This window comes from Cibotium barometz, chromosome 58 (genome assembly GCF_041138505.1).
Source record: "Cibotium barometz isolate CiBa-2024 chromosome 58, ASM4113850v1, whole genome shotgun sequence".
In the NCBI taxonomy this organism is placed as follows: domain Eukaryota; kingdom Viridiplantae; phylum Streptophyta; class Polypodiopsida; order Cyatheales; family Cibotiaceae; genus Cibotium; species Cibotium barometz.
This window is the reverse complement of record NC_141103.1, coordinates 12,232,761-12,304,849: the sequence shown is the minus strand read 5'-3', so window position 1 is coordinate 12,304,849 and position 72,089 is coordinate 12,232,761. Positions and strand designations below refer to the sequence as shown.

At 41.8% G+C, this 72,089-nt stretch overlaps 1 protein-coding gene across 3 annotated transcripts; it reads left to right on the top strand.

The window, feature by feature from the left end:
* Window positions 1–21,892: 21,892 nt before the first annotated feature.
* Window positions 21,893–58,858, top strand: LOC147605906 (beta-1,3-galactosyltransferase GALT1-like). 3 transcript variants are annotated; one of them, XM_086792312.1, is made up of 8 exons: window positions 21,893–22,226; window positions 22,837–23,970; window positions 24,056–24,288; window positions 24,403–24,681; window positions 56,899–57,027; window positions 57,120–57,299; window positions 58,075–58,182; window positions 58,299–58,858. In XM_086792312.1, exons 2-8 carry the CDS (start codon window positions 23,199–23,201, stop codon window positions 58,503–58,505), a joined length of 1,908 nt encoding a protein of 635 aa, XP_086648438.1. In that variant the 5' UTR covers window positions 21,893–22,226; window positions 22,837–23,198; the 3' UTR covers window positions 58,506–58,858. The 3 variants fall into 3 exon arrangements, with proteins under 3 accessions (XP_086648438.1, XP_086648437.1, XP_086648439.1); XM_086792311.1 differs by having other exon boundaries at window positions 21,923–22,226; window positions 22,355–23,970; XM_086792313.1 differs by lacking the exon at window positions 21,893–22,226 and having other exon boundaries at window positions 23,315–23,453; window positions 23,527–23,970.
* Window positions 58,859–72,089: the final 13,231 nt, after the last annotated feature.

Below are 72,089 nucleotides of genomic sequence, written 5' to 3'. Positions count from 1 at the left end.
TTCATCCTCATCTTCATCAACCTCTTGATCTTCTATAAGCTCTTTTCCCTTTTCTTTAAGATGTGATTGGTCACGTAGAATTCAAGTCTTTGCAATATAAAATCACAAATAAATAGGATATATTATTGGATATTTATAAAAAAATCTAATTGCTAGCATGAGTAAATATATAGTACATACCATCTTGGATTACTTTAATTTACAAACCTAAGTATACATCTCCGTCTCGCTCTTAGGAAAATGTTCCACTTGGAAAGTCAAGAAATAGTGGATGTCTCTTATACACCCTTGCATCTCAAAGTTCTCAAACTTGTTACTGTGTATACATTGTGTTCTCATGTCATGGATCCCACCATTCATTTACGATGGCTGACCTAGCTGCAATATATTTCTTGGCATGGCACTTATGAATCCATCTACATATAATTTTTTTCATTCAAGTTAAGAATAAAAGAATATAAAAAAGTAGTGAGTGGTGTTTCTAGATTGTTACGCACTTGAATATAACATGCTTAGTAGCTTTGATGACAATAGGGTTTGAAGCTACTACGCCTTTTTTTTAAAAGTAACCCCACCATTTTCTCAAACAGCTTCCCAAAATACAATCTCTTGAGAACAAAGAGGTCTTCCTTAAAGTATTTGGAAATTGTATCTAATACTTATCTGTAATTTCAGTAAGGACTGCCACACCTTGTTCTCCAATTTCATGCCATGTCACTTCTCGTCTTATCTAATCTTTTAATAAACTTGCAATTTCTACGTTTCCATTGAAAGTGTTATTAATGATATATGATGCAGGGCTTTGTATATATGAAGAAAATAGGTAAAATAATAATTACTTACTCTTTGGGATTTGCAAGTCCTTAAGCCTCTGAGAATCTCCATCAATCAAGATATCAAAAATCATAGCTTTTTGGTCATTTGACATTGTGCTAGATACCAAGCTATATAACCTATCCTTTGTCAAACAATTTGGTATGTCATCCCAATTTACTTGTACTAGTCATCAACTGCACCACACAACATCAAAATCAAACCACAACATTAAAACCAATTGATGGCATTGCCTATCAAAATGACCAAGAGGGAAGGACATAGGTTTTCTTACTCAGAAACCATCTCCTTGGGAAGGGTTTGCAATCACGGCTAATCGTCTAGTAGAATGCCTCTAATTTTGCTCATCTTTATAAAGCAGATCTCCATTTGTCTTCAAACTCCTTTTTAGGCAAGGTATCTACGAGGAGGTCAATATTTCTAGTGGGGCAGAGCAAGATACTCATCCTATATTTCATAGGTTACTTCATTATAGTATAAGAACACATGGATGCTAATCTTATATTACAAGTGTTAGAATTATTTATTCCTCTACTAAGATATATAAAGAATGTACATGGAATACTATTTGGGATAGCTTTGAAAGTTTACAATTGTACCAAGATGGGCGATCCTTCTTTTTTTTTTTTGCATCGCAGCATGCTTCTTCATCCATGCCTTGTTCATCGCTCTTGTATGCTTCATAATTGTTTCTTTGTTTGCTAATCTGAGCAGAGCACTCTAATAAGGAACACTTTGTCTCCCACAAGAGACGGTGAAACATAGCCCATTTTATTCATCCTAAGATAAAAAGATTATCAGTTATGGTAAATGAAAAAAAAGATCCCACTTGGACCATTCTAAGTCAAAGATATCTAAAACAAATGTTCTTGTAATGTATATGTTGACTTACTTATTTAAACATGTTATGATGTTGAGGACTTCTCCCTCGCTATCCTCATTAAATTCAATTAGGATAGTGTCAACACATGGATGTCTTGATACAAAATTCTTGAATGCTACATTCATTATGAACCAAATTAGCCCATTGCTATTTTAAAAAACTTAGCACCACATTCAAAGAGTTAGTATGTTAAGATGACTCACATTTTCTTATCTCCATCCATGCCACAATGCAATGATTTCCATCCCACACATAAAACATCTTCTCATAGGACATCTCCATTGATGAGGAACATGAGGCCTTTGCCTTTTTCCAAAGCCAACTAGACGGCCTCGACGAATTTACACTCTCTAGTTTTTCATACACTTTATAGGTTAGTGATCTATAAGAAGAGCCATAATAACAGTTACATTGGGAATTGACAATACCTACAAGCAGTTGGGATATTTGCATTGTATGCTAGAGATTAGTTATTTGTAGGCTAAAATGGTAGGCAATGATGGAAAAGTTATAAGCATTTTACTGCAAGACTATAAAACTGCCAAAATTTTATAAAAACAGAGATAGACAGAGAATTGCAGTTTTAAATCCATATAGGCTGTGCAAAAAAAGGACTACATAGGTGCGTAGAGCTTGAAGAGAGCTTCGCGCCCATATAAAAACTTTCAAAAACGGACAACCGAGCGAAAAGTTATGAGCATTTTACTACAAGACTATAAAACTGCCAAAATTCGCCTAAAAGTTAGCAACTTTGGGAGAATTGTAACCTTTTGCATGGAAGTAGAAGCTTCCCCAAGCGTTCCCCTTTTCGAGGTGTTGTTGACCTTGGGTATCTTTTAGGGATCCAAATTCGATGGGGTGGTGATGATGTTAAAGGTTCATCTAAAATTTTCTAAACCTTTTCTGAGCTTATGACCACTAAGGAGACTTGGGAGTTGGCTAGGGGTACTTGTTTTTGCTTAGGCTTAGCAATGAGGCTAGGGTTACTTGAACACAATTATCCTTATAGTAGCCTTAAGCTTTAAGTGATCATGTAGGTATCCATTTTGGGGTTACTCAAAATGTGGACCTTCTACAGAGTTTCTCTTCGAGATTTTCTTTGTCGGGCTGGTTAAGGTGGCATGGATAGTGGAATTTTAGGATCCCATTTGAACGTGGATTGGGGTTGCCGATTTTAGACCATTGAGATGGTTTGGATTTTTTAATAAGGAGGGTTTGACAACGTGGACAGAAAAGGACTAGGAGTTAGTTGATCAATGGGACGATGAGGTGGAAGAGGTTTCTTTAGGTTCAAATGATGGCGAGGTTTCCTTCTTATGATTCTTGATGAGAATAAGAGGCAGTAGTGAGTTGTGTGTAAAGGATGAGTGGTAGGGGTTGGAATAAGAGACACGCTTTGTTGACTAGTCAATTGTGCACTTTGCATCTTTCATCCACTTGTGATGGTTCCTTTAGTATTCTTGCAAGCATATCCAAGAAGTATCCCACGAGGTGCTTGTTATCACAATATATGATGTTAGTTTGTAGTATTTCAAGTACCTTGTATTCTACCATTGTGATACCTTTCCCTTTCAAAGAGGTATCTACTACGAATTGAGACTTCCCCAAGTGCTTCCATGCATTGAAAGAGAGTAAATTGGTACAAGCTCCAATATCAAGCAATACATTATAGAACACTTTACCATAAGGGCTAGTCAACTCAATGGGTGTTTGAAGAGGTGCTATTTGATCATCTGTCCCCCTTTAACCTCTCCAACAAAGGCTTGTGTAGGTCCGAGGCTAAGTTCTCATCGTTTTTACTGTCAAATTTATCGTTCTTTTTCTTCTTATCAAACATGGATCTTTTTTAAATAAACTTTTTCCTTGGCTGCTTTCTTATCATGTGCAACTTGCAACAAGTGCATCTCATAAGGCTTCTTCAGTGAGAGGGCCATAGTACTTTTTGAATTTACTCCCATTAAGGAAACCTACCATTTTAACTCTATCTAGAGTTTCAACACGCATGTTACCTTGGGGTGTTATTTCACAAACTCTAAATGATCCTTTCCATGTATATTTGAGTTTATTTTTCTCGTTGGGCAAACCCCACACATAAGTATAAGATCTCCAATTTTAATTTCTTTATCTTTGAGATTATCATCGAGCCATGTTTTTCGATGATCCTTTTCAATTAACATATTTTGCATAACAATCTTTCATTCTTTCTCAAGTTATTCGAGAATGAAGAATCAGTCTACTAGCATATTACCTTCAAGTCTCTCGGCTATTTCTACCCTTAAGCTAGGTATCATGAATTCCCAAGGCATTACTACCTCAACCCCATATACCATCTTTAAAGGTTTGCAACCAATTACAACTTTGTGAGAGGTTAGATAAGCCATAAATCTATGGTGAGCTTAAATTTCCAATCATTGCATTGAGTCTCCAACAGTTTTAATTAGTATAGAAATAAGGACTTTGTTGGTGCTCTTAGTTTGACCATTTTCTTATGGGTAGTATGGTGTGGATTTGTGATGTGCAATCATGAACGTTGTGCTAAGATGTTTAATTACATCATTTAGAAAGTGCTTTCCTTGGTACCTTACTATTTCAAAAGGATAGCTAAAATGGATAATAATGTTCTCGTAAAGAGACTTAGTTGTGGCCATAGCATTTGCCATCCTCAAAGCTCTCACTTCGATCCATTTTGTGACATAATCTGGGCTATTAAAATGTATATTGCTTGGGTGCTACGTGTGGCCAAACTAATGGGTCTCATAAAATCAATGCCCCATTTCATAAAGAGTTATAAAACTTTGACAAGGTGCAAAGACATCATGTCTCCTTTTTGTGTTTTGGCACATTGTTTGCACTCATCACATCCTATGCCAAATACTACTCCACTCTGGTATAGCTTCACCCTTGAATAGTGTAGCAACACGTAGATCATCATCTACTCCAACTCATGCTTCACCATTAGGTATGTGAGATAGATGATTAACCATGACATGCTTTTGGACAGGTCTTGCAATAAAATCAAATTCAAGAAGGATCAACAACCACATGGTGATTCTCCCAGTGGAATAATGCCAAATTTTCTTTATACACCATAGCCCCTTCATATTTCATGGTGGTATAGTTTATCTCAGCCTCACACAATTGTTGGCTAGAAAAACGTATAGGGTGTTCTAGTTTGTGTTCACCTAGAAGCTGAGCTAGGAAGCATCCAATAGCAAAGTTAGAAGCATCTATTTGCACATGGAATATAATATCCTAGTTTGGCACTTATAAGATTGGACAGCTAGCCACAACTTGTTTTAACATACCATAGGCATGTTGGCACTCTTTCTTCCACTCAAATACAATGAGAAGCTTGTACAATGGATGAGCAATCTCAGCATGCCCCATAAACCTTTGGACTCATTTGTAGTTTTTAGGAGATGGGGGTAATTCTAAAATAATTTTTATCTTGCTCTCATCTGTGGAGATCCCATTTTTGGACACTATATACCCTAAGATGACTCCATATTTTACCCAAAGTTGGCACTTGAAAGGATTTAAAGATATGTGACAAGGTCTACACATCATTCAAATACCTTACATAAATAAGATAAATGCTCGTTCCATGACAAATAAATGTATGAATCATCTAAGAAAGCTTCAAGAAACTTCCTTAGAAAATCCTTAAAAGCAGTATTCATAAGTCGTTGCAATGTGGCTAGTGCATTTTTGAGACCAAATGGCATAACTCTATGAACAAATGCACCATGTTCTGTGTAATAAAAGCAGTCTTAGCTTAATCCTCAGGAGCAATGGAATTTTGATTATATCTCAAGTATACATCTAAGAAGATACATTCTTCCTTGCTACTAGCTACATGTTCGAGAACGTATTTTTAATATGGCAAGGGGTAATGATGTCTTCTTGTTAATAGCATTTACCTTCTTGAGATCGACACATACTCTCAATTTTTAATATGGCAAGGGGTAATGATGTCTTCTTGTTAATAGCATTTACCTTCTTGAGATCGACACATACTCTCAATTTTTCATTCTTTTTGGGTACAGTCATGATAAAACCCAGTTCAAGTATTCAATCTCATAGATGAATCCACATCCAATAAGCTTGTTAATCTGTTCCTTAACAATTTTAGTGAACTTGGGATTTATATTATGCCGTTGCTAGACACATCTGGCATTTGGTACCATGGGGATTGTGTGTTGCATAACCTCAACGGTAATCCCTTCATGTCATGTCCATGAATTTGGTACCATGGGGATTGTGTGTTGCACAACCTCAGTGGTACTCCCTTCATGTCATGTCCATGCATTTGGTACTATGGGGATTGTGTGTTGCATAACCTTAGTGGTACTCCCTTCATGTCATGTTATGTCCATGCAAACCAATCCTTATATTCCTTGAGGACAGGAATGAGTTCTGCTTCCTGACTTTGGGCGAGATGTTTTGTTATAAAGACTGGTTTAGGGTCTTTCCCAGGTTTAGCCAAGTCTACTTTATTTACTTCAGTCGATGGGCCATTGTAGACTCCTCCCCTGACACAAACAAGACTTTTAATAAGAGAGTGATTGTCCCACCATTTCCAGCTTATTACACAACCTTACCAACAATTTTCACTTCATATAGGGAGTTGTTTGCACATGTGATTGTACCTCCTTGAGGAGCAGACTCAAAGGAGGAAAATAAATCATGCTAATTAGTAATGTGCTTATTAGCACCACTATCAATGGAGGAAAATAAATCATGCTAATTAGTAATGTGCTTATTAGCACCACTATCAATGGAGGAAAATAAATCATGTTGACAAATAATGTGCTTGCTAGCATAACTATTTGTCCTTCTTTTTAGCACTTGGTACTCATGTAGTCACAACCATGCGTGACTCTTTCTTCTTCTCCTTCTTGAGTCTTTTTATGCATTGATTGGCTTGGCTTTGCAGTTACATTTCTTCTTAGTCTTATAACCCCTTTCTCGACACCCTTTCTAGAAGACTAGGTTGATTCTGCCTTGGGCCTATAGCCACCCTGAGAAAAGACTTTGCTTTATTTTTTATTGGCAATAAATGCCTAATCTCCCACATGCATACTAGTTCGGTTTTATCAAGATTGCTCTTCTTGCAAGAACATTGTAGTCAACTCATCAAAACTAAGGGCATTGTGTTAAAACCCTAAGATCTCTCTAGATAATTGTTATGCATAAACATGCATAAATCAGGCATAAACTCAACCACCCAACCACCCCCGAGCCCAAGGGATGCACACATGAATAATAAATGAAATACATCATACCTCTACCTTGATGTCCCATACCATCAAGAGGCATAACTCCAATCCAATAGCATGTAGCTATAGTGTGAAATGGTAGATGAGTAGATATGAACCTCTACACAAGAGAGCATAACATAGCCTTGGCCTCATAAGCCTAAGCCTCCAAGCCCCCTTGAGTGTGCCCCATGCCCCTATTATATAGGAGGGCCCTCAAGTGACTCTTGACTTTCCATTTCTCATGTGTGACCCTTGGATGCCTGACCCTAACCTTAAACCTTAAGGTTAGTCCTAACCCATGCTCCACTAGAGCTTGTTCCCATGCTCCCATGCTCACAAGCCTAATGTGGGTTAGCCTCCTAGTATATGCACACATAATGTGTATATAACATAGCACACATAATGTACATATAACATACTTCCCCTCTCTCAAAACATTGCACTCTTGCAATGAAAAGAAGGAGAACTGCACTGAACAATCTCAACCAACTCCCAAGTCGAATTCTCAATTTTCCTATATTTCCATCTTATTTTAACCTCAGGGATTAGTCAACTACAAAGTTTCCTTTCCCTGAATTCAAGTACCTTATCAGGTTCATGTGGAACATAAGATAATTCATCGACTTCAACGAGTTCTTGAGGAGTAACTATGTCATCCTCACCTCCCAGTTTCCCTTTCAATCTATCGATATGAAAGACTGGATGAACTCTAACAATTGGAGGTAGTTTTAGGTCATACGCAACCGTGCCAATCCGATATATAACTCGAAATGGACCACAATATCTAGGAGATAAATTCGAGCATTTTTCCATTGACAAAGTCTGAAAATCTTTAGGAACATTAAAATAAACCAACGCTCCTGGTTCAAAAGACCGAGATGAGCGTCCCCTATCAGCATAAAACCGTGCCCTATCATGAGCACTCCTGATAGAATCCCGAGCTTCGGTCAGAATTTCCTGCATATCTCGCAAGAAATCCCTCGATGCATCAAGCTCGATGTCCTTAAGACTGACATCAATAGGTGCTCTGGGTTGATACCCATACATAAGTATGCACGGACTAAAAACCAATAGCCGTATATTTAAAACTGTTATAGGAAAATTCCATCATTGGAAGATATTTCCCAATACGATGATTTTCTAGAGACATATGCACAAAGCATATACACTATAATCTGATTCACACACTCTGTTTGCCCATCAGACTATTGCGGATGATCAGAACAATTCACATTCAAAGTAACTTCCTCGTTGTAAACCATTCGGAATAAAGTAGGAAAACATGGCATTATAACAACAGAAACCAGGGATTCATCGGCGCCCCGACATACCCACATCTGCATATGGAATAATCGACGTCTCGAGTTACCCATATCAACATAGAGAGTCATCAACGTCTCGATGAGACACATATGTCCATCCGTAAACCTATCAGGTTGATTGTGTAAATCACCTAAAGTACGGAACCAAAGAAAAAAAATGCCAACAAAGGAAGAATCCAAATTTCTTTATCCGAACACAACAAGATAAACTTGTTTGAATTCTAAAGAAAGAGATTTCAACAAGTGAAAATGCCGATGAGATTGCCATCATCATAACATGTAGGCTATAGATAAAAGAAGTTTATCTAGAGAATGCCCACACTATAACTTCTAGTGAATTTAGAAAATAAGATTGTCTATGAATGTTGAGGTCAACATGCTAAGTGATGTAAGCAAAGCAACAATCTTGAGTCCAAATTATCCCATAAGATAATATATGTGAGGGATCCTTAGCGTCCCATTCCACCATGATACCACCCATACATACCTTAACAATTTGAAACTCCCTAGTATGCCGTCTAGGAAAATATGAATAAAATCCTGTATAAAAGGAATAAGATGGCCTTATCCAGACTTTCACATACTAAACCTGACTCTATATACTTGAGACTACATCAAGGAATAAATCCTTCTGAGTACATCATTAGAAAAGAAATTGAATTATTGGCGCCTTTCTAATGATAACTACCCAAAACATAATAAAGTTAGGGTAGAAAAATAACTCACCTAGATATATAAGCAACTAGGTATCCGAGTTGGAAAATCTACAAGAGTACAAGAAATATACTCCAAAATTACGTGCAAAAAACGAAGGCAAATGCTACCTTCAAAGCACATGTAATTATTCAAAAGATCAAAAGATCCTTTTAACATCATGGATAAAAGCATAGAAGCTCCTTAAATCCATAAAAACCATAGTTGATCATAAAAATCAATGCATACCATCTAATGGACATAAATCATGCCAAAAGAAGCATTTAAATTGGTGGTCAACTCATCAATCTGGAGCATATGAACATTGTGTTGTTCAAATAAAACTCCAAAGTAAGAAAGTGAAACACATGTGTGTAGCACTTAATAAAAAACCCCTAGATACAAGTGATCTAGGCAGAACCTGATGAGTCCATAAAACTTGGAAAACATCCAATAAAAATCCACCAAAATAAATCGATCAACTCACCCATGATAGAGGCTTAAGAAATTAAGCACAAACCACACTTTAATAAGTGCAAAATAAATTATCATGGAAAAGTGTCAAAGGTGAAACACACTTTGAACGTAAATTATAGCCATCAAAAGAAATTAAGGAACATGTCCAAAAAGAATGGCTAAACAATGGTAAAAAATCATGAATACATCGTTTAGAATTAATCCAAACATAAATATCCATTAATACGAGATATAATTGTATTAATAATATGCGAATAATCCGCATCTATCTAATGTCAGCACGAGAAAACGTACTTCAACATTAAATAACCCTCGAAAATATTAAATTCTCGAGAAAAAGAATTTATCATGATTTTTTTCTAATTTTCCCTAATTTATAGGGCCTCAAAATATAATAATTTTGAATTCCACCAAACCTATCTCATGGCATTCCAAACCTATATTTTTTCAGAAAATTTTTAGCAATTTAATTTGCCAAAATACCATTGATATTTTAAAATATCAATTTTTAGGATTTCTAAATATAATATCTAGAATATTCCTAATTTTCCCTGAGAATCCCATCGTTCACGAAATTTCCAATTCCGCCCGACAATTCTCAAATCCAATGAAAATTTTCAATTTTAATGGATTTTTCTAATTTTTTGGGTCAAAAAATATATTTTTAAAGGAATTTGAATGGTCATGGGCGCCCGAATGGACACACCACATGCCAAACACTAACCCCACATTTTTTCGAAATTTAAAATAACCTTTGTCTAATTTTCCACTAATTTTCAGGAATTTTTTGAAATTTTTAATCAACCCCGAACGCATTTAGAATACGAACGGTCAAAAAATTTCGGAATTCCAACGGTTTTCCCGGAATACGGAAAGCCAAAATTTTTGGGAAAATGAAAAGACAAAAAAAAATTCGAAATGTGAAAGGTCAAAGGTTTCCGGAATACGGAAGGTCAAAAGTTTTTCCGGAATTCGGAAAGCCAAAAGGTTTCGGGAAAACGGAAAGCCAAAGGTTTTCCGGAAGATGAAAAGCCAAAATTTGTGAATAAGAAAATTTCAGGAATTTTTCAGAGATTTTTTTATCTCAAATTCCAATTTTTCTGAAATTTTCAGGCTTTTTCTAAGCTTTTTTTCTGAAATATTATCAAAAGCTTTTTTAAAATAAAAAACTCATTTTTTTTAAAAAAATAAAAAAAATAAGCTTTAGTAAGCTTATAACCATTTTGATTTTTTTAGGGGGGGGGCGTTTTTTCGCCGGCGGCTGCTGCGCAGCCCCCCCTCCCGTCGCCTGCGCGTGGATAGCTTGAGAGAAATGAGATCTCTCTTCTCCCCTCTCTCCTCCCTTTCCTCTCCATTTCCATCTCTCCTCAATCTCTTCTCTCTCTCTCTATTGATCAGAGAGAGATTAGCTTAATCTTTGATTAAGATTTTGAATTAAACTTATAATCATAATTAGACATTAATTATGATTAATGTTTAATTTAAAAAATTCCTTTTTTAGAGATATTTCACAAAAAAATGAAGGAAATATCAGATTTGAGAGGCGGAGAGGACCCCACGCACACGGGAGAGCAATTTATGCATCAACACACTATCCCCTACTGAATTTCAGTAGAAATTGACAAAATTTGATCGCATTCCCGCGGAAAAAACCCGCAAAAAATGTATAAAAATATATTTTAATCATAAAAATGCTCAAAAAATTCCTAAAAAATTAGAAAAAAAATTCTAAAAATTCTAGAAATTCAGGGAATCCATTCTAAAAAAATATCCACCATAAAATCTATGGTATTTTTGTAAAAAATTCCATTAATGCTCGATTTTAACCATAAAAATAGAGAAAAATAGCATTAACTCACGGAATTTCCCCGCAACGTCGATTCGTCCATTGAATTGTAGTTACACACGTTCCAATCACCATATCGATGATCCACGTGCAATTCATCAGCACAAATCAACAAAAGATAACATTTTATTAATAAATATTAAAATTTACTAAAAAAAATCAACAATTAAATAGAGATTGCTCTGATACCACTGTTAAAACCCTAAGATCTCTCTAGATAATTGTTATGCATAAACATGCATAAATCAGGCATAAACTCAACCACCCAACCACCCCCGAGCCCAAGGGATGCACACATGAATAATAAATGAAATACATCATACCTCTACCTTGATGTCCCATACCATCAAGAGGCATAACTCCAATCCAATAGCATGTAGCTATAGTGTGAAATGGTAGATGAGTAGATATGAACCTCTACACAAGAGAGCATAACATAGCCTTGGCCTCATAAGCCTAAGCCTCCAAGCCCCCTTGAGTGTGCCCCATGCCCCTATTATATAGGAGGGCCCTCAAGTGACTCTTGACTTTCCATTTCTCATGTATGACCCTTGGATGCCTGACCCTAACCTTAAACCTTAAGGTTAGTCCTAACCCATGCTCCACTAGAGCTTGTTCCCATGCTCCCATGCTCACAAGCCTAATGTGGGTTAGCCTCCTAGTATATGCACACATAATGTGTATATAACATAGCACACATAATGTACATATAACACATTGTGTTACCCTTCATCATGAGGTGAAGTGTAGATGCAAAATCCTGGTATGAATCTAATAAAGCTGTGAGAATAGTAGACACCAAAAGAACTATCTAGATAGGCCTCATCGATACATGCAATCTATTTCTTGAGATCTTTAATCCTTGTGATTGAGGAACTCATCCATTAAATCTCCCTCATTCGTATGTTTGGACTGCTTATGCAAGTAAGCGAGTCATGCCTCATTACGCACCTAGTAAAGCACAACCAAGTGCATCCCAAGTATTCTTTACAATTTTACATGACGTTGCCCGTTTTTTGAAAGTTTTTATATAGACGCGAAGCTCTCTTCAAGCTCTACGCATCTATATAATCCTCTCTTACACAGCCTATATGCATTTAAAACTACAATTCTCTGTGTATCTCTGTTTTTATAGCTTTTTGGCCATTCTTTCTTCTTAATCATGATTTATTCCTCCTAATCTCTTATCAAAAGGTGAACCCTATGTGTCTTATCCTCTTGTAAGTGATTGCTATATTTATTTTCTTTAATATATTCCGTCCAAATCGCCCAATTCGAACGGATGAACCTTACCAATATTCCTCGTATATTTCCGTTCACATAATCCTGAGTCGGAAGATTTTCTTCCAACAAAGAATCGCCCTCTTGTTTGGAGCTGCAAGACTGGCAGAAATTCTTACTTCTCCGGAGCCTTTTATCTTTCCTTCCATGAATTATGATCTCACCTTTGATGTGTATATCTTTATCTTAACCTAGGGAGAGAAAGGGAGGTGAGGAGGCTGTGAGGTTTCATTCAAATGTGTGTTTTGATTCTAAGAAGTGACCGAAGTCCAAACCCCAACTTTGTGTCACATCTTTTGGTGGAGACGGCGGGCAAGTTTCACTTAGAACTATTCTATTTCAACCTTAAGGTCCCGCATGATTAAAGGAAAGTTATTTTGAAACAAGTAAATTTTCCTTGTTGCTACTCATCTTTTGGTGCAAGATGTTCAACATTCCGGTGTTCCAAGGATTGAAAGGAGAAGACCCGGGGAGTTATCTCCGAGAGTTTAACCGAGCATGCCGCTTGACGGGTTGGTCTATGAAGGAGAGGGCAGAAATACTCCCAGATTTCTTGGAGGATGTGGCCTTAACTTGGCATGAGGCTTTGCCAGAGGAGTCCAAGAATGATTGGGAAAGGTTGACCAAAGCAATGAAGGAGAGATTTGGGACAGTGGAGTCGCCAAATGCTTTACTATTGCAATTGGATCAAATTTTCCAAAAGGATGGAGAGTCAGTTTCTGCCTTTTCAGTGAGGTATGAAGCCTTATTCATCAAATATCAACAAGCTGCTTTACATGTTGTTGCTTCTTCTTCTTCACCTTCTATGGAAGATTCAAAGAGTTCTTTAGTAATGGAGCACCTTAAGATGAGCAAGTTTATCAGGGCTTTGGATCCCCGCTTGCATGGAAAAGTTCTTAGCAAAGATCCCACTAGTTTTAAAGAGGCTCTTCGTATTGCTTTGAAGAAGGAGGCCACTCTTCATATTGAGTCCACATTCCAATCTTCTCCAAGTGTGCCAACCCCACCACGAGTAGAGATAGCCTCAACATCTCAGGTACAAGCTCCATCCTTGGATCATAACATTGCACAACTTATGGCAGAATTTGCTGATTTGAAGTTACACTTAGTCAATGCAAGGCCACCTAGGGTTCCACGAGCTGAGGATAAACCTAGGGATAGAAGTAGTGTCACATGCTATGAATGTCAGGAGAAGGGGCACTATCGCACTGAGTGTCCAAAGTTGAGGAAAAGTGAGGATAAAAGTTTAGCACTTTTAGAGGAAACATGCTCAGAAGAAGAAGAGGAAACATTGATGCCATTAATGGCAAAAAGGGGTCGTAAAACTAGGAGTCAGGAAGAAGAACAAGAAGATAAATCTGAAGAAGAGGAGAAAAATAAGAAGAAGAAGAAGTCATCTAGGAGAAAAATTGGACAATCTGACTTTCCTCTTGGACAAGGATCTCTTCGTTATGACCTCTTAACAGATCTTAGGGAGAAAATAGCACAAATCACATTTGGGCAGCTTTTGGCACTCTCTCCCAAGCTCAAAAAGGAATGGGGTAAGCTGGCTAGCACAAGGGAATCTAAGAAAAAGAAGAAGAGGGATAATGGGACTGGTGGATATTGATGTAGGAGATGACGTGCCTATGATTGATGTCATCATTGAGGGGCAAACAATTTCTAATGCATACATTGATGGAGGTGCGTCAATCAATGTCATGAGTGAAAAAACAATGAAAGATGCTGATTTAAAGTTGTCTTCTACTAACTCTCCCTATCGCATCAAACTTGCTGATAATACTAGGGTGAAAACCTTAGGAATTGTTAGGAATTTGGGAGTGGATGTATGTGGTATTTCTGTGCCTACAACTTTTCAGGTCATTCCTACAAAGCCTGATGCTAGGGCTTACCCATTGATATTGGGTAGGCCATGGCTTCGCCAAGTGAAGGCAATTCAAAAGTGGGAGACAGGTGATCTTATTCTACAAGGTGAGAATAAGAAGGTCCACTACAACATCAAGAGTTGTCGCAAGAAATTTCTCTTTTTTTAATTTGTGTTTTTGTTTATTTATTTGTTGGATCCATTCTTTCAAACCTAAATTTGTTTTCCATTTTTTAGTGTGCACTTCTAGGTCATATGTCCTTATAGACATAGATCTCCTTACACACATATTTCCTTTTCCTCTTTTTTTGATTTTTGTTTTTGTTTAGTAGGTCGTATAGTACCTTAAAAATACATATCTTCTTCTCCTCTTTTTTTTTTGTGTTTTTGTTTATTGAGATGGAGAACACAACATTTCACATTTTTGGGGTTTTAGAATGTGATCCTATTGTTAAGACTGTGCAAGGGCATTTTTATATTTCTAAACCTGATGATTATGTTGAAATTTTATCTACTCAATTTGGTTTAAAGGTATTTTCCAATCAAATTGAAGGAGAATGGTGTAGATCATTTTATACCAATGCAATGAGCGAGACATAGTAGAGAAGAACCATATTATATCTTTGATAAAGATATAACAATAGAATTCCTTGTGGTTCCATTGGTAGAGAATTTAAGCAATAATACAATGTGCATGCCATGGCAACCGATTATTGATCTCATAATAGAAGAATATCCTTCATTCTCTAAAGCATATATAGACACACTAATGGCAATGTGGCTTTTGAGTTACCTAAGGTACTTGAAAATTTATCCTCACCAATGCAAGGAATGGAGCAAGCACACTATGGACATTGTTGGGTTAAACCTATAGGGAGTCATGTGAAGTTTCCTGGAATAGTCCGCAGACTTTATTGGAGGTTTTTTTTAGTGCACTTATACCTTGTGTGGAAATAGGACTATGAACAACACACCCAATTGAACATCATGGATTGGTAAGTTTATAACTTAATTCAATTTCAATAAACATTAATTGATAAGAGTATTTATTGAAACTTTATTTTTTTTAAATAATAAGAAAGCTCACACAAAATCTTCCCTTGCTTGGCAAGCGCTTGGCTTAACATTGGATGGATATGTGCCTCTTCTATAAGACTAGACATGTATGGAGAAGCATGTGTGATGCTACAGTGTACTATTGTATGCCCGATGACCTACACATAAGTAGACTAATGATATATCAAGGGAAACATTACATGAGGTGCAAAGACATCAAGGCAAGCATTGCAAAAGATAAGGATACTTGTGCAAGAGATAGTGTCAGAGGTCAGAGGTTGCCACAAGTGGTCCAAGGAAGATTCAAATAGATATCACAAAATAACTAGTATTGGTGGATGCAGTTGTTAGAAAACATATAAGGGATGGATCAAATATTAGCAACATGAAGTTGTCACAATTATTGGAACACGTGTATCTCCTAGTTCAATGTCAAAGGTAATTTTAACTCCAATTATATTTTAATTGCATGATTGTGATTCTTAACACAATTTTAAATAAATTGTTAAGTTATCCATTTCTCTTGTTGATTGAGAAGAATGGTACGTACTTCTAGAAACAATGATACAGTGTAAGGTGCAGAGTCTAGTATTTTAAATTTGAAGAGAAAGTGCTTTTGAGTTCTTCCATGGTAGTCGTTTTCTAGGCCAAGCTTTGGATGAGTTGGAGAGGTGCTACATATTTAAAATGTCAACCTCCCACATCAAGTTTAGACTTAGTGAACCATATATGTCAAATAGGAGACAATGATTTAAAAAGGCTTGGGTTTGCTTCGATCACGTCAAGCATGTGCAAGGATAAACAACAATGGCTACGCATGTGTATGATCCAAGGTACACTATAGTCTTGTAGAACTCCTAAAATTTGTTAACTTCTTTACAACTTTTATATGATGGCATGCAGCTTGTAAAAGCTTTTGACAATTGCTTCTTGCGAAATAAAAGAAGAAGACACAGATGTACAAGTTTATTATGGGAGATGATCAATGACGTTGTGTTACACAAAGGCTTTCCAAAACCAAATTTATGGTGGCCGATGAAGCAGAAGCTAATTGGAGGGCAGTAAGGACAGTTTACAATGGACCAAAAAATAAATTGAAAGGTCATGAGTGGTCATGTCTTTTTCATTGGTGGGAACAAAGCTTAAATATCCATATAGTAAAATATGTAGTCAAGAATTTTCAAGATGAGCACAAGCAACTTTGTCATTTTTAGTGGCATTGTGCATTGAGTGAAGAAGAGGCACTTTTGAAGTACAGGTACATTAGATCATGGTGGATAAGCAGGAAAGTTGTTGATGAAAACTTGTTGAGATATCGAGCTTATCTAGTGAGGCGGTGGACACTGATGACCCGCCTGGGGGATAGGCCCCACTCTTATACCACTGGCATGGTTGGTGAGATCTTGGGTGATATGCGGCCAGTGGGATGACAGGCTGTGTGACAGCCATTCTAGAGACTGGCATAATTATAGCGTCAGCTCATTTAGTCGGGTTCACACTATAGAGAACCCGTGTATGTATTGGTTGAGTACCTTTCATATTATGTGTACTCTTATTCTTGTATATGGGTGTTGAGTGTTGATTGAATGAAGATGAAGAAGATTTCAGCCTCTCACCTTGTGTGTTCTCTATTAGGGTTTTGTAAGTGTGTGTGTGTGCTTGCAAGAGCTCAAGCTCTCTTCCCCCCTGCATCTTTTCATGGTATCAGAGCCTGGTTCGTGCTAAGGGCTGAGCTGCAAGCAAGAGAACCACAGGAAATGGTACGAGGGTAAGAGCTTCAACTACTCTTCCCTATTGTGTTGGTGACTACACCCTTGTCGGGAGCTCTACGGGAGGAACCGGTAAACGGTCTCTGATTGAGGAGCTTTCTTCGTGGGAGTAAAGCTATAGGGCAACTATACAGTCCTATCGGACTAAAATTTTCGGGCCGAAAACGCGTTTCGGGCGCGTCTGGACCTCCGTTTTTCAGAAAGCAGGCGATTTCGAGCACTGCGGGTAAGTCATCGATTCTCTGCAGAACTCTGTTTTAAGAACTACATGAAGACAGATTGACTGTGCAGACACTGTGAGTGCTGCAAAGAGGTCTACAGTTGCCATTGGGTGTATGTATGCACATTGAAGTCACTGGTTGTGACATTTGGAGAGTACTACAGTACCGTTGCAGAAAATACAACATTTGTGCAGGAAAAACCAGAGTGCACTTTCTGGTAAAATTATGTGTTTGGCAAGATGTCTAATGATGGCATAACACAGATTGTGGCTGAGAAGTTGGATAAGAATAACTTCCATGCTTGGAGGTTCAGGTTGACGAATTTCCTGATGGGAAAAGGCTATTGGGACTACATAGAAGGTGAGCATGAAGAGGCACCGGAGATACCGGATATAAATCCGACTGCTGCAGATGTGAAAGAGTTTAAAGACTGGAACCAAGGAGCCAGGAAGGTTATGTACTGGCTCTCCATTAGTATATAGGACACCATGATTGGGCACATTCAGGATGCCAAGTCCCCCAAGGAGGCGTGGGACACCTTGGTAAAGCTTTATGAAACAAATACCAAGGCACGTAAGATACAGTTGAAGAATGAACTTCATACTGTGGAGAAAAAGAGCATGTCTGTGAATGACTATGCGCTGAAGATAAAGGGTATTGTGGAATCCCTTACATCTATTGGTGTGTCAGTAGATGATGATAACAAGGTGGAAGTCTGTCTACGTGGTCTCGGGCCACAATACAAGGCGTTCAAGACGTCCATTCAGACTCGGGAAAACATTCCCAACTTTACAAATTTGGTGTCTATGCTGATTATCGAAGAGAAGAGCTTGGGTGAAGACCAACAGTCTTCACAAAGCAAAAATAGTTCAGAGCAACAGGCCTTTTACACGAGTTCAGGAAGAGGACGAGGTAGAGGAGGCCGTGGACGCGGTCAAGGAGGTGGTCGAACAGGTAATCAGAATTATGGTCAGCACAGCAGCAACAACAACAACAGTCCCAGAATCAACAACAACAACAACAACACGCAGGTGGAAGAGGCAAATTCAGAGGCAGGGGGAGTCAAAGAGGCCGTGGAAATTGGCAAAGGCAATATAATGATGCACGTGAATGCTATTATTGTGGTAAGCTTGGACATGTGCAGGCATAATGTTATAAGAAGCAGGCTGACATGCAAAATGAAAAAGTGCAGCAAAACAACTATGCATCCTCAAGTAGAAATAATGAGGATAATGAAAGGTTGTTTGTTATGCAGCATGTCGTGAACGCCATGTCTAAAAATGTTGATGCAGCACAAAAAGATAATGTATGGTATGTGGATTCAGGCGCTTCGAACCACATGACGAGTCATGGGGAGTGGTTCAAGGAGATGAAAAACTCGGAAAGACCAGGTTTTGTGGAAACAGGGGATGACACTGCTCATCCAATTGTCCATGTTGGAGATGTGCCATTGTCTATGCAGGATGGCAAAGTGAAGTACCTTGCAGATGTACTTCACGTTCCGAACATAACAAAGAATCTGGTTTCAGTTGGCCAGATGATTGAGTAGGGTTTGCAGGTTCGGTTTAACCCTGATGGGTGTTATGTTGAAGATTTCAAAGACAAGTGCAGGTTGGTTGCAAAAGGCAACAGAGTGGACAGAATGTTTACGTTGAATGTAGACATGCCTAAAATGAGTGCTGCGATGTTTGCAAATGGTTCAGGAATTGTTGCAGACACAGACATTTGGCATAAAAGGATTGGACATGTAAATGTGCAGAGATTGAAGTCTATGCAGACAAAAAGGAATTGTGACAGGGCTGCCAAAATTTAAAGTGGAAGGTATGCAGAAAATATGTGAAGCATACCAATTTGGGAAGCAAACAAAGCATGTGTTTCCACGTAACAGATATGTGAGCAGAAATGCACTAGATGTTGTGCATTCGGATGTATGGGGTCCTACGAAGACCATATCTATGGGAGGCTGCAGGTATTATGTGACTTTCATTGATGACCACACAAGAAAAGTGTGGGTATATTTCATGAAGGAGAAGAGTGAGGTGTTCACTCACTTTCAGAATTTCAGAGTTTTGGTTGAAAAGCAAGCAGGGAAATATGTAAAGTGCCTAAGGTCAGATGGAGGGGGAGAGTACTTCTCCAATGAGTTCTCTGAATTTTTGAAGAAGAATGGTATTCGGAGACAGTTTACATGCAGATACACTCCGCAGCAAAATGGAGTTGCTGAACGGAAAAACAGGCACATTGCTGAGATTGTGTGAGCATTGATGGAAGAGAAGAATATGCTGCATTGCTATTGGGCTGAGGCTGTTTCTACAGCAGTATACATCATGAGCAGGACTCCAACTGCAGCCATACATGATGTAACTCCAGAGGAGAGGTTTACTGGCAAAAAACCAGATTTGTCTCATCTGAAAGTCTTTGGATGCATTGCATATGTGCATGTGCCAGATGAGATGAGAACTAAGCTGGATCCGAAAGCTAAAAAATGTGTGTTTATTGGATATTCCCTTGAGCAAAAGGGATACAGGTGTTATAACCCTGCTACACGTGAGCTGAGGGTAAGCAGGGATGTTGTGTTTGATGAGATGAGCAGCTGGTATGTTGTTGAAAAAGAAGCTGTTGGGGCTGATGTGAGTGGAAGTGTGGTTGCACAGAATGCAGGTCAGCAATCACAGTCTTTGAGTGGACCAGGAGAGTCCTCATCTAGTGGGTCTATTGATAGACCATGGAGTGGCAGGCTGCATCATAATACCAGTCCTGCAAATGTGATTAGTACATCACGTAAAGGAAAAGAGAAAGTGGTTGAGCCCCTTGGTATGCCTGACATTTCTGCAGATTCTCATGTTGATGGAGAGTCTAGTGGCTCAGATATGAGCCTTGATGAGGAGCTTGGGATCCCAGCTATGAGAACATCTGGTGTAAAGAAGGCTATGGAAGCCATGAATGAAAAGCTGCGAAGATCTGGGAGAGTGAAAAATCCTGTGTAGAGATCTACCTATGATGGTTATGTGGCACATCACTATGCATATATGGCAAAGGTTGTGCAGGTTGTTGAGTCCACATGCATTGATGAGGCTGTTGGAAATGTGTGTTGGGAGAAAGCTATGGATGAGGAGATGGATGCACTATATGGAAATGAGACTTGGGATTTAGTGCAATTGCCTGAAGGCAAGAAAGCCATTGGATGCAAGTGGGTGTACAAAGTTAAACATAACAGTGATGGAAGCATAAATAGGTACAAGGCTAGATTGGTAGCCAAAGGATATGCGCAGACATATGGGATTGATTATGAGGAAACTTTCAGCCCAGTTGCCAAGATGGCAACGGTAAGATGCGTTCCAATTATGTTGGAGGCGGTATCAAATCTTGAGTTCCAGTTATGCGTTCCAATTATGCTATACGTATTTTAGCACATTGTTTGCATGTGGTAGTCTACATTGGATGAAAAATGTAGTTGTAGATATTGGGTAGCCAATTGGTTTGCCTTAATTGGTTTGCCTTAATGGCATTTCACTAGGTGTCGATGCATATGAAGCTACCCTTAGTTCTCAGCCGAAAAATAGCTTAGTATCCAAACTCCATTGTTATAATTAATTCTTGCGTAATAAGACCAGTTGCCTTTGAAAAAACAAAAATGCATCAATTAGTTTGTGTATAAGGTTTTCATGACATAAAAATACAAATAAATTAAACGTTGTAGTTACAAATGCCGTCAATTTTTTTTTTTTGGTGTGTGTGTGTGTGTCATATGTTGCATCTCTCTCTCTCTCTCTCTCTCTCTCTCTCTCTCCTCCCCCCCCTCTGAAAAGGAGTATGTAATAGCCATGGGGGGGGGTATGAATAATGGTGATTGGGAGCCATTTACCAATCGACAGACATTGTAGAACATCATGGACGGAAGTGATGTCAGTTTATGGAAAACTTGTTTTTTCGGCATGCAAGCTAGTTGGAAGAGGTTGATGGTGGTGGGAGACACTCATCTGACTAGTTCAACCGAGCATCAATGATGTCCCAATGCCCATGATAGATTGAATGAGTCACATTTCTATTAACAAGAAGAAGAAAAGGGACATGTAAACAAGGTAACTCTCCCACTACATAACCCTATATATATATATATATAAGAAAAGGGACATGTAAACAAGGTAACTCTCCCACTACATAACCCTATATATATAAGGCTACATTTCTTCATTCAAAGGAGAAATTCGGAGGATATGAATTTTCAAAGATATAGAGCCATTAGGACTAAATTAAATCAAAGATGTAGAGCCATGAGGAGTAAATTAAATCAAAGATGTAGAGCCATGAGGAGTAAATTAATTAAAGATGTAGAGCCACCAAGGAGTAAATTAAATCAGTCAAAAGGAGTGGAAAGTGAGGAAACGAAAAAGCACACGCACCACCACTGGCGATGAAATGGACCTCATCACGAATGCTGTTGCGCAACGTGGCGCAGCAGCTGATGTGGAGTTCTTAAGACGCGATTAGGCGTTAGTTTAATAGGTTAAGCTGGTGGTTTAGCTTCTAAGCTGGAAGCTCAGTCGTTGTCTTCTCTTTGTAGTTGCTTTTCTGAGAAAAGTCTTGATATGGAGTGCCCACCTTTCCCCACTCTGTTGGGTTTTTTCCTCCCCGTCCCCTTCAATTCTTCGTCTTTTCTCCATAGCTCGCTGTGGATCGGAAGCTTCTTCGCGGGCACCTGAAGCTTTCCATCATGTGGTAGGTAGAAATGTCCCTTTTTTTTTCCGGTTGGAATCTTTCGTGGATACTTTTCGAATATTTCCGATAAACATGTTTAATCCGGCTACAATTCTTATTCTAATTGGTAAAATATATTGTAATCACAGATTATAGTAACATTTTTTCCAGCTTATTGAATTCATTTGTGCTTAGTGGGTGAATTAATGCAAAGATGCTCAAGTAAACTCTATCAGCTCAATTTGACCTTTATCTGCAACCAGTATATACATTAAATCATATGCCTAACCAGGTTACAGGTATTGTACGGCATGCCTAGAAATATGGTATGGCATGTCTCCGGCCTTGTAGCTCAGTTGGTAAGGGGTTTAAATCTCTAAGTGGGTGCCTGAATTCAAATCCAGCGGCCTGCAGTTGCTGGTGGACTCAATGTTACTTAGCACTAAATAATTACATTACACCCTCAAAAAAGAAGAAGGAATCATTGTATGGCATGCAGAGAAATATTGTACAGCATGCCGTATGGGCTTAGCATGTAAAATGAAGAAGTGGGCTCCTCTGTGGAGTCGTGCACACTGCAAAAAAGCACAGTTGGCCTTATGAATCAAATACCCTTTACATCGTTGTGCAGGTTGCAAGGCATCTGGGATTTCTTCATGTTGTGGAGAGTCTGAATGGGAACCTTTTTGGTTGAAGATGAATTTAGTTCACGGGCTTATGGAAATATTTTGGGCAGCGTTGTCACCTTCCAAGGATTTCATTATGCCCTATCTAGTTTATTGGAAACATATTTTCTGAGTGTAGAGTAGTTCATGAAAGTTAGCTAGTATCTATGGGGATTATGCCAGTGTATAGACAAGTAGGGCAAAAATGGGACGGCAGTTTCTTACCTTTTACATCACCAAGTTTTTCTTATTTGTGGTGGACACTGGAATCTGTTTTTCACCTTTGGAAGTTCCAGTGAAGCAAAGCCTGTGGTGAGACCATTACACAATGGGATGGATGGACTACAGTGGCATGGAGCTAAAGAAACCTGCAAAGCGATGCACGTGCTTCAGCTTGTCAGAATTGAGGATGTGGCTGGGAGGGATTGTGGTTTTGTTTGTGTTTATGATTCTGTTGCTGAGATTTAAGCTGTTAGATGGAATGCTGGGAAATCGATCATATTTAATGAGTTATCCTCACGAGCCACCCAAGAATGTCAAGAAGATCAGAGAGCCATCATTTATCAGTTCAGCGCTTTTACTGGTAAATTCATCTACTGCAGAATCATCAATACTGTCTCTCTGGAAGCATTTAATGCCGGCATTTTCTCGTTCAGATTGCTTTCCTGAAGCAAAGCAAGCGTTGCAAGAAGCCGAAAACTCTTGGCAGGAGTTAATGCAACAACGTGGATTGGAAATGGGAAATCATTCCATGAATAGGACAATGGAAAAAAAATGCCCATACTCTGTTGGTTCTGTCAATCAATCACAGTTTGAAAGAAACTCCGAGATTGTGCTTGAAGTTCCATGTGGGTTTATTGTTGATTCCTCAATCACTATTATTGGCATGCCACGGGGTGCTGAAGGGAACTTTGCTGTTGAAATTCTTGGTCCCAAGCTGCGTGGAGATCCAGAACCTCCAATTGTTCTACATTTTAATGTTAGACTTCAAGGTGACAAGATCACAGATAATGCTGTTGTAGTTCAGAATACATGGACTAGGGATCATGATTGGGGAGACGAGGAGCGATGTCCAACCTCTTCTTTGACTGTTAAGAAAGGTAGTTTGATAGTAAAGTAGGTGTTTAGGGCGAAATGTAGCCTTATTGGAATTGTTAGCTTATCTGAAATTGTTGCCATTTGCAGTGGATGGGTTCGATACCTGCAGTGAGCAAGTTGGAAAAGCTGCTACTAGGATGTTCCCTGAGGTGAAGGATCCCATGATTGTAAAGTGGCCGCCTTCACTTGCAAGCAGTGACAAGAAGCCATGGTTTCCTTTTATGAATGGTATACCTTTTGCAGCCACAGTTTGGGTGGGATGGGAGGGCTTCCACGTGACAGTGAATGGAAAGCATGTTACATCTTTTGAGTATCGGCAGGTGATGCTTTAGCAAGATTCTTAAATGAAGCAAAGATTATCTTCTTTGTAAGCTCTACTGTGTTAATCTTGATAGGCCTTAACCAAAGAGATGCTGGCCTTCTGTTTTGTGTAGAACTTAAAACCATCCCTGGCCAATGCCGTAAGATTAAAAGGCAGTGTCAAACCGATTTCAATAATAGCAACTGGACTGCCGACTACAGAAGACGCTACACAGGTCGATGTGGAGTTTCTCAAAGCACCTCCCATGGCTCCTAAGCAGAGATGCGAGCTCTTCATTGGTGTATTTTCTACTGCAAACAATTTTGATCGTCGTATGGCAGTTCGGCGATCGTGGATGCAATATGAAGCTGTTCGGTCAGTGCTGGTTATTGTGCGATTTTTTGTTGGGCAGGTACGTATTTTCCTTTTTTTTGGGTGAGCCAAGGGAGCACTTTCTTACTGGATTCGCAAATGTGGCATCATCGACTATCTTGATAATTTGCATCACATCTACAAGCATTGCTTCATCTTTTAAGTTCTGAGGTTTTCCCCGCATGCTTGTTATGATTTTAGCTTATGCCTGTACATTGCAGCCTGTACTGCAGTTTCATTTCTCCAAAACAAAATTCGTATAACAGAACATTGAAGGGTCAGCAGTCTATCAAAGAATAAAGGATCACTAGTCTGGTGTGAGATGATGATATATTTTTTTTTTGGGATCAATAAGTGAGATGATGAATTCTATCATCCATAAGAGTTTGATAGAGGGGGGTGTGTGTGTGTGAGAGAGAGAGAGAGAGAGAGAGAGAGAGAGAGAGAGAGAGAGGGGGGGGGGGGGGGGGGGCAGGTATAATGCCTTCAAAAGACCCAATGGGTCTATGAGACCAAAAGTAGTAAAATGAATCCATGAGAGGACTGAGTCATGTAAAAAAAAACTGAAAAGGAAAAGACTAGCTATCTCTGGTAATTGTGTGCGTACAAAATTAAACTCATGAAGTACAAGATAGCCTTAGAACAATGAGAGATAGGGTGGAGACATCCTCATCAATAATCCAAATTATCCATAATAGGTGAATCTTTGACCTCAAAGAGGTTTTCCATATGCCAACGGGCGAGTAGCCTAGCAGTGTGGGTAGGGGAGGTTCTGCGTTCAAACCCTGCTGCTCTGCATCGGGGCTGCTTTGCAGCCACAATTGACCTCCTTCAGATGAGTGTAGCATGCAACTGACTATACACAGGAGGTAGAGCTGAGAAGAGAGAGAGAGAGAGAGAGAGAGAGAGAGAGAGAGCAGATATGACATCAGATTGGGTCCCAATATACCCACTGAAGGCCCCCCTCCCCCAAGCAGGAGTATTTACTTGGGAGAACTGTTACAATGCAGAGAACTTACTGAGAATTGACTGACAGAGACTACCAAATGCAAGGACGTTGTAGATTGGACGTCTGCTGAACCATCAAGCAGTTTTAAGCCAACTTTGAAGCCACTTCAGATAGCCTTATGCACAACCAGATCTGCTGAGGGAGATGCACTACTGAAGGCTGACTGCTGAAGCAATCTTTGGGGCTACTACCTATGGACTGAAGCCCTAGGTGCTTGGCTGAGATTTATGCATGTAAAAGACCAAGGTCTTTAGGCATACATATCTGCACTGTTTTCTATGACCAAGGAATAATTTATGAGATGGATTATGCAATGGATGTGGGGCTGCTTTTACAGTGTCTACAGGCTGCTGGTTGGTGACTGCAATTGCTGTTGGCCAGTATTAAATGGGACTGACCCTGACATCTCAAAGGTTGGTGATGATTGACGTAATTAGCTCGTGACAGACATGTCCTGGACTGGGGCTCACAATGGGGTCATGGACCGTGGTGCATGACAAATATTCCTAAACAGGTACTACATTTTTGTATAAGTATAGCACTGTCGATGAGCCAATGTGTCACATTGCACCTCAATGCATGGTGCATGTGACATTCCCTCCTTAGCTTGGCGGTAGTTGCATGGCCTCCAAGTAGTCCGCCAATAATTGGGGGTACTTTTGGAAGAAATCCTCGTCGAGCCAAATAGCTCGTGAGTGCCTCAGTCTAGGAACTTTGTATATAAAGTTGTGTGATTCTTCAACCGGAACCATGGTTCCACCTATGGAGGAGAATATGCTCGGGCTCAATGACTTTTGATTCGTTGACCACTTTAGGCTGCTGCTCATTCGGAATCTCTTGTAAGAATGGTCCAACATACGGCTTTAGCCATGAGACGTGGAAGACATCATGCATAGTCCAATTGTCTAGCAATTACAGGTAAAGTGTTGAGGGCTTCATGATCCTTCTAGAATCTTTCCAAAACATAAATACAGAGATCACGAGGATAGCCGGGAAATCATATCATGTCAGGCTCCATGAGCCATACATGTACACCATGTTAGGCTCCACAAGCCATACATGTACTATCGTGTCAGGCTCCATGAGCCATACATGTACTGTCATGTTAGTGGCTCCACAAGCCATACGTGTATGTCATGTGAGGCTCCATATGCCACACATGAACAATAGAAAACGGAAGCAATGAGTAATTTTGTAACATTCCCCCCGGCTTCTAAGTAGTTGATCGCAACTGAAAAGCTTCCAGATAGGCCTTCAGAAGCTCTGGATAATCCTTAAAATAATCCTCGTCCATCTATTTTGCATCGATAGTCGAATAGTTTTTAAATTTCACAAGATACCTGCGTACTAGCTTGCTACCTGCATGCTTACGCTCCTTATGAAAAATTATTTGCTTAGGTTGCAATACCTCCTCAAGCTCATCCACCTCTAGGGGATCTTCCAAAACTCGTTCCATAGGAGGTGGTCCCACATAAGGCCTCAATAAGATGATATGATATGCACTATATATTTTCCAGCGATCGGGCAATACCAATCTATAAGCCTCTTCATTTATCTTCTGCAAAATCTGGAATGGCCCATAATACTTGTTCGAAAGCTTAGGATATCGGCCTCCTTTACTTGGTTGCTTCCGAAGACGTGCTTTCTCGAACTTAGGTAAGATCCAATCACCTTCCTTGAAAATAACCTCTCGCCTGTGCTTGTCAGCTGCCTTTTTATGCTTCGCTTTAGATCTTTCTATGGCTGTCCAAACCTGTGCAAATGCAATATCCAAATCTTGGAAATACTCATCTGCTGCTGCAAAGATTTCATCTTTTGTTTGTAAGATAGGTGGTAGCACCACCTTGCCATAGATTATCTCAAACGGAGGCTTGTTAATTGAAGAATGCACCGTATTATTGTATGCAAACTCAACCAAGAGCAAATACTTTTCCCAATCTGTCTTCTGCTCCGATACATAACACTAGAGCAAATCAAGCATGGCTGAATTTGCAATCTCACTCTGACCATCCATTTGAGGACGATAAGTTTATGAAAAATTCAGCTTTGTGCCCATATTATCAAACAATTTCCGCCAAAAAAACTAGTGGTCCAAGGATCTCTATCCCCCACAATAGATTTGGGCATGCCATGATGTTTGAAAATCTGAGCCAAGAACAAATTTGCCATGTGCTCTGGCTTGATTGTTTTCCTCACAGGAATGAAATGTGCCTGTTTGCTAAAGCGATCAATGATAGTCCATATAGCATCATTACCATGTACCGATCTCGGCAAATCCATAATGAAATCCATGGCAATGCTTTTCCATGGTTCTTGTGGAACGAGTGATGGCTGAAGTAAACCAGGAGTCTTGTGCCTGTCAAATTTGACTTTCTGACACACTAGGCACTCATGAACATAAGTTTCAATATCCCTGCGTAAAGTTGGCCAAAAGAAATATCTTTCCAAAGCCTGTGTAGTAGCCAAAATGCCACGATGACCTGCGTATGGGGGAGCATGACACTCTTCCATAACCTTTTGGTGCAATTCTTGGACCACACAAATGTGGTTTTGCATCATCAGAAAACCATCTCGTATTGAATAAGATGGGACAGCAGTACCACCATTCAAATCAGCCCAAATAAGTTGAAAATTTGTGTCCAAAGAATACATACCCCGCATCCTTGACAAGTCCTGATGATAGGCGGTAGTCACGTATGCACTTGAGGCTTGCGTGACACAGCATCCGCTACCAAATTCTTCTTGCCCAGAGTATGCAAAATCTGAAAATGAAACATGGACAAGAAATTTGCCTACCTTAGATGCTTTTCTGAGAGTTTAGGCTGTGTGAGAATGTGCCGTAAACTAAGATGATTTGTTTTAACCATAAATTCAGCCTCCAAAAGATAATGTTTCCATGTTTGTAGGACATGAATAACGACCAGTAACTCTCTCTCATAAACCTGTAAATACAATTCTACATGTTGCAGGCGGCGGCTTTCAAAAGCCACAGCATTTCCCTCTTGATTCAAAACAGTCCCCAAACAATCTCCACATGCATCACACGCGACCACAAAAGGTCTATGCAAGTCTGGAATAATAAGAATAGGCCCTGAGATGATGGCGTCCTTCAACTTTTAGAAAGGTGTTCTTTCTGAATCGGACCAATGGAATGCAACTTTCTTCTTCGTTAAATCATTCAAGGGAGAAGCCAAGAAAGCAAAATGTCGAATAAATCAATGATAGTAAGAACATAAACCAATGAAGCTCTTGACTTGATAAAGATTTTGAAGCTTTGGCTAGTCCTTAATAGCTTGAATCTTTGCAGATCCATGCATACATCATCTTTTGAAACAATAGGCCCCAAATAATGGATCTCTAACAAAAAGAATTCACTCTTCTTTTCGTTGATGAAAAGCTTATTTTTCCTAAGCTCTTTAAAAACAATGGCGAGGTGTTTCTTAAGCTCGGTCTCACTCTTTAAAAAGATAATAATATCATCAAAGAAAGTTCCTGTGAACTTGCGGTGAGGTGTGAAGATTTTAAGATTCTGTCCATCATTCTATTGAAAGTGGCGGGAGCATTGTAAGACCAAATGGCACCACCAAATATTCACAGAGCCCAAATGATGTTTTGAAAGCTGTTTTGTGTACGTCTTGAGGTATCACTCTAATCTAATGGTCGCTACTCTTAAGATCAATTGCGATTGAAACAAGCAGCTCCCTCAAGCTTGTCAAGAATATCATCGATTCTAGGAATTGGAAACTTGTTCTTGATGGTAATCTTGTTAAGGGACCTGTAATCAACACACATTCTGTATGACCCATCCTTTTTTTGCACAAACAAAACTAGAGAATAATAAGTCGAAGAACTTGGCCTAATCAACCCCTTCTCATGTAGATCATTCACTTGAGTCATAATTTCCTCCTGTTGGGCAGCACTCACCTTGTGAGGAGGTCGGTTAGGAGAAGATCTACCAAGGATTATGTCAATACAATGATCCTTTGGCCTCTTTGGGGGTAACTATCCAAGTAGGGATTCCGCAAAACAATCAGCATAATCATTGAAGAAATCAAGTTTATCTTGATCTACGAGAGTTACAACATCGTGCTCAACATTATCACGTACAAAGACCAAGTAAGAACAAGCTGATTTTTTTATTGCCTTGGAAATAGAAATGTGGCTTACAATGGGTATGGTACTCCCAGTGGTACCCGCATCAATACAAACTTCCCTACCCCTATGAGTAAAGTTTAGTTTATTCTCTTTGTGCAAAATCTTGGGATCCAAACGATAATGCCATGGCATCCCAAGTATCACATCACATCCCGTAAGCGGTGCTACCAGGAAGTCTTCATGATCCAAATATCCTTGAATCTGTATGCGAAGCTTCCCGATGATGGGAGTGACTTTGACTTCCTTGCCCTCAAAGACAGCATCTGCATGAAAGTCCATGCCCAATTCCTCGGGCTTTAGTCTAAGAGCAGTAGCCATCTGAATGGATATAAAGTTATCTGTAAGGCATTATCATCAAAAAGAAATAAAACTGTTTGATCCTTTAACTTGTCCCAAGCCTTGCATGAAATTCTACTCTTTGGCTCATGTGTAGTATTACCCTATATATCGGGTATAACATTCACACTCGGTTTTGCATCCTGCACATTATTCCTTTTTGACATTTTGGGGGCATTGAGATTTCATGTGATCCTTGCTCCCACATAAAAAGCACTTCCCCTGCAATAAAAAAATGTGCTGTTTGGACAGCTTAGGATCATTCTTTTTACTCCCTGGCTTCTTTTGAGAGCCCCCTTTTGCATCCTTGGAGTCATTGGACATAAACTTAGCTGGCTGTCCACCCATTTTCTACTCATTTCCAGCTCTAAATTTTCCCTTCTATGAGCTGAATTCTTGCCTTTTTGATGTTCCCTTGCCATGTAATTCTTCAGAGATAATAGCTAAATATATCAGCTCCTGTAAAGTGCTGTGGGGATACACTGCACGACTCTTTTGGATGATTCGTTGTAGCCGTGACTCAAATTTTCTTTTCTTCTCATCCTCAGTAATAGTCGTGAAAGGTGTGACCTTAAGAAGAATCCGCCAAAACATTGAGATATATGAGGAAACGGACTCGCCCTCATCCTGTGTCAGCCAGTCCCATTCCTTTCGTACATCTTTTTCGAAGTGAGGAGGAAGGAACGGATCATAGAATTTCTCTTTGAAAGTACTCCATGTATGAGCAGCTGTTCTATCCAAGAGCTTTGCCATCCACCAATTACTCGCAGTCTATTTAAGATGCATACCCACATGTCTGAGCATAGATTTTTCTGTGAAGTCCTGAGTGCAAAAGGCTATTTCAAATTGCCTTATGAATGCGAGTGCCTTACTGGTATCCAGCTTTTCATTATAGCTCTCGAATTTGATGTCCCCCGACTTGAACTCTTTGGCCTTCTTACTGTGTCGAGCATCCCGTCGCTCTAGAACATCATCCCCTTCATCATGTCTACGGTGGCGGCGATGCCTAGGTCTCTTTGGCCTCCATGTACGAGCAACTGTTCTATCCAAGAGCTTTGCCATCCACCAATTACTCGCAGTCTCTTTAAGATGCATACCCACATGTCTGAGCATAGATTTTTCTGTGAAGTCTTTAGTGCAAAAGGCTATTTCAAATTGCCTTATGAATGCGAGTGCCTTACTGGTATCCAACTTTTCATTATAGCTCTCGAATTTGATGTCCTTGTCCCCCGACTTGAACTCTTTGGCCTTCTTACTGTGCCGAGCATCCCGTCGCTCTAGAACATCATCCCCTTCGTCATGTCTACGGTGGCGGCGATGCCCAGATCTAGGGTTGATTTCTTGTGCACTCTCCACTCGGGATGGAACTGTGCGAGCAGGAACATACCTAGATGGTGGAGATATCACGGACAATGCATTAAGATCTTCTGCATCTCTCATATGGGCTGAAAACCCCTCATGATCTACTCGGGCTGCATGTCGATGTATATCATTCCCACGGGCTGCATGCCCTCTCATATCAGTGGCGTAGGCTGCATGCCCTCTCATAACATCTGCATGCCCACTCACGTCACTTGCTCGGGTTGCATGCCCTCTCAGAACATCATCAGAATTCCCTTCATGAGATTGCCTGCGAGGTTGCCATGTGAAGACCTATTTGCCCTCATCATTGGAAACAACATCGCCACGACTTTTCAAATAAGCAACAACCAACTCTCGAGGTTTCTCAATCCCCATCTATTGGACAATTGCATCAAAAGTGACCACATTTGCCTTAACCTGAGACTTTGATTCAATAACCCTCTGTCCCTTTGCAAGGCACGGAGCTCTTCAACCTCATTCATCAAAGCATCAAGATCCTGCTGATATTCAGCCCTAGCAGATAATGGTGGATTGTTATCACTTGGTCCTGTCTCTATCCTGCTCCCGCATGCAGCGAATATAGGTGATAGAGTCCTCCATAGAATGATTTGACTGGCTGGCCATGATGTATTTACTAGATCTTCAGAAAGAAAAGAATTTCTATGCCCCGGAATCGCTCGCTACCAGCTTTCCAAGGATGATACTGAATAGACTGCAAGGGTGCAATAGTGACCCTACACAGACAGGAGGGCCACGAAGTCTTTCCACACGCTCACTACAGCTTAAACCAAAGGTAACCTCTTTCGAGGCACGACAGTAAAACGAGGGCTACCTCAGAATCCTAACCTTCTCTCTTGGATAATGACTTCTTACAGCCATATCCATCATCATATATGGCACAAGCTTTGTAGAAAGCCAAGCTCTGATACCAATGTAACGGAAGGGCAGCTATAACATGGAAATCTTATCAATCATGAAAATTGATCAAACACATACGCATCCCAGATAAGAGAGAACTGATCAAACACATATGCATGCTAGATAAGAGAGAGAGAGAAAGAGATAACAACTCTGCACAGTACACCACACTAGGGGCCAGAAGATGGGCTGAAACCGCCCCCCCCCCTCTCTTTATGGTTAGATTGCCAAAAAGGAGTCTGCTTCAAATACAACTTTGCAGGTGCCCAAGGATTCCCCACCTCCTAGCACCTGCTTCTTCCAGTACAATATGAAAACAAAAGCAAAGCATATGCTGAATTTGATGTCCCTTCCTAGAACAAGAGAGCATTCCCGGCTTAAAGCACATGCAGGACAACCATGAACAGCCCATAACACTTGCACATCATCCCGGGACAGCCATGCATCTCCGTCTTCCACCTGTCTGGCTCACAGAGCAAGTCGACCAGCCTTGAGGGGCTGTTTTCAGCAGTCGACCAGCTCTCAGCAGCCACAGGGAAAGTCGACCAGCAGTGGTTTGGTAGCCGGTTAGCAGAGCCAGCCTCCAGCACAAATCGACCAGCTTATATGGTGCCAAGATACCCTGACCAGCAGCACTCTTAGAGCTGTAAATGGCCGGCCAGCATCTGAAAGCATTTCCAGAGGGAGTCGACCAGCTTCCCCCATACACCTGGTTGATTTCTATCGCGGTAGATGGCGGTAGAAGGCTCTAGAACAGGCTGTCCAGCTCTCCCATGCAACCAAAAGGCATGCACATGAGAAAACTGGAGTTCTCCCCCAGTAATAGAGCTCCTTCACCAAAAATAACTTAGTCGTGTGCTTTTTAGGTCCAAAAAGGGGTCTACAAGTAGTTGGCTCAAAATAGGTCCGGTGCCCACCTTTTGGCTGCCACATGTATTCAAATAGTCTTGACCATAGCTTGAATAACTTATAAGTTGTCCAGTCACTTATAAGTGAGTGTGGACCTGCACCCATAATTATTAGTATGTGAAATCATAAAGCTGTAAATGGGGTTTTTTAGGGACACTTACCACCTGCAAAACACATGTAGACCACCTGTCAGTCCCAAACAGGTGTGCGCATACATGTCCACAGGGTGCCCAGGCGTCCCCGGCCCCATGGACAACAGAGGCAGTAATCTCAGGCATTGTCTAGGCAAACAAGACAAGTCACCCAAGAAATCATATCATGTCAAGCTCCATGAGCCATACATGTACACCATGGTAGGCTCCACAAGCCATACAGGTACTATCATGTTAGGCTCCATGAGTCATACATGTATTGTCATGGCAGGCTCTATATGCCATACAAACACACCATGTCAGGCTCCATATGCCACACATGAACAGTAGAAAACAGAAGCAATGAGGATTTTGTGACATCATGATGCAGAGAAATACCCAATCTCTCTCCTTGTAGTTGACATCTCTGCACGAGACTTGTTGGCTTGCCTGTTGTTGTATGCTTCTTGTGCTTTGGTTAGGTGCTCCTTCACTGACTTTGATCTCTGAGAATGTCTCTGTGGTCTTGTTGGCTCCAATGATGGTGATATCATCCTCGTAAGAAGTGATGAGAAACGATGACCAAATGCTGCCTCTCAAATGAAGTCCTGCCAATGCTAGATGAATGAGTACCATTGAGGATTGCCTGCATCAACAGAAGATTACTGTTCCCGCTTTGACTGCTTATCATGGCAGTATGATTTGAGAACGTCGAAGGCCAAGTGATTGCAAATTTCTGTTTGGTTATTTGTCTGTGGATGAAAAGCACTAGACAATTGCAATTTAGTCTCAAAGTTATCAAACAATGCTCTCCATAAACGAGAAGTAAACTTTGGATCTCTATTTGAAGTAGTTGTCCTTGGCAAACCACAAACGATACCATAGACGAATGAACAAGCAAGCAATATCTTCGGCTGTGGCCGTCTTTTGCATGGAATGAGCATGCAAAATTTGTTGAACCATAGGTTTTGCAACTCTTGCAAGACAATGAGTTGTTTATCAATGTCAAGAAGAGTGAGTTTGGAGTACTGGAAATCCATTACCTAGGATATATCATCAGTTCATCAGGTATTAGCCTCGATCCTTAAAAGGTACAAGCTATTCTCAGTTGGGATGCTCCCATTACAGCCTAGGAAATCCGCTTATTAGTGGGTCTTTGTCAGGCCTACAACACACACATGGACAAGTTTTATGATCTTGCAACATCTCTCACCGACTTGCTCAAGGGCGTGAAGACTTGTTGCCAGAAAGTCTCCATCATGGGCAAGGCTCTGGAGGCATTTCAGGCAATGAAGAAAGTTGCCTCTGAGTCACCAGTTTTGAAGTTGACATCATGGGATGATCCTTTCGAGGTGATTACCGATGCTAGTAATCTTGCCATTGGAGCTATTTTACACCAAGATGGTAGGCCGGTGGCTTATTATAGCCGCAAGTTGAATAATGCCGAAAAGAATTATTCGGTGTATGATAAAGAGCTTTTGGGGGTGATGACCACGCTTAAACATTGGAAGCATTTTCTTTATGGGAGGGACTTCACAGTTAAGACAGATCACCAGGCACTTAAATGGTTGCAAACCATGCCTAGTGTCCAATGGAGTGACATACAATCCAGATAGAGGCAAGTGTTTCAACAATTTGGGGGAATGATTGAGTATGTCCCTGGTAAGAACAACCCCGTTGCCGATGCTCTTAGTTGAAAAGGCACAATCCATACATTGTAGGAGTCCAGTGTGTTGGAAATTCAAGTCAAAGACTTGGACAGCATGAAGGCATGATATCCGGATTCGGAAGAGTTTGGGACTCAATATTAGTTGTTCCTCAGTTTAGAACCAGGCCACCACAGTATACAGGATGGTTGGTTAATTTTTAAGAACCGTCTCTGTGTACTAAAAGACAAGCATCAAGTCCTTCTCCTGGATGCCCATGACGAGGTCATAGAGGTATCAACAGAACCTTGGAGAAGTTAAAGAGGTCATTCTATTGGCCTAAAATGCAACGAGATGTCTACCAACATGTCCAAACATGTTAGATATGTCAAAAGGTGAAAGTTCCTCATATGAAACAAGCAGGGTTACTTCAGTGTTTGCCTATTCTAGAGGGACCTTTTCACGACAGTAGTATGGACTTCGGCCCTCTTCTCGCCTCCGCTCGATCTAGAAACACCCAGTTTATGACAATTTTGGACAGATTCAGTAAGTTTTGCATGCTCATGAGCTCCATGCGAGCAGACAGCCACAGTCGAGGACATAGCTTGCTTGTTCGTTTGGTTTTGCACGGACAATCACATTAGATAGAGATCCTAAATTCACGTCCCATTTTTGGAGAGCATTGTTTGACAAGTTTGGGACTAAGTTGCAGCTGTTGTCACAATTTGGCCACCCAATTGGTCCACCTGTGCTTTCTCATTATGTATGTACCTTTGACTGGCATTCATGGTAGTTGCATATGCCGGGGATTGATGCCACTTTTGTGATACTGTGGACTGGGCTTTCCACTGGAACTTGTGCTTGTGTGTACATGCTCAAAAATGCCTGGAGGATTGGTGTTCCATTGGGTCTGGTACCTCGTGTACTTACCTGGAGCACGTCTATTTTGGTATAGTCTCATGCGGGGATTGTCCATACCAATGCTGCATTGCATAGCACCTTGATGTGCTTGCTTGCAATTGAATTTGTATGTTGTTTTCATGCTTGCTTGACTAGTGTGTAGTTTGGGTAAGGGGACGCCCGCCTGTGAGCCGTGCATGTGAAACTGTTTGCTGACATGGTTATGTTGCATGTGACAGGTGGTAAGTACTGGTGATAAACCTAGTCTTAGGAATTAGCATTAATTTATAATTGAGCGTGTACACACTTCATTAAGTTTTGGGTGACCAAAACTGACTTATAAATTATGTCTGCCCTTGTGTTCGCACAATGATGTCCCGAGGTGGACAAAACTCAATGCCCACCACCCAGACCTTATCCCCTGTGTACAAAGGGAGCAACCATCCATGTATCCAACCTAGCTTGCACCACAAGTCACTTCACTTGTCCTCTCTACCTGACACCTAGGGGGGCATCTCATCATATCTCTCTTCCCTCTGTCTCTAGAAGTTGGCGCCCTCCTTCATGAGGCCTATTTTCTGCACTTTCTCCTTTCCAACTCCATATCCAAGCTTGGTAGTGTATTTTCTAAGCTTCCAAGGGTGTTTCCAGGTGGTGCTCACTCTCCCACACACTCCCAATGTTTGAAATTCAACCAAATAGCTCTTATATTTGCTGTAATTTTTGGTCTTTTTGCTGAAAACCTTAATTTCAGCCTTTCTTTCTTAATTGAACCATAGGGGAAGCTGTCCCAGGGTTCCCTTCATCCTCTTGAAGACTTTTGTCACGAAGGACTGCGACAGATTGCAGATTTTAACTCTCCAAACGATTCCATTGCGAAGACTTACGTTGTCATCGAGGCTACTTGCAATTGGTAAGCTTTGATGCTTAAATATGGAAGCAAATAGTAGGAGGGAGGAGTAGGACTCCATGTTCACATACCTTGTTTAGTGTTCTCTTGTCCTACGTGCTCTCTTGTAGATTGTTGCTACCATGTGTTGGTGAAACAATAGAGAGCAGATGGTAGGGAGCATGAACACTTGAGAGGGTAGAGTGAGTTGCAACTCTACACCGACAACCACATTGTTTGCAATACTGTATTCATATGCATTGGTATGGAAATCTGGTCAAAAATGCCCATGACACTATGTACTTGATTCTCCCAAGATCAATATACTTTATTTGAAGGAGGGGCCGGCCATTCCGGCTCATTGTGCGTCTCTTGTCAATTTAACAAATTACTTCTAGTATTGAGCATGTTATCCATTAAATCTTGGTGTATTTACATGTATTGATTAGCGTTGCGTTCAACCAAGTTATTGGGTTGACCACGAGCTAGGGGCACCACTGGCAAGAGGAGATTGAGCCGGACCAAAAAGCTAAAAGCCGCTTTTTCAAAAAGCAACTTCAGGGCCAAAAAGCAAGGCCGGGAAGTTAGAAAAGCAGAGCTAAAGAACTTTGACTAAAGTTGAGTAATATTTTATTAGTAAAAAGCAAAGGCAAAAAGGCAAAGCAAAAGCATGAAAGCTTTCGGGGAAAAAAAGTAGGGCTTTCCTCAAGTATAAAAGGCTTGAACCTCTCCCTTCTCACAAATGTATGACAGAGTGTAGGGATAGAAAAGTTATCTGAATAGAGGCTTGATGAACAAAACAAACCTCAAAGATGGGTGGCACAATGTTGTAATTCTATGCTGAGTGCATTGAGAGGGAGCACGAGGAATGCCAGATTGAACCCAAGGTTCGATTCAGCTTTGTTTTTGGAGAAGCTGAAAATTTGCAGAGGGGATTCGATGGCTTATGTGCAAAATTTTCTGGTTTGAAAATATGGCTCTTCAACGACGACGGCGGCGGGCGGAGTAGGCGGCTTAGTCGGCGGAAGTGGCGCTGCTGACAAAAATCCCAAATCAAAAAATGTTTATGGGGTTTGCTAATTCACTGCTGGGCAAAGGCTTTGGAGCAGGCGGCGAGAACGTTCTTTGTGGCGGCTTGCAGGCTACTACAGGCACAGGGTAAAAAGTGCTTGTGTGTAAGACTGTTCACACCAGGATTTCCCGGAGGCCAAAGGCTAAGAAAGTAAACATACCCTTGCTTGTGGGTCTCACAATAGTCACGTGCTCCCATTCCAGGCCTTTGGGTCTCCCCATCTTGAATTACTCTAAAATCTGCTTCCTGCGAAGTCCCAATTTTCAACCAAAATCAATGGAAACACTATACTAAAAGTCCCAACTTTACAAAAAATAAAAAAGTCCCAATTTCCAATGTCCACTTAGAAGCCCCAATTTTTAAAATTTGTGAAACTCCCAATTTCTGCAAATTTGTAAAAGCACCAATTTCTGGAAAATTTTAAACGACTTAATTTTTGCAAAATTTTTAAAGCCCCAATTTTTGCAAATTTTTAAAAATTTCCATTGGGTTTAGGTCCTAGGGGCTTGCACATTGGGCCTTGGGGCCTAGGTATTGGGCAATGGGCCCTATGGAAATGGCTTTGCAGCTTGCCATGGGCCATGGCCCAATCATACAGGGCCCGTCGCCCAAGCTATACAAAGTACAAGCCGTAGGCTGTACAGGTAATATATTGGCATGGGCGTACACGGTTCCTGGCAGGCCGTTGACGGGTGTGCGTGGCCGCTATGACAGGTGCAGACTTTCGAAAGAAAGCGCAAGTGCCTCGAAGTCGATGCAAGTACACGTCAAATCACCAGATTTGACGCCTTTCCAAAAGCCCACAAATGTTTATTAAAAAAACTCACATATGAAACCCACATATCATTCTCGTGTTTTTCCAAGGTTTTCTTGACCAAACATGCGCGAATGATATGAACTATGAGCTCAAGATGCAGATAAAATGGTAGTGCTTATTAAGAGCGTTGAAGGGATCACCCGATTCCAACAAACTTTAGAGGTTTTACGTCTTGCTGCTACTACTTTTGATGATCTAGTTTGAAGAAGATGTTCTAGAGTCCAGACTCATGTGTATAGTCACAAGAAACGTTTCGAGGTTTTTTTCGTTTCAAGGTTTTTGAGGTTTTGTTTTCGAAAGGTTTCGTCCCTCGGCCTCGAGGTTTTGAGGTTTCGAAAAATCAATAATTTTATTAATCATAAATATTAGTAAAACATATAAAAGCCACCTAAAAACATAGTATGACGATGAAAAAAAATCTCGAGGTTTTGAGGTTTTTTAGACAAAGGAAGAGTTGCATATAGACATGATTTTCCCTTGTTGTCGCCTGTTGGCAAGTTCCAAGGGCGTGTTTGGACCTAGAGGGCAATGTTTTGTGCACTAGGATAGTGGGCAACTAGGCACCCATGGTCCGGAGAGGTGGGCACATCCTTTTATGGTCATGTTCATTTGGCCTAATTGGTAGTTGGCCGACCAGTCCTATATACACCTTTATAAGGGCAGGTTTGAAGGCATGGTCCATACGCAAGAATATGCAAAACCAGAATCCAGTGCAACGAAGGGTAACAGTTCTCTAAGCGTATGTCAGTGGGATATGAGAATCATCAGTTTAGGTTATGTATGTAGGCAAGGGGAGTTGCACATGGACATGATTTTCTTTCAGTTTTGAGGTTTTTTAGACCAAGGGGAGTTGCACATGGATATGATTTTTCCTTGTAGCTGCTTGTTGGCAAGTTTCAAGGGCGTGTTTGGACCAAGAGGGCAATGTCAAAAAAGCTCAAAAACCTAAAAATCAAAGAAAAATTGAAAGAAAACAAAACCTGAAATTTGGGTAAAACTGTCGTATTGCAGAGGGTTTCGAGGGTTTTTGAAATTGTTTCGTAGTTTCGAGGTTTCAAAGTTAGAAACTGATTTTTTTGTGACTATGCTCTTGTGAGGATTATGGTGCTGATGATAAAGAAGAATTACATGCTGCAACGGTCTAGGTCAAAGACCTTATCTAGGTGAGGTTGAGGATGAGCGGGCTTTCTAAGCCTTTTCTCCCTTCATATTTGTTTTTTCCCAATTGGGCTTAGGCCTAAGATCCTCTTGTAGTTACCATTTTTCACCTCCCTTATTCGCTTTTTATCCACCCATAGGCAATGCCGCCGAGGAAGCACCATGTGGGGTTTTGAATATGTGTGAGTCATGGGTTCTTTGCTTTCTAAGGAGTCCCCCGAAATTTGAGTTAAATAATCCTTGTGTGTGTGTGTTTCCTTTATATGTTTGTATCGCCTTCACTTATAAAGGCTTCGTGTTACCTTTTCTCCCTGTTAAGAGCTAGGGGGGTGACAAAGAGTTGGCCTTGCTACTTTGGTCACCTTGATTGGAGGATTAGCATGGCACGATGCGCATGGCTAAATCGCTTCCTTGCAGCATGTGATGAAGTTAGAAGGTAGCTACTTCTTTTGGGTGTTGGGTCTCACCACCTTTGCTCCAAAGGGGTGTTTGTTGGGTATTTGGAGCCTCATGTGTTTGGATCCTTGTGTGTGAATAGGCCCTTGTATGTGTGAATCAGCCCTTAGATAGCTTAGTGTGTTTATGTGTGTGAACAACCTCTTATAGCCGCTTTTATGTCAGCGTGATAAGTAGTGATGCTATATGTTTAGCCATGTGTCATTGACCCCTTTAACGTGATGTGTCAAAGATAAGCCTTTTAGCCTATAAAAGGCACTTTACTCTTTGAAGCAAAAATACACATTAATCAAAGCATCATTGAGTCGTGCAATCACTGTCTCTTTTTGTGTTTGTTACATTTCTCTCTCTCTCTCTCGTGTCCATGATCTCCAGGATGATTCGGGCTAAGGCCTCAGTACCCCATGAGATTATCCGAGCCGAGAGATGGGAGCACCATCGATCGTAGTCGAGGCTCTTGCCAGATCAGTGTCCTTCATTCATAGCACCTGGGAGCTTCCCTGACACCGGTATGCACGACTTGCTTTAGAGTCCCCTCTCATCAGCTAGCCATGGAGGGAGACACTTCATGTTGGTATGCGCAGATAGCATCCTGGTTTGAGCTCCACGGGTTCAGCTTAGACAGACTTCCACCCGTCCAGTACTCTCTAGAGGCACCCTCTCTCACCTTTGACACATTCTGAGATTAGTAGAGTCATCAGACAGGACCTCATTCAGTTGGACACTAGGAGGACATGGCTAGAGCCCTCACAGGAGTTAGGGACGAAGAAGGCTTTCTATAGAGACCAGCTTTATACTTAGACCGAGCTACATGGATACCCATTTGTCTCATGGATTGAGGTGCGCCATTGGGCAGATCCACACCTCTTCACATTAGTTTTAGAGATAGAGACAAGCAGATTTAGAGGCATACCTCTAGGGGACAGGATATGTCAGATTTGTTGGATAGAGCCAGAGACGGAGGAGCACTACATCTGTCGCTGCACAGCATATTATGAGATTCGAGGGCGCTACCATTGCCTTTTCAGAGGGATTTGGACCACTGGCTAGAGTCATGGACTATTGTGATCAGCGATGCTTGGGTTTTTATCTCCTGGAGATCCGCAGGCTCAGAGAGTCCATTATGAGGAGCAGACGCCCGACTGGCAGGGAGTCCACACAGAGATAGATTACTGACTTCTTTAGAGGGACTACCCGGGAGGACACACAGCTGACAGCCCAACAATGGGCACCCCGTGGGACTGTAGTTGAGAGAGCTATCTAGTTGGGCAGATCGAGACGCCCGAGGGTTCGCGGATCCTTACATCAGAGACGGTGCCTACACTGGAGGATTCAGAGCATCATTGCGAGGCATCGAGCTCGTTCGACCAGGCATCTCACTATGGCAGATATCCAGGCCATCTGGCAGAGATCCATGCTAGAGCTCCTAGGATGATTACCACTCCAGCCATATACTGTTGTACTCACTGTCACTTTTGTACTCCCCCATATTCATGTATTCATGTACTCATGTACCCCATTTTGACTAGTAGCATTAGCTTCCCACTCTCGCTAGTTGCTGCTTCCGGATGCTCCCTACTGATGTATTGTAGGGCTAGATACTTACCTTCAGTCCTTTCTTTTCTTTTACAGATAGTGTATCAGATGTCACATGGTTGTAACTTTGGTCTCATAGGTCACTTTGGCCTTTTGAAGACTTTAATATAACATTTCATTTCATTTCATTTCTCTCTCTTCTAGACATCCCACCATGAATATCTTCAAGCCTCGGAGGAGACCTATGCCGATTAGGGCTTCACGGATTTCATCTATCCGCAGTCGGCTGAGTCGCCTTGGCATTAGACAGCGCTCGGAGGCTTTTGATTATACCTTCACACGGCTTTTTGGAGCAGAGGGCCCCCATGAGCCAGCACCCATCTGAGTTCATGTAGTGATACCTCCGGCCCGCGGGGAGGAGGCACTAGACTCAGCGGTGGCCTTCTCGTTCCCTCTATGTGGCCCTTGCGACCGGGAGTGGACTCTAGAGCTCGCTCTCAGCACTTTGAAGACTCAGGCAGTTGAGTTTTCTCATCACATGAGCGATCTGGAGGTGACAGATGTGATAGGCCGACTTTGGGAGTTGGCTCATTTTTTCTTGGATCCCGGGAGTGTGGATACCTCAGGGATTCGGCATTTGGTCGTGCGCATAGTGGCAGATTTAGCACGCGACCCTGGATATGTGTGTATACACGAGGTTGCTCTGTCAGAGCGGGAGGCAGTCGCCATGGGCCACAGCCACTGGCGCCTGATCCGGGATTCTTGCAGTACACCGGGTGGGCAGATTTGTAGCCGTTCGGATGGGGACTACTCTCCATCCAAGCCGCTTGCGAAGGCCCGCCGTACGGCTGAGACAGCATCCACCTCAGCAGGGCATCCATGAGGATCATCTCATGGAATGTACAGGGCCTTGGCGGAGCACACTTTATACGCTATCGTGGTCGCTTGAGGCAGGAGCTTCAGAGATGCCTGGTTGGAGGCAGCATTGATATTTTGATGATGCAGGAGCACCACTTGGGTGAGAGCAGGATCCGGAGATATGGTTCGGTGATGCCTGGTAGATGGGACACTTTTTGGTCTGCAGGGTTTGGTCCTTTGGGTGGACAGGGAGGAGTATGCATGGTCATTGCAGATGTATGGCGGCAGGCCATTGTGGATCGAGGGATCATTGTGCCTGGTAGAGCACAGTATGTCATTCTGAGGATGCATGATGAGCTATTGGGTGTGCTCAACATCTATGCGCCCAATCATGCTAGTGCCAGAGCAGAGTTCTGGACTCAGGTTACAGATGCATTGCCAGAGGCCGCACATTGGTGTGTCGGGGGAGACTTCAACATGCTTGAGGACTCGGCAGATAGGGTGGGAGGCAGTCATGTTACAGTGCACGGCACGGAGCTTGCAGCTTGGGACCGGTTTTGCATGTCACTGAGGATCACCGATGCATGGCAGCATGGGGCTTTCTCCCGGTCTCAGGACAGTCTTAGTTTCTTTCGGTCGGATCGCCGGCAGGGAGGGACTAATCTATCACGGATTGATCGCTTTTATGTGGGCGACTGGTTAGGGGAGCGAGGGGGCTCCGTCGGCATTCTCGCTGGCACCTCATTTTCAGATCATGCGCCAGTTATATTGACATTGGAGGAGGGGACACGGGAGCCCAGCTTGCAGTTGAGGATCCCAGAGAGGGTACTTACAGATCCCAGTCTCGCTGAGGACATTGAGAGGATCTGGCATGATAGTCAGTGCTCTGACCAGGATGCAGTGGGCCAGTGTGCCCAGGGACTCATCGATCTTAGCTCTTTTCTACACGCTGCAGCTTTGACACGACTGGGAGAGATTCGCGAGCGGGAGCAACGGCTGAGACGCAGCCTTGCTTTGCTACAGCGCCTTCAGGAGCAGCAGCCTGCATGTGAGTGGGTGGCGTCCCAGCTGAGCCAGGCACGCCAGGAGGTTAGAGAGGTAGAGGAGCAGAGACATGAGTTTTACTATCGTCGTCAGGCCTTTCAGTGGACGCAGCTTGGTGATAGAGTGACTGGAGAGTTTTTTGAGATCACTGGACCCCGTCATGCACGAGCAGGAGTCCGCCAGCTTGGTAGACCGGATGGATCGGTAGCTACTGAGCTCGGGGAGATCAGAGCCATTGCCACTGCATTTTATAGTGACCTGCTTTCAGCGGAGCCAGCCACTGAGGATCGAGATGTTTGCAGACAGACTGTGTGGGCCCATGTGCAGAGGAGGGTCATAGACCATATGCGTACAGTTCTAGGTGCGCCTCTGTCAGAGATTGAGCTTGCCGAGGCCTTGAGGGTCCTGCCGCGACATAGTTGCCCAGGGGAGGACGGACTGACGCTGGCCTTTTTTATGCGCTATTGGGACCTTTTGGGGCCAGGCCTCCGCAGGGGCTTTCAGCATGTTTTGGACACTAGGGTGATGCCGCAGAGCTTTTCAGAGGGGTTGATCTATCTTATCCCCAAGGGGGAGGGAGTATCAGATGATATTCGGCATTGGAGGCCTATTACGATCCTCAATACTGTCTACAAGGTCTTAGCAAAGGCCTTGAGTTTGAGGATCCAGCCCTTCCTGGGGGAGTTGATTCATGCTACTCAGACAGGATTTGTCAAGGAGCGCAGTATCCTTGACAACATCTTTACTTTCTGGGAGGCGACGGCCCGAGCTAGATTTCTTGGCGAGGACTTGGTCGTGATGCTTCTCGATTTTGAGAAGGCATACAATAGAGTTGATTGGGGTTTCTTAGAGGGCACTATGCTTCGCCTGGGCTTTGAGCCAGGATGGATCAGAGGGGTGGCAGCTCTGTATTCCACAGCTCGCAGCCAGGTGCTGATTGCAGGAGGACGGGGGCCGAGTTTTGAGCTGACCAGATCAGTCCGTCAGGGGTGTCCTCTCGCCCCTTTCCTTTTTCTCTTCTTTGCGGAGGCTATGAGTATGTATTTGACGGTAGAGGAGGTTGGTTTGAGAGGACTTCAGCTCCCAGTCCGAGGGGAGGACCTGCTTGATGCTGAGTTTGCAGACGACACGGGCTTATTTTTGCATGGCCAAGAGGCCAATCTTATTCGGGCTGAGCAGTCGCTCCAGGTTTTTAGTGCAGCTTCGGGAGCATTGATCAATTGGCGCAAGACAGTGGCCTTTTGGATCAGTAGTGCTCCCACTCCGGCATGGAGTCCGGACCCCGGTTTTAGATGGATTCCTCCAGGCACAACAGTGCGGTATTTGGGATGCCAGATTGGTCTAGATTTGTCACCTGAGTAGCAGATTGCCCCGCTTCTTCTGAGCATTCGGAAGAAGCTATTGTATTGGAGTACAGCTCGACTATCCTTGGCTGGGAGGGTGGTGGTGGCAAATCAGGTGCTGTTAGCGACCATGTGGTACATTACGTCTTGCTGGATTTTCTCGAGCTCTTGCATCAGCCAGGTACAGAGGCTGATCAGGAACTTTCTGTGGTCTGGGCGGGACGGTCAGCCAGCTCGGGCAAAGGTTGCATGGGCAGTTATTACACTTCCGCTGGCTCAGGGAGGTTTGGGCATTATAGATCCAGTCGATCAGAGTAGAGCCTTATTGGGGAAGCTTATTGTTCGGGGGTTGCTTCCAGGCGCTGAGCCTTGGAAAGAGCTCCTCTTGCAGCGGCTGCAGGCTCGGGCGCCCCCAGCAGGGGGTACTTGGGCACCAGAGATTCGCTAGATCTTTATAGAGATGAGGAGGACAGGCCTCAGTAGAGGATGGGAGGATAGATTTGCTTTGAGTATCCTGAGAGCTTGGGAGCTGCTGAGACCGGGGCTCTCTCAGCGACCTCCTTCTTGTGTTGAGGAGCGGGCCAGACAGCCGCTCATCTGGAGCCCAGCGGTTCGCACGGAGCAGGGTCATATGCTGGGTTCTCGGCCTCGTCTAGCCTGGGGACCTTTAGCGGCAGGCCCAGCTCGTAGTTTTGGAGACTGGTAGGCTTTCTGCAGTCTACCAGAGGAGATCCAGGTGGAGAGGCTGAGTCACTTCAGAGGGGGGTTGATTATGAGGGATGATATTCAGGAGGCACTCACAGAGGAGTGGTTCACGCCTCTCGAGCCAGTGGCCCCACGATGGATGGGAGCCTTTACACAGTTGGAGATCCTGATTGCTGTCAGAGCTTGCACTGAGGATGGCAGATGCCTCTAGTATGAGATTCAGGATGAGGGCAGACTCCAGAGAGTGGAGGTGGAGTCGCCTTTGGTTGCAGAGTGCACCTTTTAGAGGATTCGGGTAGTGGCCGCCGCTTCTCAGAAGTGGCATATTGACCCCGATCCTGCTGATGTGCTCCCGGATTGGCGCATATGGGCATATGCAGCGCGCCCCTTGGCCCGGCTACAGTGGGACCCCGGGGAGTACGAGTGGCATGATCCTTATGCATCCCTTGAGGCCACAGAGATCACCTTTTTCCAGTATACTGTTCGGCTGGGGCGGCATATTTTGACGGCGAGGAGGACGGTTTCTCCAGCGACAGCGGGGCATTGGCGACTACAGGGACTCTCACAGGAGTTCCTGGAGGATTTTTGGGCTCGGCTCTGGGCTAGTCGACAGGCCCGCAGGATCTCGACTTTTCAGTGGCTGGTCGCCCACAGGGGCTCAGCAGTTGGCACTTGGCTTGTTTACAACGGTCTTCCGGCGGCCTGCGTCCGATGCGGCCACCCCACAGTTGCATAGAAACGCGTTTCATACAGGTTCGAAACGTACGAAATGTTTCGTCCTGTATGAAACGCGTTTTTTTCATCATCCAATTTTTTTTATTTTTTTTATTTTTTTATTTTGTTATTTTTTTTAATTTTTTTTTTGTGTACAATGTAGAGACGGATTGCATTGAGAGTTCTCTCCCAGGATTGCAGTTCAGGGCCTTGTGAGAGAAACTGGAGTACATGGGCTCTTTTTCACACGAAAATGAGAAATAGACTCTCCTCAGCACAATTGGAGAGGCTTGTCTTTTGTCATTGCAATCTCTGATTGCTAGAACAAAAGGGTCATCCCATTGAGCCTCGCCAAGTGAATCCAGATAAGATTGATATCATGAAGTGCAAGGAGATTCCCGACATTCCTCAGGAGGAGAGAGACATCTATTCTATGCTCTATGAGGAGATCATGGCTCCGGCTCGCACTACACGATCTTCTCGAGAGGCTAGTACTAGTGGTGCACCTGCACCTCTAGAGGATGAGGCATTTGAGGACTCGGCTACCGGCAGTGACCTTGAGAGTGAGGCTGCAAAGGCAAAAGATGCAGATGAGGATGAGCATGAGGATGCAGATGAGGATGCACATAGTAGCTAGCAGCTGCTGCCAGTATCATTTTATTTGGACATGTTATTTAGTTTGAACTTTGGACATGCTATTTATTTTGATCTTGGATTTTGAGTCATGACTCATCACCCACGTGGTGATCCTTTTGATTTCTGCTTAGTCATCAGTGATCACCCACGTGATTTGTGATATCATCATATCTTACATGTATTTTGTTTTTATTGAAATGAATTCAATGTGGTCTCTTATAAGTTATGTCAACAGTTTTTTCTTTTCTATATTTCAAGTTAAACATATACATGTTTTTTCTATTTTGTATGAAACCTTTTTGTACCCGTTTCTTACCTTTTATGAAACGTTTCAAAACGTATGAAACCCGTTTCATACCTGCCGTTTCTGAAACGCCTGGCAACTATGGGCCACCTTATGGAGACACAGAGACATTGCCTTTGGGATTGCCCTCAGGCACAGCAGATTTGGCTGCGGATGCTGCGTATTCTGCCCCCCCTCTCTCCAGAGGGTATGTTTACGTGGGGTGCCGCTGCTTGGTCGACTTCGTCAGGGCCGGCTATGGGCTATGAGATGGAGCAGGGCAGTCAGGCCATCAGATTTATTAGGGGCCAGCCTTGCCTGGTTCCGGCACCGGATTTCTCGTCCGCCAGCTGGACACAGGAGAGGGATTTACGATGGGAGCTCCTCAGCAGCCTCACCATCTGGTTCACCTGGAGGGCCCGGTGCTTTACGGCCTTTGAGGGGAGATTGGAGCCACCAGCAGAGACTGTACGGGGGATTTGGCAGGAGTTGATCCACACCCTGCGAGGACAGTACGACCGCATCCGGGGAGACTCGAATGAGGCGATCTTACGGCGCCAGGCCTTTCACACCACTTGGCGCTGTGGCCCTTTCTACACCTTACACACGGGATCCCCCCGTTGGCACTACAGGCCACTTGTTTGGCTCTTCCCCCCCCCTATTGTATGATTTAGCCGCTCAGTTCTTTGTACTGACGGGCGTTTTTATATAACTAATGAAAGGATCTTTTCTCGAAAAAAAAAAAAAAACTGATCTGCTCCACCCAGTACTTCCTTAAGTCTACTGACATGAAACACAGGATGAACTTTCACATGAGAAGGCAAATCCAATTCATATGCAACTGAACCAATCCGTCATGTAATACGAAATGGTCCACAGTATCTAGGGGATAATTTCGGAGATCGACCTGTCCGTAAAGTCTCGGAATCTTTCGGAACTCGCAAATACACTATCGTTCCTTCAGAGAACTCTCTGGGTGAACGATGTCTATTAGAATAAAACCTGTCTTGGTCTTGAGCACTTCTAATAGATTCCTTCGTAACTTGTAACATTTCTTGCATATCTTGCAAAAAATTACGTGCTGCATTATGCGGAAGTCCTGAGAATCCTACTGTAACAGGTGATCTTGGTTGAAAACCATACATAAGCATGAAAGGACTAAACCCTGTACTCGTATGCTTAGTACTGTTATATGCAAATTCTAACATAGAAAGATAATCCTCCCATGAACTCTGTCTTTTGGATACATATGCTCGAAGCATATCCTCCAAAATCTAATTCACTCTTTCAGTCTGGCCATCAGATTGAGGATGATCAGAGGAACTCAAATTCAAAGTTGTTTCCAACTTCTCAAAAACAAGTTTCCAAAAATCACTCGTAAACTTTGAGTCCCTATCACTGACTATGTCCTGCGGTAACCCGTACAGTCTAAACAATTGCTCGATAAACTGCCGTGCTAATTGCGTAGCTGTAATAGTCTTCTGAGTCGGTAAAAATCTAGCCATTTTTGTCAAGCGATCTACCACAACCCAAATAGAATCGTGGCCTTGATGTGTTCTTGGCAATCCGGTAATAAAATCCATGGAAATACTTTCCCATTTATTACCTGGGATTTACGAAGGATGCAACAACCCAGCCTGTCTAAAGTGTTCAGCTTTATTTGCCTGACAAATTTGACACTTGAGAACATAATCTTCTACATACCCTTTCATCTTTGGCCAATAAAAAGTGTGTTTCACTAATGATAGCGTCCTGTGTATCCCAGGGTGTCCAGCAGAAGGGGCGTCGTGACACTCCTTAAGAATCTTGGACCTAATGGCCGGGATCTGTGGTACACAAATTTTGTCATTACGGAATAGCAAACCATTCCGAATCATCCACTAGCCTCCTGCAGCCTGAATAGTAGACTGCTCAGTCACCGAGTCTTGGTCAATCAATGAGCTCCCGTCTTGGATCTTCTGCCAAAATGGACCAAAATACCTATCAGTCCTGCAAAGCCCTCTCAATGACTGAAATAAGTCAGTAGAAATCTCGGTGAACGACAAAGTATTCACCTCTCTAATCCGACTAAGCGCATCTGCAATACTATTCATGGACCCTTTCCGATAACGGCGACATGCCTTTCATGAATACGTATCTGGTGATAGCCAGTACGTAAATCTTTCTTCGTGAAATATTTCGCTCCTGCTAACCGGTCAATCAGGTTATCTGATCTAGGGAGAGAGAACGGTTCTTAATGGTCATCTTGTTCAATCTCTTGTAATCTATACACATTCTCTAGGTATTGTCCTTCTTTCTCCTAAGCAACACAGGTGCACCCCAAGGTGATTTACTTGGAGGGATCTGGCCCATCCTCAAATAATCTTCCAGTTGTTTAGCCAACTCATCTTCCTCGGCTTGGCTCATCCTATAAGGTGGAATACTGACAGGATGGGCACCAGGGATCAAGTCAATACGATGACCGTTCAGGTGGTAAACCCGATGGTAGTTCCTTAGGAAATACGTCTTGAAACGAATCAAGTATCTTCTGTAATTCTTTGTTTTCAAACACACTTAATTCATTCACATCTAAGGAAGGGATGAGAAAAGAAGAAAGTGGAATCAATACACAATGGAAAGCGGTATACAAAGAAGAATTCATTATATTTCCAAAATCAATTGTATTTACAAGAGGTCCCTGAGAGGGATGGATACAATCACCTAAAATACTATCTTTGGTGTCCCTATGCTGAAAAGAAAAAATATGACTAGACCAATCTATCTGGATGTCAAGAGTCTTAAACCACTCAATCCCTAATAACAAGTCTACATTTTCCAGATGCATAATATAGCATTCCAGAGTATCTTTGTAGTCCTGAATCTGGATTGGAAGCATCTCCATCTTGCGATCCCAAACTTGCCTTCCCGCAGGTAGACGTACCTCATAGGTATGGTCGCTGAGTGTCGTATCAAGACTCAATTTCTGCACAAGTTTGTAGTTAACAAAGTTATGCGAACTGCCAGGGTCTAACAGAATGTGAATTTTATGGCCATTCACTTCTCCATAAACTCGGAGAAGATCATGCATGCCAATACCTTAGAATTGAACAGACAATCAGAACAAGTACCAGGACGAGAAAGTACAGTAATTGACGTACCTGTCAAAGATAACTGGTTAGCTGCCTTTGGCTTGGGTCCTACGTTTGACTTGGTACCCTTTTGCTTCGGGCACTCATTACGCATGTGTCCTTTTTCTTCGCAGATAAAACAACGTCCTTCCTTCTTGAGCTTTAAAGCCCTAAGGAGTCGTTTCTTCTTCGCTGGTGTCGAATTTGAATTCTTCGAAGGTTGGTCCGAAGACTTTCCTTCTGTTGTGTTAGCCATAGGTGCGGAGAATTTTCTTTTATGCTTGTTCCCCTGCTCGGTAATGGGGTTCGACTTGGAAGAGACCATCGTATCATCATAGATACGAACTGAATGAATGGCCTCGTCCAATGTTTTACATTTGTTATTTCAACCTGTAATCGATACGAGTCGGGTAAACCAGCTACGAAAAACCTCAACAGAGTAGTGGGATCCATCTTTGTAGCTTTCATCTGCAAGTCACGAAACTTCTGGAGGTAGACCTCATAAGTGAGGTGCTGCGAGGTCATGGTCAAAGCTGAAAATCGGGCAACAACATCGTAATCATCCTCTTTCTTGAGGAATTCTTTCTTGAAAACGTCTTCGAATTGTGCCCAAGTCGTTGGCTTAGGGTTGAGTTCCTTCCACCAAAGCAAAGCTTTACCGGACAGGAAACCTGCTGCTAATTGGATCTTCTTTCCATCATCATATGGATGAAACTGAAAGTGAACTTGCCACTTGTGTAGCCACGTGTCCACGATCTCCTTGGTTCGTTGCTTGAGGAGGGTACGTGGAAAGAAAATTCGATCTTTGCACAATAAAAGTGCAAGCGAACTTGAGAGCTTGAGAGCTTGAAAACTTGAGAACTTGAGAGATGTGTGGCAAGAAGCCCACTTGAGGGGGTTTATAAAGGTTTCCCAAAAAAACTAAAAGTCCCCAAAAGCTATGCTTGGCTTTTCTTTGCTTTTGTGTTTTTTTTTCCTTGAATATATATATATATATATATGGATATATATATTCTATTTTCTAAAAAAAAACACTTTGAAATCTTGGAGGAGGGGTCTTTTAAAACTTAATTTTAAAAAAAAAAAAACTAAAAAAAAACGAAAGCTTTCTAAAAAAAACGTGGCTTTCCTTGTATTTTTTTTCTCCTCCTGGATTAACGCTGTCGGCCGGTTGTAGGCGATTGAAGCTGCCGGCGCATGCTTTCTTCCCGGCGGATGCTGTCGTCAGCAGCTGATGGGCTGCCGGCGCCCGTGTGTAGCCTGCGCATCATGGCAGCGTGCCTGGCTGGCTACGCAGGCCTGGCCGCTTGGTGTAGGCTTGGGCTGGCCTGGGCGCTGCCCGCCTGGCATAGGCACTGCCTAGGCTAGCTGCGCAGAGCTAGCCATGCAGGCCTGGCCGCTTGCAGCATCTATCTACACCCGGCCAACCGCACGCGTCCAACACTAACCGGCCAACGTGCCCACTCGCCAACTCAATACACGATCGAGTACTTCTCTCGCTCTCTCTCTCGTTCAAGGAAAAAAACAACGAAAAGCAAACATGCGTTTTTTTCTGTTTCTCTCCATGCAGTTCATGCGTATGACTGCACACACAAACATGCCTCTTCTTTGCAAAGCAATCAACCCTTCTAAACCTACCATCTCCCCCATCAACATGGGTGTCTTTGATGAAGAAAAAACACATACTATTCTGAAATCTGCAGTATGCACAGAAAAAACAGCAAGCTTTTCAACACATACCTTTCTTCGACCTCTTCTTCTCTACCTACCGACTTGCTCGTTCACGAGGTATGCTCTGATACCACTGTCAAATCCCCACGAATCCCCTCGTGATCGATCTTGGTTCGAGACTCCAATCCTGCAAACAAACGAACAAACAAACAACAAAGGGGGTGCAGGCCTGACTCACCTCCCAACCATGACAGCCGTGGGCGAGCCCACAGTCTTGGTTGTCCCCACCGAGCCACGAGCTGAGCTAACTAGGTTGACGTACCGACCAATCTCCTCCTCGTGACGTCCCATACCGCCACGAAGCTGCCCTCGCGGGCCTCGAGACTGCTGCCGGCCTCGGCTGCACAAAGCAGGTGCACGTCTGCACTAGATCCAGGCTCCAAGACCATAGAGCTCTCACAAACTCGCGAGACTCTCTATCATACAATAACTAACCTTGGCCACCCTTTTATAGGCTCTTGGCCGGTCATCGGGTGTCCACACTTGGCCGCCCGCCCATCCATACTTGGGTGCCCGCCCGTTAGTATTTCCCTAACTCAGCTCATCAATCAGCCTGCCTAGTTCCAAGCTTCCCCAAGCCTCGAAACTAGTCTTGCATGCGTATAGCACACGGTAGATACACACTGTGCACATGACACATTGGCAGGTGTAACAAGCCAATCCCACAAATCCATGCCACGCAAGGCTGATTTCACCTTCACCTTCCACAAGGTATAGTTGGAACCATCCAACTTTGTAGACTCAGAACATATGAAGTGTAGTCGGGGCAGCTATCACAAAAGCTTGGGCTCAATCTCGGAAGAAGTGTCCATCATAGGTACCAAGGTTGCCACCAAAGCCCAAACCACCACAATACCCCCTCTGCAAAAGGGAATGTCCACCGGAGAGGAAAACGCAGCCAAAGAGGGGCTGCTGTCCTGAAAAAACAGGCAGCCTAGTTCCAAACTCCAAGTAGAAGAAAACGCTGATGAGAAATTTTCTTCAAGCTGTAAGCGATGAAGCCAAAGTGAAGAGAAAGCAATCAGCAGCAGCTGCCCAGAAAACGCAGCAACCAGAGGGCTGCAAATATGAGAAAAACGCAGAGGTGAAGGGGCTGTAGATAGGGCTGAATTTGGGGCAGCAAAGGGAATCGCTGAACCGGGAGCGATGATACCATGAAAGAGTGCACAGAGCGGAAGCAAATAAGCACTAGAGTGTGCTGAGTAGAGAGTGCAAGAGAGAGAGAGAGAGAGATATGGAGCAACTATATTGAATATACTGAAGTGATACAGTCCCAAGCAAGAGACAAAAGTAGTCTCATAAGTGAGGGAGAAAAAGATAGACTAGGCAAGATACAAAAGTGAGAGGCCAGCCCACCTATTTATAGGTGGGGAGAGTTGGCCGACTGGACATGCTATAACTGACCGACTGGGCATAATAAAGCTGGCTGATTGGGAAAATGCATCCACGCTAGGAAAAATCCCAGAAAAATATGTAAATAAGGGGTGGCCCGCCCACAATCAAGGCCATGCAAAAGGGACCAAAAGGACACCAAACATGGGCGGAAACTGGGGATGAATGTGCTAACAATGGCAACACATGGACAGAGCATTAGCTCCAGGCCGGTTCTGTGCTGAGGTGTTCTTAGGGCTGGTCAACCATTTAAACCAGGTCGACTTGCTTCAGAAGCTGGTCCAAATGTGAAGTCATAAAAAAAGGTTAAGTTATGTGTCGAGGTTTGGACTAAGAACCTGGCTGAAGGCGAACCTTCCCCGAGTGCCATACCTGCTGTTTGGCTAACTTCAGTGACTATACCTGTTGCACAGCTGCTGCTGCTGTGGACACCCAGTTTCTGCTTAGGGTTCCCAAGAAGAGCTGCCGGGTACCCAGGCTGCTAGACAGAACATATTAGGCAACCTGACTTCAAGGAAGATGTCTACTTAGGTGACTTTGCTGCTGGACAGAACACTCTGCGCTGGGCGTCTTCCCTTTTGCTGCACCATGGTTCTTGGTAGTTTCCCTCTTCCAAAAAGCTAGAGGAAGTTATTCCATTTTGAACTCCCTTCAAGGATAGAGAGCAACGATTCATTGAAGATCCTCCATGAAGGAAGACAGGCTGTCTCTTATTTTATGATGGGGACAATAGTGGTCCAGTAGGGCAGGAAACCTTCACACAAGGCCCCATTAATGAGTAGATGCAAGAATGGGGGCTAGGATGCTATGCCTATGTGCGAAGTGCTTGGCTTGAAGATCCTTGTGATCCTTAGCCCAACCATCATGCAGCTTTAATAGGGCCCTAGTGACATTGGTAGTGTTGAAGAGGATGGTAGGGCAGGGCATGTGTGGTTTGTGGTGTGGGCTGATTTGGCACATCATAGATATGCCAGGCCTAAGCCTCCCATATAAGTGGGTCTGTGATGGGCGTGGGTGGTTTTGCGCCATGCCTTTGAGTTCTCCTCACTCAAAAAGAGCTAGTAGAACTTCACGTTTTGGCTAAGAATGCATACTTTTTCCTATGGGTAAGGCGGTGGGAGGCTCTCTGCATTTCTTGTGTAGAGATCCGCCCACATGCCTGCACACAAAGAGAGAGAGATTGAGAGATTGATTAGGCAAGGATGCCCACTTAGCCCTCTCTTGTTTGCAATTGTTTCACATCCAATCTTATCTCAATTGGATAAGCTAGTGGAGGACGGTGAAGTTGTAGGGCTTACTCTACAAGCGGAGAGAAGATGGTCGACCAGGCATTGACAGATGATTCTTTCATTTCTTAAGGCTCAAAGAGATAACGTCAAGAAGACTGGCTGTTTGGGATACTTTTGGCCTTGCTTTAGGGTTATACATTAATATGCAGAAATTTGCGTTGATAAGCCATACCGAGAGCGATTTGCGTGGTTTGGGATGGAATGGGCGACAAAGGGGATGCATCACATGTCACTTGGGTTATCCGATTGCAGTTGATTTTGATTTGCAGGCTTTGTTGGCATGGATTTCTGCAAGGATAAATGAAGTTTGTGTATTGGAAATCTCAGGATTGGCCTATGCATGTTCGGCTCAAAGTGGCACAATCCATTATGATTAGCATGATATCTTTTTTTCTTGTCTTTATTGCTATGGACGGGCAAACCTTTGCATCAGATACAACCACCAATTAGATTTACGCTATGGAAAAGAGCAAGAAATAAGCCAGGGCAGACATGGATTTCTTGGGAACATGTTACTACTCCGAAGCGGAGCGGAGGGGCAGCGCTATTAGATGTCAGATTACATATGGTCACTAGGAGATAGCCTTAATTGCCAGATATGTGTGTATCTTAAGAGCCATGGGTGGTAATAGCTAAGGCCCTCATAGAGGGGGTCGCACTTGTGCATGGTAATACCAGGATTGATGGTACATGGTGGGATGTAGTGAATGGTTCCCAACAGGTTCGAGTGGTGGCTTCACCTCTCCTTTCTCATTCAACGATCTCATGGAAGGAGGTGTTGGCACACACTAAATGGAAACTTTCAGATCAGCGGTTGCAGTTGAATTCTATGACAGGTGAGATGTTGGCTACTTTACGACTTTTGGAGTGGCCTGACAAACTTGTTGATGAGCAGCCAAAATTCAATAGAATGGCTTAATTGGGACTAGTAAAAATTATGGATGCTTTGTTGCTACGTAGAGGTTGCTTATTGTCTTTTCGTAAAATCCGTCAATATTTTCGGATTCCACGTGGATATGTATAGTTATGGAGAAGGTGAGGGCAAGACTTACACTGTTTGGAGATATACCTCAGTTGGAGGATCAGCAACCTTGGTTAGATTGGGCATTTAGAAAGCCTCAGGACATTGTCCAACGTACAACAAATCAAGTGTACCATATGATGGTGGAAGAGAAGCGTTGGATCACTAAGAAGGCTAATAGGGTATGGAACATTAGGAAAAGTAGTGCCTGATGGAAGGAAGTAATCTTACAGGGCTGATGGTCTAAGATTCCATATCAAGGAAGGTGTTCCTATGGCGCATGCTAGTTGGAGGCCTACCATTGGGTGACTAGTTGCGAAAGCGGCAGATTGCTTCTGGTAATTGTGTGTTTTGTACATGGTTGGAAACATACCCGCATCTTTTCATTTCATGTCTGGTGGCAAAGAAGGTGTGGGATTCCCTTTCTCGCGTATGAAATCCGTTGACATATAGGCCCGTAAAGGTTAAAGACTGGATTTTTTGCAAGATTCCGAATGGGCCGGATAACCCAGAACATTCATTTTTTCAGATGGATAGGTTTGTGGAATATTTGGTTAACTAGGAATGCCTTCATATTTGATGCAAAAGTTTGTATAATAGATTACATAGATTGTATAAAAGGGCTACTATTGTGGCAAGTCTCTTCATTTGGTGGAGAATGACATGGCTATATATTGGATGAGGGTACTCCGAGCTACACCTGTGGTTCGGAGTAATTAGTGAGGGAAAGCTAGTACATCACATGGCGGCCATGTGGCCATTTGTAAAGTCTTCTATTACGAGAGAGAGAGAGAGAGAGAGAGAGAGAGAGAGAGAGAGAGACCCATTTTTGTTTGGCAGCATTCCAACAAACAAGTGAACAAAGAGCTTTGGAAGGAAGCCTTGATGTATGATGACATACAGTTGATGCCGTTTGTGGATTATTACAGCTTAATTTCGCTCAAAACAATCGCAATATGCCTTTTTGGGGTGAGTTCTTACTCTGCAAATCAAACTTCCATTTTTTGAACTTGTGGTGGTATTGAGGTGGCTTAATTTGTGCCCTATGGTTGTGATTACAGACAGAGTTTGTGCAACCCAAGTATATCATGAAGACAGATGATGACACATTCGTAAGAGTTGATGAAGTGCTATTAGGTCTAAATAAAACAGAAAAGAGTGAAGGCCTTCTCTTTGGCTCAATCGAGTTTACTAGTCATCCCCACCGTGACCCTAATGACAAGTGGTTTGTAAGCACTGAGGTAAGGCACATCAATTTGGTCAAGTCTTGCACATTCTCTGTATCAAGTCATCACTGTTATCATAAAGAAGGAAGCTTGTTGGCATCAAAGAGATTTAAATTGAATGCTAGTTTTTGTCATGTCTGAGTCTACTGCGCTTGTCTTGCTTGTTCATGCATAGAGAATGTGAATGAAGGTGGCTGTGTTTTGACATGTTAGAAAAACTTATTGCTTCTTGGAAACCCAAGATACTTCCTGGGTTTGCCTCCTTTTCTGTCTTGGGAAATGAAGTTTGCGGCCATGGCCTGTGGGTAGTTTTCACATGCGCAAAAAACTTCTACTCTTGGTGTTTGTACAAAGAGTATGGAGTACATACGTCTATCTCATACATTGCCTTCCTTTTCTTGAGCCCCAATCTGTGGGACTGAGCAAGCGTGTTAGGGAGAGCTAGGCAGGAGCAGTAACAGAAGCAGTAGCAGAAAAGGCAGGTTTGAGTGGCTGAGTGTCAAGCAAGCTGACCACTTATTTTCTGGTTCATCAGTAGATGGACCTGTGGACAAGCAGGCATTCACCTTTGCTTTCTAGTAAAGTGTCACTTCTCAGCAATGCTTCTGTTTCGTAGAAGGATCCCATTGCAGCAGTTCAGGCATTCACCTTTCTAACTTCTGTTTCTGAGATGTTATCATGCTATTCAAATCTTCATAAGTGTAGGCAAGTTTATATCTTTGCACTTAATTAGCCTGCATCAGAACATGTTTTTAAGAAACTTTTGAAATGGGGAGACTGGTGATTGCAGGAATGGCCCTACCCTTCTTATCCACCATGGGCTCACGGTCCGGGATATATCATTTCGCTAGACATTGCTAAATATGTTGTGCAGGCTCATCATGCCATGACCTTGAAGGTATCTTTTATTGTTTCTAGGGTCTGCAAGCTCGTAGCTTTTGTTAATTTTCCATATTTGTGGCTTGCAAGTAATGTGGAGAGTTCCAACCCCTTTTGTGCTTTGCCGTTTTCCAGCTTTTCAAGCTTGAAGATGTGTCCATGGGCATATGGATTGAAGAATACAAGCAGCAGGGGCATGGTGTGCAGTACAAGGATGACCAAAGATTCAATAACGTGGGTTGCAGTGATGGCTATGTTATTGCACATTATCAAAAGCAGAAGCATATGGCCTGTTTATGGGAGAAACTCAAAGCAGGTTTAGGACCTGTTTGCTGCAATTGATTTGCGACAAATTTTTTCACAATTTGCAACCATCTCCATAAAAGCTAACACCAAGCTCCCAAACGCTTGTATCCCAACATGTTAATCAGGAAAAAAGTATCATATTGACAAGCATGCTTGTCATATCAAGAAGCATGCCTTGTGGTGGGGTAGTACTACATTAACAGCCTCGATTTAAGGATTCCATAAGAGGATCAATGAAAAGCATGGAGGATTGTTATTATTATATACTGAGACAGAGTAAATATACATCTATGAGGCATTGTACATAATACATGAGTTATTGTATATGACCTTAAGAGTCCCACTCAAGTTAGTGAATACAGAGATGGTAAATGGTGGTTGTTCATTGATGAGTTATTGTGTATGACATGAAGAGCCCCCATCAAGCTAATAGAAGGGTTTGTAGAGAGTGTTGTATAGAAATCTCTAGAGTGCATGCAAAGAAAGCAGTTTCTTTTGAAAGGCAAAAAGCAACATGCTTACTAGGTATTGCTGGCATGGAATCCAGTCCAAAATATGCCCATGAATAGGCTAATCATAGCCTGCCAATAGTTCTACCAAGAGAGGCCTTTAAGAGGCACTAGTGTGAATGATTTTTGGTCTGCCATTCCCCCGGCCACAGACTGTGTAATCTTGGCCAAATGAGAGAGAGAGAGAGAGAGAGTTCCTGATTCCACCTGGGAATCTGAACCTTTGACATCACCGATGTTAGTGCTCCAACCATATTGCAAGAACACTGCCAAAAAAATAAAATAAAATCTAGTCACCTTGCAAGAAAACAGAGCTCCATAATGAACATTTTGATAGCTTTTAAAGGGTAATCCTTTGCTCCAGGAAATCCATGGTTGGGGGAACGACAAGAGGGAATCCATCTAGGACCTCCCATCCAGATCCGTCCCCATCGCCGAAAAGGCTCGAACCTGTTCCTGATAGGATGGGACATCCTAGGTGGATTCCTTACTTTGTTCTTTCTTATGGATGGCATTATGTTTCTTGTAAAATGCCATGGAGATTGAAAAATGAATTGAAACACTATTGGATGACTGTCCATGACAAGATAGAAGAGTTCTAGGGAGAGAAAATGTAAAGAGAGAAAATGGGGTGTGAATGAATATATACATCCATGACGGTGTATATATTTTGGCCTTCCAAAGATATTATTATATCTTCTTTCTTCTCTCTCTCTCTCTCTCATATAATGATGGCAAATGGCATACAAGAGGAAAGACGATGATATAACAAGGGCTCTCTCTCTCTCTCTCTCTCTCTCTCTCACACACACACACACACAGTGGATGAGGGCAAGGTAGCTTGTCCATGATTAGCCGTTATAGATGGTGTGGACGGGGAAACTATGGAAAGAGAGGCAATAGGAAAGGAATGCTATGGAGCCTTCTTGCTACCACATATTGTTAGAAACTAGGCTACTGACCTTGGACATTAATTAATGCTTGAGTGGGGTGTGAATGAATATATACACCCATGACGGTGAATAAAAGAGCTCCTTAAACGTGAGGGGTCTTGTTTGCATTATTTTATGAGTTTAGTACCTAGAAAATTGATGATGCAACATAATTTGTTAAGCTTAGTACTTATATTTGCTCTTAAAGCTAAGGGTCTTTTCCACATTAATATATGACTTTAGTGATGCATACCTTAGAAATTGGAAGTAATTATTAAGGTTTCTAGAGACGTATGCAAATCTTCATGATAAAGTTTCTAGAGAGGTATGTGAATCTTCATGATAAAGTTTCTAGAGAGGTATGTGAATCTTCATGATAAAGTTTCTAGAGAGGTATATGAATTTTCATGATAAAGTCTTTAAAGATTGTTCAACAAGATAGGGAAAAGGGGTTCTTAGTATGTCTTCAAAGGTGGGGAAAGAAGAGACTTTAGTGCACACCCTTCTCATCATGATGCTTTTACCTTTGTAAAAGGTAGATCAAAGAGATCATGCAAGAACATAACATCTCAAAAAAACAATGGGAAAAATAGTTTGGGTTCAAACTAAAGAAGAATCTCTCCTTTTCTTTCCAACTTCGTCTTTTCTTCTTCCACTCTCTTTCTCCCTTATATAGGAAAACTTCCTTATTTGAGAAAGCTTTATATCTTACATAACTAAGGTATCAAACCTTAAATTAAATAAATGGTCCTTGCACCACTTAGATAATATTATTCCGAGCTTTGGTCTTTGATTCATGATTCTAGTTGATTATTATGAAAAACATTTTAACTTGAATTCATAGAGTCCATGTTTAAGTTATACATCAAATAACACACCTTGAAGTTTTGACATTGAAGAGCATTATTGAGTCATAGTTGAAGGATTCTCAAATCTATGTAAGTTATAGTTAACTACTTAAACTTTTAAGATAGAATCTTAATTGTAATTCAAGCATAGCAATCACATCGTTGTGGCAAAATTTGGTGCTATGTGAGATATATACATTGAAAATTAAGCTTAAGGTGGACATATATATTATCCATTGTCTTTTAATCACAATAATGTTATTATGATGTATGTTTTGTAAGTTTAATGGCACTTTAGACCAAACTTGTAAATTAAGCTTGATAGCTTCAAATTACCCAAGCACTTTTGAGCCTTTGAAGCTTTAAACTTTTTAAGCTAATTATTCTATAACAAATTGCATATCCACTACTTTTTTTTTAATAGTTTGACTGACTTAAGCGTAAGTCGTTTTACTATGCTGGTTAAAGCCTATGTTGCAGGGTTACATTGTAGGGTTGTGAACTTTGGTTTGTTTATTATGCATAGAATATATGAAAACCTTAACCTTTAAATTAATGTGAAGGATTTAAATTAGCCACTAAGTTTTTAAAAAAGCGAGGTGCTTTTATGAATGAAAAGATTATGATGGTTCTATGAGTATTAAATTCTCAAAAACATGGGTTAAGCACAACATAAGATAATGATAGAGAGAAAAAGAGTATATTGCATTAGACAAAGAAACAAAAATGGATGTGTTCCACACCCCATGCAATCCCATGGAGGGAGCTTAGGTTGCTAATATAACTACTCAGAGTATGGTTATAATATATAAGGTAAACATAATGATAACTTATGAGCTATGTAGACTTAGACATAGACTCAAACAGGCCTCACAATGCAGCTTGGAGATGCAGAAATGGCAAGACTAGACCACGTAGGTCTGTGATTATAGACTCACACAAGTCTTATAGTGCATCTTTGGAGGTACGGAACGGGTAAGACTAGCAAAGTCTACCTATCAACGCATCCCAATCTTAGCATGCTAATGGTCCACACCTACATATAGCCTATTTAAAGCTCTTCTTTGACACACAATCAACCATATTGCAAGCATGCCGAGGCTATGGAAGCCATTGGTCACTTGATTGGGTATGCCATGGATATTTGTTAGTGGTCGAAGCATAAGGGTTACATGAGCAAGCATATGCTTTTAATGATGATCATTTGGGGCATTATATCATGAGTGGATATTGGGCACATTACTTTGAATATGCTAAAGGTTGCTATCACCGAAGCTATGAAAGAAAGTACAAAGGGATATTTGCTTCAAAAACAGTGAGCTTTTGAGGCAAAACAGTGAGCATATGCGGCAACGCAATGTTCTCATGGAGCAAATGTTCAATGCTATGAATGAGGGCTTCAAGAAGCTTGGTGATGGGATAAATGAAGTGCAAAGGTGTGTGGAAAAGATTGACACTTCTCCTAATAGGACAAGAGGCTGGTCACAACCACAAAGGTCATTTCTAAATCCATCATCTTGTGGGCTTAGTTGGCATGGAAATGTTAAAATTGAGGAGGGAACATCCAATGGGAACACTCAAAGTATGAAAACAACACTTCAAGAGAACCCACAAGATGTTTCTCATGTTGAATCACCATTGTCAAAGCCCCATGGAAAGGAAGAAAAGGATAGGCAAGATTTGATGGAGTCAAAACAAAAGGAAATAGCCATAATTTCCAATGAAGATGACAAAGATAGGTATGCACGGTTGTATGATGAGGTCATACACTCCAAGTTACCAAAGTCCTTGACAAAGGATGAATTTGTGGATCGTATAATTTCTACTTCTATTGGAAGCATATGGTTCAAGCACGGTGAATCATTTGTAGAAGCTTTGCTCTTTTTTGATGGGGAAGGAGTCACTTGTATACAACTCAAGGACTAGATTCGCAATTGGGATGCCTAGTTTTGTGCATTTCCATGCAATGAGGGGGACAAAGTGAAGCAAGTGACATGCAAATTTGGAGGCAAAGCTAGACCACTGGTGGCTGCAAGTAATGCATGAGTACAAATGGGATTGGGTAAAATTAAGCCTATGAAGTGGTACAAAACTTTGTGGCTACTCAAGAGCAATGGAGGTTTAGGGAAAAATGCATGCCATTATTACATGTGGATCCATTGCCTAAGTATGCTGAGGAATATTGGCATCTTTCCTTCTTTGTGCCTAACATTGAGGAGAAGGAGATCATAGGTGGATTTGTATAAAAATTAGGCAAGGAGTTCATGCAAGTGGTCCAATGCATCATGGATATTGACAATGACATTGCTTTTAATGAGATCATTTTGTTAGTGGAGCTCTTGTATAAGCCTACCCCGTCTATACATGGGATTTCTACTAGGAGTTCACTTTAGTCCACATCTCTTATTTTTGGCTGTTGCTATGGAAATACTTCAAGTGATGAAGGCGATGCTAATGATTTATATCAAGTGGCTTCAATGCATGTATGGATGACTGCAAATGAACCAGTGTGGACAGCCAAGAAGATGCAAGTGTTGATGGGGAAGATGAAGAGAAAATGCATGGATCTTTTCTTAGAGAGAATTGTATGGATAAAGATGATTGCAATGAGACTCTTCTTGATGAAGGAGACAACTCTTAGGAAGATCTTCATGGTGTTGCATTGCATGAGGGATTTGGTTGCCAACCATGAAGATGTGGCACATGATGTGGATTCGCAAAATGATGGTGTGGATGAAAGCAATAATGTGGTCGATTATGATCCTTATGATGACATTTATGAGGAAAATTCTTTGGCTAATGATAAAATGATGATGCTTTGGTTTATGGAAGTGATTTATGGGTGGACTTTGATGGTGGATCATTAGTTGGTGATGACACTTCCAGCCATGATGTTTCTCACCCATTTGATCCTGGTATACATGGAAAGATGCTTGATGTGGATTCATTTCCATATGATCCGGGTGGACAACATGCATTGCCACTTGAAGCGGATGGATTTCCATATGACGCATTGTCATTTGAAGGCGAATGGGTTTCCTTTTGAATCGGGCATTTTTGGAAGTTAACCTTCTTGATGGGGGAATTGGTGTGGGTCACCTATTACCTTATGCTTGAGTCTTCATGAAATAAGTACAGCTGTTGGTGTTTTTGGAGAGCTATTTGCATAGACTTGGATGATGATATGAAGGATGCCATTGCTGTAAATTTATTGTATGGACAGCCATGGTCATTGGTATACTTCACCACTCATTAATCAATGCTCAACAAGACTCCATGGGCTTATGGATATCATAGAGAGTAGTCCATATGTATATCAAATAAGTGGACAACTCTATGTGGAGTTCTTTTGTGTGAGGCACCTTTGGAGTTGTAACAAATGTACTTCTGCATTCACAAGGGAACAGCCCATACATTTCTCCATACATAGTTTCGAGGACGAAACCTTTGTGGAATAGATATGACCGGCAGGCAAATATGGAGGCCCAACATTAATGAGTGTAAAAAGGTGGGCAAGTATATAAGTGAATATTATAACTAGGGGCATAACATAATTTTACTAACGAAATCATACTTCTTGGAGCTCCATGCTTCTATGGCTATGGTGGTACTCCCTTGAGTGCATGTGGTACTCCATCATGAGTGCATGTGGTACTCCATTAAGAGTGCAATCTTTTTTTAATTTTTTTCTCCATCATTACAGGAAGCTTGGTGTTACTAACAATGTAGCTTAAGAAAGGTGTGCCCCATGAAGCATGAGTAAAACCATCATTGGATAAGGGTACCAATGCTTCCCATGTTAGGAAATTGGAGCTTCATGTGCGTCTCTCCATCTTGTGTGTAAACTCTTATGTGTATGTGAGAGTGTCCCACTGTTTGTGTGACCATTTATATGTGTGTGTGTGTTATGAGCGTGGGAACAAGGGCTTATAGACATATGTACCACTGTTTGTGTGACCATTTATATGTGTGTGTGTTATGAGCGTGGGAACAAGGGCTTATAGCCACCCATCCATGACCCATGACATAAGTGATGATGTGTGAAAAGATAAGGTTGCTTGCCTATAAAAGCAATGTATTATGAAGTGATTCCATCCCAATCCAATCTACTTCATTAGTCATGCAACTCTGTGTCTTTCTCCCACTGCTCGTTGTTCTCTCTCTCTCTCTCTCTCTACACAAGCTCGTGATTTTGGAACCATGAACACCTATGGTATCAGAGCTTTGGCTCCCACCCTAGGTTTCCTGTTGCATACATTGCCTCAGCTTCCACCAATGTTTTAGCTCCAGCTCCATCTGCAGTACCCATTATTGCCTCTACTAATGGTGTAAGCATTTCTATATGCTATTTTAGCTTGTCACCAACCTCTCTGTAGTGTTGTCTTGTCTATCTCCTATAGCCTACACCTCTATCTTGCCTGTCATAAATCGTGGCCATACACACATCTAGCAGTTGTCGCGTATCTGCACTAGCTCAACTGCTCTAGCACCAACACAATCAATCGAGGCTGCAACAATCACACCCAACCCTGTAAAATCGACTAAACCTAAGTGTCCTAAATAAGGCTTGTTGGCATGGGTGAACTAGAGATGGGATCTCCATGTAAAACTCAAGAACAGTGGGCTTAAGTGTTGTCTTTGATCTTCTTCTTATGGGCACAATTAGCATTGTCCTCATCTTATTTTTCATTGGTGCCTTCAATATGCATTCCATCTCCATTGTCCATGCATAGGAACCAAGTTAGGAAGACTTGGAAATGCGGATGAGAGAGAACTGATTTTCATCAATGCCTGAGAAGTTGTTAAATAGCCACACTAAACAAAACTAGATAACCTCATCTTGTAACCACTCGTTTAACCATCTATCAAAAGGAAAGGGATATCATCCAAGAGTTCAACAAACCAAAGCCAAGGAAAGCCAATGTTAAGTCTCTTACATGAGGCTCCAACCTTACAAAAGCAATGCATTGGATTAGCTTTCCTTTTGTTTTGTGTCTTCGCCGGTGCTTTATTTCATCCCATGGCTCATTCTGGCCCTCAAGGACATTAATCTCTCTCTCTCTCTCTCTCTCCTCCAACCAAGTAAACCTAGCTTAACCAACCAAGAATAGCAACACAAATGTCATTCACTAGCAAATCAATGCAAGGACTACAAATGCAGTACTCTATAAACATAATGTTCTACAAATTGGCACCCTAAGCAAACATCAAAGAAAAATTCCACAAATGCACTACACAAGAAAGTTTTGAAGCTACACTATGTCTCTTTGGTTGCAAAGTTGACCACATGTACAAATTTCACTTCTTCTTTTTTTGAAAGCCCCCCTTTCAAGGGGTTGTAGAGCTGAGCTAGAAGCTATGACACACACACACACACACACACACACACACACACACACACACACACACACACACACACACACACACACACACACACACAACGCTACGATGTTACGGCTCATACCCGTGACTTCTGGCTAGGGTGGTGGGTCATGAGTTGAGCCACACGGGCAAGTGCTTGCTATAAAAGTATGCATTCTGAGTGGTTCAGTGCTCGTTGATAGTATGCATTCACTTTTAATTGTGAAGTAGTCAATTATTACTTTTTTAATAAGTTGAGTGGAAGATTTTTTTCTTTGCTTCCCATATTTATAAGCATATAACCCAAAGGTTACGATAGAAGCTTGTTTAGTTTTTTTAAAAGAGTTTTGGATGCTAAAGATTAAACTACCAATGATTATTGCTTCGATAGCTCGAGTGGCATAAACCCCAATCTTTACAAAAAATAAGCAACCTTAACCTCACAATAAGTAAAGTAAAGTTTGATACATGTGTATACAAATGTACAAATAGCTTACTAAATCCAAATTGAGAACCTTTCAATTAGGGAGAAATTTATATCCATAAATGTCTACATACACAAACAATTGATTTAAGCCCGAATTGAGTAGTTTCTAATTTGGCAAGATCTTAAATATATTTGTGGTTTTCCTTTGCTCCAGTGTAGGTAGCATCTTCATTGAGATTGCTGATGTACACTTCTTAAATGCATCTTTCTTGCATCATAACAAAGACAATCCTAGTGTTGTAAACAATGATTTTTTTGGAGAGGCATAAGTCTTTCATGGCCTATTAAGAGCATTTGTGTGACTTGGTTGCATGCCTTTTTACATGGACAAATAAGTTATATTTGGAGCCTCATTTTTTCTCATCAATTGGCCAAGGATTTCTTTGAGATATTGGACCTCCTATTTCGCTTAGCCTTAAGCTATATTGAAGGCAAAGTTCTTAGGAAGTTACTTTTAGAACTAAACTTGAGATAATGGACCACCTATTTTGCTTAGCCTTAAACTATATTGAAGGCAACGTTCATTCTCGTGCCCCATATAAATGTTGGTGCATCATACTGCATGTTCATTGTTTTTTAGCCCACATTTTATTTTGGTCTAAGATGTAGAAAACTTCAATGCTCGAATGATGATTATTGACTTTATAGTTAATTGTTATTTCAAGCCAAATTTGTGTAGCCCAATGTATGTGTAGCTTGTTCTTGTCCTTTCTCTTACTTTTAGGTTATTGTCTTGTTTTGTTCAAATATGAATAGTTGAGGCATGGACTCCAGATGTTTGTTGGAAATCACTTCTTTTAATCCTTGTGTGGCTGAATATATACGATTGAGCCTCAACTTTTGGAGTAGCTTATGTAGCTAAGCTACTTGGGGTGTGTGTGATCATACATTGATAAAAAGTTCTAAACCCACTACTGGGCGCTGATGACATTAGTGGGGATGTCATAGTAGCTGGGCCCTACTGTGCATGATGGAGTTGATGGTTTATAATCTAGTGGATGACCACCATGAAGCTATAAATTGCACTTTGTCATGTGATGAGTTTGGGCATTTTCCCCAATTCATCTAGGTGTGTCTTATGCAAATAAGCATCTTAAGATCGACAACATATAATCTCTTTATTTGGCTTTCATTAGGCCACCCATGTTTCGATCATGTAGTAAAGGAGAGTTACTATGCCAAGGTGTCACTAGTTTTGGAGGTTGATGTTGTTCCTCTCCGAAATTGTTCCTTGATTTTTCCACACGTGTAAGATGTCCTATAATTCTGTAGTACGAGGAAGTGATTGTACTAGGATACCACCTACCATGCGCTAGGGAGTGAAACCTCAAGTTATAAGCATCATTAAGTCCTACTCTCATTTAATGGTTGAAGGCCCTTATATAAATATTCCTACCTAGTCTTTAATATGGAATTATTCTAGAAGTCACTTTTATTGGCCCCTCATTAGTTTTTTAGACATTGAACCATTCTAGGTAATCTAATCCAATTAATTCTCCCTTGCAGTGTGCACTAGATGTTTTAGTCTTTGGAAATTCACGTAGGTGGCTCTTTATTTCTCTAGTTGTGTAGGTGTCACCTTACCAAAGTACTCAACCAAATACATACTAGGGTTCTCTATAGTGTGAACCCAACTAAATGAGCTAGCGCTATAACTATGCGTCTCTAGAATGGCTGTCACACACAGCCTCTCATCCCACTGGCCGCATATCACCCATGATCTCACCAACCATGCCAGTGGTGTAAGTGTGGGGCCTATTCCCCAGGCGGGTCATCATTGTCCACCGCCTCACTAGATGAGCTTGATATCTCAACAGCACTCACCTTACCCTTCATTTTTGGGAGCTACTTATGGTAGCTGTCCCACAATAGCCCGTCGAGCAGCCAAAGTGTCCGTAGAGTTCCTCTTCTTGTTAACTGCATAGGAGCAACGAACACTTTGTAGCACTGTCGTGCCAGCTCTCCTCTCTCTTCAACCTCCAACATCAGAAAGCACACTGCACTCGACCATATTAGTCTGATTGATCAAAGCATCAAGCAAGCATGCTTATGATAAAGGCGTGAAGTCTTTGAAATATGATTGGAAGATTGCATGGGCACGATGATACGCCCTCGACTTTAGTAGTTCTTTCCTATCCACACTATGGGCTCCCAAAGGAGGGGGGTTGGTTCTTATTGAAGAGAAGGGAGGGGGGGTTCTTAAGAAGGAGGAAGGCCTGGTTCATGTGGATTATCTAAACTAAGGGATAGTGGTGGAGAAGAGGGCGGAGGGAGAGGAAGAGGAGGGGCAAGGCTTGGATCGTTGTCGCCAATAGAATGTGTTGCTTGTTGACATGCTTTCCACTCTCTTTTTCTCTAATAGGCTACCCTTTTCCTTTCCTCCTCTTGAGCTTGGTGGATGAGGGGAAGTCTAGTCCTATTATGTTTTTGACTCCAACTTTGAGAACCGATTCTCAAGAGATAAAAATTTATAAAGGCTCAATGATAGTATAGTACTAGAGATGTGTGTGGGATAGTCACTAGAGATGTGTGTTTATATAGGAAAAATAGCTTATCCACTTCACATCTCATTGGAGTTTCTATCTTTATAGTACATGATTGATTGGATTATTAAGATAAACATAAAGATTTAAAAAATCTATTATCCCTTTTAAAAATCAATAATATTAATAATAAATATTTATAAATATAACTATTTATCATAAATATATATTTTAAAAAATTTTCTTTTGTTTGATAATATGGCTACATTTTTCTCCATAAAGTGTTTTTATTTTATTTTATTCAAAGCTTTTTCCTACACAAAATATTTTCAAGAAATATTAAATTAAAAAAATTAAAGTTTTAAAATGAGATAATATGGACTTTAAAGTTTTAAAATGAGATAATATGGACTTTAAAAATTACTATTTATCTAGCTGAATATCCATATTACTAGTTGCATCATAATCTAATTTATCATCAAAATCATAATCTATGTCAAAGAAGTCAAGCTCATACCTTTTATATAGAAGTACTCTTGCTCATCTCATGATCAAAATTCTACAAACCAAAACCAACAGAACACTGATCTTTCGGCTGATTAGTATCAAAGAGATCAAAAAGTGACAAGGTTCATATCCCTCATTATCTACTAGCAAATCAAGTAGAATCAGATCAACATCCTACTCTTCACACTCATAATCTAAAGCATCACCTAGTGCAACATCAAGTAATCCTTGATTAGCATCTGATTGTTCCACAAGTCAACAAGTGCTCACAACTTTGATTAGTAGACTCATCTTTTCTTCTTTAGTATCATTAACCTCTGCATCTATGTTATGTGCCCCATGTTTGCTTTCCTTCTTTAGTATCATTGACCTCCGCATCTGTACCCCATGTTTGCTTTCCTTCTTTAGCATCATTAACCTCTACATCTACATTATGTGCCCCTTTATGCTCATGATTCTTCTCCCTACCCTACTTTGTTGAAAGTAATCGAGTAGCAAAGCTACCTAAAACACACATTATATTATGAGAGCACACATCCGACTAACAAGAAAGCTACACCGTATACTAGATATCCTAGCTTCGGGTAAGGTAACAAGAAAAATGAAGATGATGTATGGTATGTTAATTCAGGTGCTTTGAACCACATGACAAGTCATGGGGATGTTGAAAGAACGGTAGAGGGGGAGGAGACACACACACAGGAGTAAACCCTAATGTATATTGCAAACCCTAACCATAGAGGGAAGCCATCTCCCTTCTCACACAATGCATATAGCCCTAATCCATAATACACACAACACACTATGAATTGTGTCCACACACCTCTAACCCTAGCTAATGTCCACATACTATGACCAGCTAGACGCGGTCATTTATGTCTCACACATGTTCCTACCTAACATGCCAGCACATAGCATAGCTGGTTCACACTGGCATCGAGCTTGAATCTCAACAGCCCCTCTCAAGCCCATGATGTACTGCCGATGAAGATGTAGATGAGCTTGGGATATCAAGGCTCTCAACACTCCCCCTCAAGCTCATCCCATGTACTCCCAACATAGTACAGAAGTACTCAAACTTTTCCCTGCTAAGTGGCTTTGTAAAGATGTCTGCCACCTGCTCATCAGTCTTTACATACTGTAGATCAACTGTACCATCCAGCACCTTCTCTCTGACAAAGTGATAATGGACCTCTATGTGTTTGGTCCTCGCATGAAATACTGGATTCTTGGCCAACTGTATACTGCTCATGTTGTCACAATGAATGACAACTTTGCCATCAAATAGGCTCACCCAAATCTGCCAAGAGATTCTTTAACCATACCGCCTCACAAGTAGCAATGGCTGCACCCCTGTATTCAGCCTGTGTACTGGATAAAGCAACTATAGGTTACTTCTTGCTACTCCAACTCACCACGGCACTTCCAAGTGTAAAAGCATTACCACTAGTAGACCTCCTGTCATATGAGCTAACTGCCCAATTAGCATCTGTGTAGCCATGTATATCCAAGCTTTTACCACTCTCATAAAGTAGACCATAATGTGCAGTGGTCTTAACATATCGCATAATGCATCTCACTGTATCCAAATGAGGTTTCCTGGGGCTCTGCATAAACTGGCTTACTAGCCCCACAACATAACTCAAATCCGAGCGTGTGATAGTCATGTAAATGAGACTACCAACCATCTTTCTGTACATAGATGGATCATCCAACTCCTCACCAAAATCAGCCCGCAACTTCACATTTTGCTCCAAAGGTGTACTCATAGGCTTACACCCTGTCATACCATATTTTGCCAACATATCCAATGCATATTGGCGCTGTACTAACCATGTACCTGCATGATCTTTGATCACTTCAATTCCAAGGAAGTATCTCAACTCACCAAGGTCTTTTATGTCAAATTGCCCACTCAATGCTTTCTTGACATGCATCACATCTGCACCATGATCACCTGTGATAATCAAGTCATCCACATAGATGACGAGTAAAACAATCCCATGTTCTGTCTTCTTCACATAGAGTGAAGAATTTGTTGTAGAAATGTGAAAACAAAGAGAGATAAGATATCTGCTCATCTTATCACTCCAAGCACGAGGTGCTTGTTTCAAACCATATAATGCCTTTTTCAATTTGCATACATGAGTGGGATATCTTGGGTGTACATAACCTTCTGGCTGTGCCATATACACTTCCTCTTGTAGATCTCCATTTAGAAATGCATTTTTGACATCCATTTGATGCATTTCCCAACCATTAGCTGCAGCCATAGCAATGACTGCTCTTACTGTTCCCATCTTTGCCACTAGACTAAACGTTTCATCATAGTCCAAGCCTTGGGTTTGTGCATAACCCTTTGCTACCAATCTTGCTTTATGTCTCTCAATGGAACCATCAGATTTGCACTTCACTTTGTAAACCCATTTACATCCAATAACATTTTTGTCCTTTGGTAATGCAACCAAGTCCCATGTCTCATTATGAACCAAT

What these genes read in the sequence shown, in the direction of transcription:
- LOC147605906 (XM_086792312.1), top strand. Translation starts at nt 23,199, where the DNA reads ATGGGATGGATGGACTACAGTGGCATGGAGCTAAAGAAACCTGCAAAG. An exon ending in CATCTTTTGAGTATCGGCAG is followed by an intron (nt 24,289 to 24,402) that starts GTGATGCTTTAG and finishes TGTTTTGTGTAG; the next exon opens with AACTTAAAACCATCCCTGGC. An exon ending in TGCGATTTTTTGTTGGGCAG is followed by an intron (nt 24,682 to 56,898) that starts GTACGTATTTTC and finishes TTTGTTTGGCAG; the next exon opens with CATTCCAACAAACAAGTGAA.